The sequence below is a fragment of the Seriola aureovittata genome, chromosome 19, assembly GCF_021018895.1.
Source record: "Seriola aureovittata isolate HTS-2021-v1 ecotype China chromosome 19, ASM2101889v1, whole genome shotgun sequence".
Classification (NCBI taxonomy): Eukaryota; Metazoa; Chordata; class Actinopteri; order Carangiformes; family Carangidae; genus Seriola; species Seriola aureovittata.
This window is the reverse complement of record NC_079382.1, coordinates 576,057-648,145: the sequence shown is the minus strand read 5'-3', so window position 1 is coordinate 648,145 and position 72,089 is coordinate 576,057. Positions and strand designations below refer to the sequence as shown.

Genomic DNA, 72,089 nt, shown 5'->3' with positions numbered 1-72,089 from the left:
TTAACATATAACTGTTGACAGATAGGAGTTCATCGCCCACGCATACACACGCCTCATAACTACTCGTTTCGGCGTACAGAACGATATGCGAGCATTAGCTGAGGCCAGCCATCAGCTGTTAGCTCAGTTAGCAAGTCATTTTCCTTCATTGTCTACCTGCTGGATAGCTAGCATACCAAACCAGTTCTAGTTTCTGCGTCATGCCAGCATCACTTCATCTTTGAGTTTTGGACACTGTCACTGTAAAGCCGCCTGGGCAAGCGCGTGTGCACAGTTTCGGGGGCATGGGGTTTAATAACGCACTAACATAAAATATGTCTAGTGGTGAATGTCTTGGTGCTGACTGTTTCCAGGAGGGCAACAGCTTCATGGTGTTGGACGAGCAGCGCTTTGCCAAGGAGATCCTCCCCAAGTACTTCAAGCACAACAACATGGCCAGTTTCATCAGGCAGCTAAATATGTGTAAGACTGCATTCATCACCCTGTCTAAGTCAGTATTGTGCAGTGGTTGTAGAGTGACCCAGACTGTTTGCTGTGTGCTGGGTAGGGCTGCTTGATTTGGGCAACACTAATAACTCAGGTGGCTGGTACGTAGTGATGCTTAACCCAGTAAACCCATGAAATAGAGGAAAACCGTCATTATAACTTCCCATAGCCCAAGGTGATGTGGTCAGACACCCTGTTCACCCAAGAATCCAAACCCCAGATATATTCAGTTTACTGTTACATAGACAAAGGAAAGTGCAATCTTCTGACTGTTTAGAAGCTGGCACAAACAAATATTTGGCAGAATGTGTTAAACAGATGAATAGGTGCAGGGGCAAAATGCTATGGTAACCACAAGGCACGGTGTAAACATGAGCTGTTGGTCATAGTTACTCTGTTTTCAGCAGCAGGAGACCGACTGTGCTGGATCTCTGCTTTGGTGTTAGTTATGGGATTAATAGTGATTTTCTTTAGAGGAGGACCAGCACTTGGCGATATGGATGATATTTTCTGACACTGGTATATGTTCAAATTGATGAATTGCTTTGAGACCAAAGTCACATGATTCCACGAAGGACTGAACAATAAAGCTAAAATCCTCTGTCACAGTACATGTGATTTAAATTTTTATTTTTTTATTGTACTATACGTATATGTGTGTGTGTGTGTGTGTGTGTGTGTGTATATGTATATATATATATATATATATATATACATACATACATACATACACTCACTCACTTACTCACTCACTCACTCACTCACTCACTCACTCACTCACTCACTCACCGGCCACTTTATTAGGTACACCTTGCTAGTACCTGGTTGGATGCCCTTTTGCTATCAGAACTGCCTTAAGTCTTTGTGGCATAGATTCAACAAGGTGCTGGAAACATTCCTCAGAGGTTTTGGTCCATATTGACATTATAGCATCACGTTGTGAGCTGCACATCCATGATGCGAATGTCCCGTTCCACCACATCTCAAAGGTGGACTGTTGGATTGAGATCTGGTGACTGTGGAGGCCATTTGAGATGATTTGAGCTTTGTGACATGGTACGTTATCCTGCTGGAAGTAGCCATCAGAAGATGGGTACACTGTGGTCATAAAGGATGGACATGGTCAGCAACAATACTCAGGTAGGCTGCGGCGTTTAAACAATGCTCAATTGGTACTAAGGGGCCCAAAGTGTGCCAAGAAAATATCCCCCACACCATTACACCACCACCACCAGCTTGAACCATTGATGCAAGGCAGGATGGATCCATGCTTAAATGTTGTTTATGCCAAATTCTGACCCTACCATCTGAATGTCATAGCAGAAGAACACCCAGAGAACTACCACGCACTGGATATTTTCTCTTTTTCAGACCATTTTCTGTAAACCCTAGAGATGGCTGTGCCTGAAAATCCCAGTAGATCTGCAGTTTCTGAAATACTCAGACCAGCCTGTCTGGCACCAACAACCATGTCACGTTCAGTCACTTAAATGACCCGTCTTCCCCATTCTGATGCTCGGTTTGAACTTCAGCAGATCATCTTGACCATATCTACATGCCTAAATGCATTGAGTTGCTGCCATGTGATTGGTCTATTGGATATTTGCGTTAATGAGCAGTTGAGCAGTTCTACCTAATAAAATTGCCAGTGATTCAAATACCAAGAAAATTAGTAACAACTGTAGCATGCAGTCCAGTCCACAACACCTGCAGTCATCGTTGGCACCGTGTCAGATTGTCACTTTGGAGAGTTTATTTTTAAAATAGAAGTAAAAAGACCATAAAAGAATGTCAGTATGCATGTACATCTCTGATCCTTACTCACTGTAATCTGTGTGTAAACAGTCTTTACCACTTTTTCCTATGTTCCTATGTTTATTCCTGTGTGTGTGTGTGTGTGTGTGTGTGTGTGTGTGTGTGTGTGTGTGTGTGTGTGTGTGTGTGTGTGTGTGTGTGTGTGTGTCCGTGCAGATGGATTCCGTAAAGTCATGCACATTGACACAGGCATTGTAAAACAGGAGAGAGATGGTCCAGTGGAGTTTCAGCACCCCTACTTCAAGCATGGACAGGACGACCTGCTGGAGAACATCAAGAGGAAGGTGGAGTCATGTCTCTGTTATCACTGTTCACCTGTCAACAGAATGAATGTTTTCTAAAAATGTAAAGACCTTGTGATTCAAAGGGATTCTGGTAGTGTTTGACAAGCATATGTAATAACCATTACCAAAAGAAACAAACCTTGACTGGATGACTCAAAAAAAACATTCAAAACCCCATCGTGTATATACAGTGGGGTCCAAAAGTCTGAGTCTGGTCTTGTCGTCCATATTGAAAACAAGATTCAGACATTCAGAGTGTAGCTGGAACAGAAGCTAACTGCAGTCAGGACTTATCAGACCTGGAGTTAGTCAGTGGAGGTTTGGCTTAGAGACACTTTGACAACACTTGGACATTAAGAGAAACATCAGCTCATGTGAACCAGGCCTCACAACAAAGATCTCAGAGACTGAGGATGAAGAAGAGATCCTCTATGTGGTTCTTTATCACATTTACCAGCTAATGTCATTTCTTGAACAAAACTCATAATATTCTGTAGATGAGTGTTGCTTCCTTTTATGCTTCTACTGTTGAGATACTGTAAACCCAAGATGTGACTGTAATTTCAGGTTTCTAACGCACGGCCAGAGGACAGTAAGATTCGACAGGAAGACCTGACTAAGATCTTGGCCAGTGTTCACAGTGTTCACAGCAAACAGGAGAACATCGATGCCAGGCTGGCAACGCTCAAGAGGTAACAGTAAAGCTCTGCACACGTTATCCCAGAAAATATAGAGTTAAAGCAAGGACCAAAACATGGCCAGCAACCATAGAAAAGCCACACGTCGAGAATTCATCAGTAAGCGACAACGCCATGATGGCGACATGCAAATTTTTTTGTCAAAATGAGCTCAGTGGCCTCTACCAGGAACTCTGTGTGAGGCATCCCAGTCCAGAAAAGGTCACCTGCCTGTGGACTGACCCTATAGAGGCTCTCTTTCAGGGACTTGTTATGTCTTTAACAAGTGTATGACATTATTACTGTCTTTTAAAGAAGTTGATAGCTCAAAGACAAGAGGTCTGATATGATGGTACACAGAGTGGGACTGAGGTGATGTACATCACTACAGGAGCCAGTTTCACAAAGACAGACTGACTGTGTCTTAGATATAACAAGCAGTCTAATGTTTTTGTCTTAAAATGAGTCGGTCTTTATTTTTGTGAAACAGTATGACTAACATTAGACTGATCTATGAGCAACATCAAGACTGGACCAACAGTACAGACCTGTCTGACATATCTCTGGGAAACCAGCCCCTGGTCCAACAGGGGGATGTTCCAGGGGTTGGTGGGTCTTTGGTAAGGTGTGCAGTACCGAACTGGAGTCAAGTCAAATTTCTTCTTAGATCACTTTTCAATTTAAGATAATTTGTTTTATGACACATCTTGTAGCACACTTTCTTTTTGCTTGTTTTCTAAAAGAGATTCTTGTGTGATTGTTGGTCTCATCAAAGCCTCTTAGCACAATACACAGTATGAGTATTTCCTTTTTTTATGTTTTCTTGTTAGGTGGTTGAAACATGGGAAAGAAAAGCCTCATATTCAGAGTATGTTCCTGTGATGTTTCATTGGTAATCCCTGACAATGATTCAGCGTGGGCTGGCTGTCTGTGCTGTGTGCAGAGTCTGAGAGTACTCATGAATCTGAAAATATCTTGCCCCGTCAGATATTTCTGTCTTTGGTTCCGCCTCATTCTTCGCCCCTAAAAGTATGTATTTAAATAATTACATTAATACCATAAACATGCAACGTCTTGTAGACTAATGAACGACTACTAGTTGACAAGGAGAATATTTGTCCCTAACATACAGCAACATGTGGAGGTGTGCCCACTGGATTTCTCTTCACTGCACAAACCTCAGTAGACTGTCATCCACCCTCACATGAACAATGGATTTTAATCTCCATGTAGATGACAGTACAGGACTAGGGATGGGTACGGTAAGATTTTAATGGTATCAGTATCGATACCACTTATTGCTCTGGTACTTTAAGTGTACTCTTATTGGTACTTTTTGTCATTTTGTAAGAAAAAAATGAGCAAATTAACATTGCTTATTTTGTCATAACATTGCCCTCCCCAAGTGTCCTCCGACTGAATTTCTGAACAGTTTAGATTATACATATGAATTTATGAACGTGCCTGTAACGATCAGATAGAAAGATACTTTATTTATCCCCTAGAGGAAACTCATGAAAAAATGCGCAAGAGAACTTTTAATAATAAACAGGAAATCTATTTTCTTAATTTCTCAAGTACCGAAAGCAGAACTCACGCTGTCTTTAAAAATTTAACCCCAGGGCCCGTTTAATACCGGGTTTCAGTACCCATTCCTATACAGGACACAGTTTTGTCAGCTCGTGACCGAGTCATTCTCTTCGCGCTGCACACATTCAGCCGCTGAAAAGTGACATCTCAGACAAAATAAAAAACATTTATGAGCTGTCAGTCAGCCCTTTAGCGCTGAGGTGCACTTTACTCTCACAGTTTTAATAATATATTTCCAGCCTCATTTTCAAATGCTTGTTTTGTCCTAGTCCTCGGTGTGTGTGTGTGTGTGTGTGTGTGTGTGTGTGTGTGTGTGTGTGTGTGTGTGTGTGTGTGTGTGTGTGTGTGTGTGTGTGTGTGTGTGTGTGTGTGTGTGTGTGTGTGTGTGTGTGTGTGTGTGTGTGTGGCCCTCATTAGTACAGGTTCACAATACTGATGATAGAGGTGATGAGGGTCCTCCTTATTTCTGTCCCACTGTTTTCTTGATTTTTATCTGAATTCTTCAGTGAAGTATTAGGCACCATTGGCCCGTCATTACTCACTGTTACCAATAAATTACTTTCTTGTGGTTGTGTGCTTGGCCACTTTAAGGTCACCTTCTATTCAACGTCCCCTGAGAATAAAACATCCCAACCCTGCTGAACCTCAGTTTAGACAAATTCCATCAGAGGCACAGAAACAGCTGTCCTCACAGTCATGAATGAGGGCTTGTTGCAGTCTAATCATGGTGACAGCTGTGTGTAAGTGCTGCTTTTGAAACAACAGATCATGATATTTTATTAACTTGTGCGTTGGGAAATCTGGTAAAGCACTTTTCCTGCTACTTATCTAATCAGAACTGAGTGTCTCCTCTGACCTGTGGAGTTCCTCAAGGGTTGATTATCTGACCTGTTAAATACAGTGGTGCCTTGATGTCTCATCTGCCTGCAATTAAACCACAACCAAACAAAAATTGTGGTCTTTTTGCACGATTCAGAGCTTTGAAATTTATCAACATCACTTGGTTCCCTGTCTTCATGTTCAAAAGTAGGTTCCAGAAACCAAGCTGTCATTTGATTCCTAGTTGAATTTTGAGAAACATCTGAAGTCAGTTACTCAGTCCTGTTATTTCCGTTTAAGAAGCATTACCAAACTGTGTCCTCTGATCTTTACAACACCATGAACTAATCATTCCTCACATCTTAACTGTCGCACAGTGGAGGACACACTGAGTGGGACAGAGTATTAGGAACTCCTGCTCAGGACGACCTGATGGCCAAGTGGTTAGGGTGCATACCATATGGGTGCAATGAGCCCGGAGCAGCAGGTCCCCAGCTGGCTGGACACTTCACTGCATGTCTCTCCCCTATTTCCTGTCTGTCTCTATTATCCCTGTCACATAAAGGCATAAAAATGCCCCCAAAATACAAAATAAACCTTAACTAAAAAAGAACAACTCCTGCAACACTGACCCACAGGGTGGAGAAACACCTTTGTGATAGCACGTCAAAGACAAGTTCCCACATCAGAAAGAAGCAACAGGAAGTCAGACGAGACATTGTGGTGTCATACAGTTCATTCTCTGACTGTAAATAAAATGTGTTTGTTGTTTAGGGAGAATGAATCTCTGTGGAGGGAAATCTCAGATCTGAGACAGAAACATGCCCACCAGCAACAGCTCATCAAAAAGGTGAGCACTACACCAAACCCATCAGTTTCCACATGCTAGCTTTTGTGAGTCGTGCATTCTTCTCAGGAGAACTATCTTTGAGTATGTGAGGATAAATGGCATGAGAGCTTTCTGCTCATTATCTCCACCATTAGTGTGTTCTGATAGACCCAATTTTTCCAGTATGAGCAGGATTAGAGACATAATTTTTTATTTGTTCATATAAACATTTTTGTGGCTTTGGGTTGATGAGGTTTGGAAAAGAAGTGGCCACAGCCAGCAGGTGTTAATTCATTACGGTCAGCTAAGCTGCAGATCCAGTTGCATTTTCTGTTGATTCTCAGAGACTGTTGTTTTTCCAGCTGATACAGTTCATCGTGACACTGGTACAGAACAACCGTATCCTGAATTTGAAACGCAAAAGGTGAGAACTGCTCCTTTTTAAAAGACTCGTCCTTTAACTGCTACACATGTCCGAGTGTAACTTTATTTCATGAGTATGATTTTCTCAATCAGATATTCTGTGATGATTGGTGTATTGTTTCTGATGAAATGATTGATCATTTATCTAGAATGATAAAATGAAGAAACTGAATAAGCATCATTGTCAAAGCTGTAATGAGCAATGTTACTTGAATGAATTGAATTATTTAATAATGTATACTAACTGTAAATGTTGGCGTGTCACTGTGTGTGTGACAGGCCCATTCTTATGAACAGCAATGGAAAGAAGCCCAAATACATTCACCAGATCTATGATGACAAAGTTTGTGTGGAACAGGTCAGTGAGCAGCAGCACCCAGTGACAGAAACATGGGAAGATTTACCCACAGCAAACATGTTACTTTTTAAGCCCACATGGTTATGTTTTGTTTTTGAATAGATGATGTTGAATATGTGAAGTCCAAGTTGTGTCTGTGTGTCGTGTTTAGTCGTCTGTCAACAGTCTGAATGGTGTGAAGGGCTCTGAGATCTCAGATGACGTCATCATCTGTGACCTGACTGAGAACGATGCCGAGGTGACGGCCGAGATCACAGAGGGCTCACCCAGGGCCTATGACCAGGGGTAAGACCTGACTCTTATTGTACCGCTTTCATACACACTGATAACAGCTGTGAGACAAGTGGAGAGCGTGTTGTCAGCATTTTTCGGCCACAAGCAGCTGAGCAAAGAACTGCTGTTTAGCTTGATGATGTGTGTGACAGTCACAAACCACAGTGAGAGCCTGATGTCTGTTGCTTGTTGCTTGTTTTCAATGTTTTCTCTGACCGATTTGTTGAAGTGAGAGGTTAAAGTGGTGGTGATGATTTCAGAGTGTCTAAACAGAGAGTGAGACAGATGAACACACCCATACAGAAGAAGCCCCTCCATATACAAGGTGATGGTCCTTTTAACTTCACTGTTGAGAAGAAGCAAGGCCCACATATAAAGCTCTACGTTGTAAATTCATGAGGTTATTATAAAGATCAGCTGTACGTGTGATGCAGAAGAGCAGAGTTTCTTGTTGACCAGCAGAGAAATGAGCTTCTGGTGTGAAAAGCCAGGCTGCTGCTCACTCAGGTCAGGGTGACCTCAGTCCTCAGCAGAGGGGACAGCTTGCTTTGCTGAAACCATGCTGTCAGTTGATTATGTTAATTTAGTCAACTCAGCTGAAACTCGTAGTTAGAAAGGCTCTAGATGTGCATTTAGTTTCGAGTAACGTAAAAGAGAACACTTGCACATCCAGTAGTATGAAGGTGCATTAGAGAAAGGCTGAACATAGTCTGCTCTGTGGATTCAGGACATTTACTACATGAAACTGACATTCACAAAGCATCTTGGAGAAGTAGGCCATTAGATGTGTAAAGCTGTGTGAATGTCCTTTTATAGAGAACCTGGAATCAGTTGACTGTAAAGGAAGTTAGTTGTCAGCAGTATCTGTCTTATGTCATGTTGTTTGAAAATATTTTCCTCAGTGATGTGGAAATCGTGGAGGTGGAGCTGGACAGCTGTGCGGTGCTGCCAGCTGAGACGGAGGTGAGCACCACCTGCACAGATGACATCCGACAGACAGAGGAGGTGGCGGCAGACGACAGCCAGAGGAGCGGCAGCCTAGACAGCAGCGGGTCAACCAGCAGCGCCCTGCAGCTCAATAAACCCTCCGGCCTGAGTCTGGAGGATCCCGTCAAGATGATGGACTCCATACTGAACGAGAACGGAGCAATATCACAAAACATCAACTTGCTGGGCAAGTAAGTGCCAACCTCAACTAGAGTTCATGATATTAAAAACAGCTCCTCAGTCCGTATTGTCTTTCTGATTAGAACCATCTTTTAAAGGCTTACTGTGTAACCATGGTTCTAGCTGTATCTTTCTTCTGAAGTGAGCTGAAGATGAACATGGACCATGGTCTTAATATACAAATATGAACTGTGGACAGGGGCGTAGAGCTGGACAGGTCGTAGAAGGGCATCAACCCAGCAGCAGGACCGGTATCTGCTCCTTTGTGAGGAGGAACAGGAGGAGCGCTGCCAGAGCCCTACAACATGACCTCCAGCAGACTACTGGTGTGCATGTTTCTGACCAAACTGACCAAACATGAGGGCCCCATGTCCTCTAGTGGGACCTGTGCTCACAGCCCTGCACCCTGCAGCTCAATTGGCATTTGCCAGAGAACAGCAGAATTGGCAGGTCGGCCATTGGCGCCCCGCTCTCTTCACAGCTGAGAGCAGGTTCACACTGAGCAGATGTGACAGAGTCTGCAGGGGGGTCACTGATGGTCTGGGGAGGCATATCCTTGGAGGGTCACACAGACCTCCATGTCATAGCTAATGGTACGCTGACTGCTGTTAGGAACCGGGACGATATCCTCAGCAGTGTTGTGCCAGTTCACACTTAAAAAGAACTAGTTCAAAGTTCAGTTTATACAGATGAAAATGTTCATAGCTCATTTTTAAACATTTTGAACTAAGTTCACAGTTCCAAAAATGAACTAATTCACGTTCATTTGTTCAGGGTGGAGCTGATGGACTATCTGGACAGTATTGACTGCAGTCTGGAAGACTTCCAGGCCATGCTTTATGGGAAACAGTTTGGCATTGACTTTGATTCCATAGAGGTAAAAGGACATCATGCACACACCTGATCAGTACCTGCTCAGACGTAACACAACACATCTAATCACATTTATTTCAGTACTGTGAATCATCTGCAAGGTTCATATCATCATTTGTTAGTTCCTCAGAGTCACAGACAGTGAGTGCTTTTGTAGAAGCATGATTTAGAGCACAGAGAGCAGTTTGTGCAGCTGCACTATGAGAGGTGAATATAGAGACAGGATGTAGGGTAAATTACAGCAGCTGGAAACACGGAAACGAAACAAGAATGAATAATTACAGAACACACAGGATGAAACAAGCCTATGGGAGTCCATAGGAGCATAGAGACTATACTGTTCTATAACTGCTGCCTCATACTAGCATTAAGATTAGTATTAGTACAATGTGCACATATCCATGATCTGAAATAATAGTAGTATATTTATAAAAATCTAGGCTGTTGTTTTTTGTGTGCTCATGTAGTGTTGTCATTTCTTCATGTGTTTTTAGGAAAGTGTGTCCTCCAAAGAGAACAGCACACAGCTAAACAGAGGCAGAACAGAAGAAAACACAGGTGAGTGGAGGACATTCAAAATTCCTGCCCACACTTAGACATGCTTACAATAAGACATAACATGAAAACATGTTTGTAGAAATTTTTCAATTGAAATGTCTCATTTATAAAAGTCTTTGGACCCTTTTAATGTGGTGAACTAAGCTGGTTAGACAGAGTTTAGAAAGTCGCACATCCGTGTATATTATGTCCCACAGTTCCCCTGCAGGTCGGGACAATAAATCAAAGTGATACTTTTAGGGACGTGCTGATTATAGTGGTTGTTCTCTGCATTAGTTTCCTCCTATGTCTTTGTGTTTGTTCAGATAAGCAGTTGATCCAGTACACCTCCTGTCCCCTTCTGGCCTTCCTTGATGGCTGTACCCCCCCTCCAGAGCTGGATCTGGGCACAGGTAGCAGCAGCTCCTCTTACACCCACCTCCAGCCCTCTTCCAGCTCCAGTGCTTCTGTGGAGACTGAGCCACCCTCGGAGCTGCTGGACACCAGCCTGGAGTCGAAGCAGCCAGCACGCAGCTCCCTGATCCGCCTGGAGCCTTTGACAGAGGCCGAGGCCAGCGAGGAGACGCTCTTCTATCTGTGTGAACTGAGTCCTGCTGGACTGGAGGCCGACTCCACCCAGCTGGACAGAGTGTGAGCAGCAAGGGAACTTCACCACAGACTGCATTCCATCATTCTCCACATTATACTGACAGTGTGCGTCAATATTCATTCACCTCTCTGGCCTGAGGGTGCGTGTTGTGAAGCAGTAAGAGAAATGAAGAAAGCACCAGGCTGCTGGAAGAACAGCTGCAGTTTGTACCATGTTCACATTTTTACATGTCAGACTTTGCATTGAGTTCCAGAAACATTTTCATCAAATACAATAATAATAGTGGAACAACCTCTGGCAGGTTAATGACCCTTTAACCCTTTACCATCATAAATGACCATTAGAATAAATGTCTCTAAACCTCCTATCATCATCATCAGACTGCACCATCAGTAACCCTACATCCACCTTATATCAGACCTGAGGTCTGGGCTATGAAGCAAGTTCAACATAACCAGGATAACTTTTAGTTATCTGGTTAAACTGAGCCTAACATTGTCCGTCCTGATAACCTGTACTATGGAGCAGGTTCAGTTAACTCTGGTTTACCTGTCCAGGTACGAGCTCGCTCATGTGAAAGAGGAAGAGTTGTTAATTATAAACATCGTCAAAACCATGAATCAAGTATTAATATGATATGAGAAGAAACGCTGATACCTGCTGGTGAATTCAGTTATAGTGACATCATAAAGAGAAATTCAACAAGGTGAAACAGATTAAATTGAGACTGAGGATGGAATGTAAATAACTTTTTTTCCGATGGTCCTTTCAGGGAGACAGTCATTTTTCACATCAAAGTGCCACAAATAGTTGAGTAACAAATGAGAAAAGAGCACTTGAGAATTAAGTTCAACCTTTGGCTCCTTTCTTGTCTCAGCACAGCTGGCCAATCACAATGTGAAGTGGGTGTGAATCAAATGCTCTTCTACTAGGTTCTTGGATCCCCAGAACACTGACTCTCTCCTCTATCCATTCATACACTGATATTTACTGCACTTGATGAATAATACCACTGACTCTGTAGTTCTGCCTTTAGAGTGACACCTGAGCAGAAGCAGGCAAACATGTCTGACAGTGAGACCAGGTAAGAGGACTTTACTTTAGGACTTCAGGAATGTTTTCTTCAATGCAAAGGTCTCAGATGTAAAAATGATACAAACTGTGGCTGGTGTAATCACATGACCCAATCCACACAGCTTTATCTCTCCCGTCCTGGCTATAGACAGAAGAAGACATTAGCCTTTGCTCCTCAATATCTTCATCAGTGAAACAGTGCATCACATCTGCTCCTACATCAGTGAGGAGACATTCTCAAACACACTGAACCTCTGTATATATACACCTGAAAATCTGTTTATTCTGAGTTTCGTTTATCTTTTGCTTCATGTCTGTCCACACAGCTTAGAAACTTCATAAAGCAACATTTCTTCAGACAGCTGGGGATCACTTCTCTTTGACTTAGCAAAGTGAGTTTGTCACATTCAGTAAATGAAAGCATCATTGTGAGGAGCTGGGACAGATAGTGTAGGGGAGATGTGACGTTAGGCTGTAAACAGTAAGCTCTGTGTGTCAATGTGAGAACACAACACTGATCTGAACTGACTCTGTCATGCTCTGATTTCTGTAGAAACATAACTGAAAACTCTTAGTCAATTCTGAACCAGGTTCATGAGGCAAACTCAAGTGTTGTTTTGTCCCTTACCTGTACACAAAAGAAATGTTGATGTGATGCAACGATTAGCAGTTTCAACAGTGAGTAACAGATGGCAACACTGAGGTGGATAGGTTGAAATGAGCACATAAAATGTTCAGACTTGCTGTTACCCAGGAAACCATGAACATCTGGGTCAGTTTTAGTGTAATATATAGCAAAGTTCACATCCTCAGTTTGAATCACCTTTATCAACATGCTCAGCAGCAACACCTATTGTCCCAGTTGTCAAGAATGACATATAAAAGCCAACACCAGTTCATCAAGTTTGTAAAGCAGCTCTTTTGCAGTGCCCTATTCCTTGAATCCCTGAATCTCCTCCCAGCTCCATGTCCAGTGAGTGTGAGAGTCTGAGACAGGACTGGGAGAAAACTAGGATGTGTGAGCTGAACTCACAGTAACAGCCTCAGTTTCCTGATGTGATGAAGGGAAGCTTCTCTCCTCACTGATATAGAAGTGCCTGCACCCTGTCTCCACAGAGCCACACTTCAGACCTCAGATGCTCTTTATAGGCTGCTGTGCATGTTCACACAGGTCACATGACTTGTCTGTCATTTTTGCAACCCTTGCAGTTACAATAAAGCAGATGCTACAATGTTCGTTTGGAGGGTCATTGCTTCTCATCACTCACACTGGATGTTGGAACACCATCCAGTCACTACTGTGAGGCTCCATGTCAGTCAGGACACAACGTGCCAGTCCAGACAATCTATTGATCCTCTGGATGAAGAAAAGAAACAAAGTTAATAAATTCTAATGAGACATGTTGCATATTGCCTGTGGTCTTCAAGAACCTCAGGAAAGTCCAGTGGCCTTTACAACACAGCCCCAGCTACAGAGGCAGGAAACAAAACACTTGGCTTCTTTTTCCTCAGTTTTATTAAACGAGTTACAATTTACATGTCAGGAGAAAAATAATAGGATAAAAGCACAGGGATGAAAATCAGACAAATATATAACCACAATCTCTGCTAAGTCTGTGAGAAGCTACATGCTAAGGCTAAACACTACCAAATAACTACAAGTTTTCAAACAATCATTTTTACATTTGAAGTCAAAATTCAATGCAAATCAGAAGCTGCTTTTGTTGTGTATGTGCTGAGGAGTGTGCAGGGTGAACACACAGCTGGTAGAGCACATGACAGCAGATAACTGTAATACCACAAACAATGCTACACAGCAATGCTCATGCCTGATGATGGTACCAGTTAGTGAACTACAATGAGCTGCTCTCCTGCCACAGCTGGATTCCTGTTTGTACACAACTCAAATCCATCTCCCAGCAGCTTCTCCCTTATTTTACATGTAACAGCATTTCCACGTGTATTACCACAAAGTTCATCTGTCGCTGCCCACAGTGGCCACAGTAACTTAAGCATCATCAACATCATCCTCATAAAAGCTTCATATACAGCTACTGAATGTCACATCAAGTTCTCAAGGAAAAGCATGCAGCTTTCTGTATATAACAAAAACAAAATCATTCACAAGGATTACACAGGATATATCTACAATGGCAACAGCATGGGGGGGGCGGCGGCGGCACTACAACAGGCTGTTGAGGATTCACAATGACAATACACCGAACGAGACCAGGCTGCAGTCAGAGCTGGGACGGGACAGATTCAATCATTCTTGCTGGCTCTCCAGCCGTCTACCCTGCAGTCTGTGCATACAAGCCACAGCCACAAACAAGTCTGAAATATTCCAGCCAGTCTGAGTGCAGCCACGCCCCTTACAGCGGGAACAGATGCAGGGTTATCTAACTACTGTTAAACTGACTTTGCCGAAACAAAACACAGGTGAAGCAGAGTATGAATGTGTGTGTGTGAGCATAAATGTGTGTATGAGTGCGTTTCAGTCAAAGTCTCTGTTGACCAGGACCAGCGGAGCCACCAGTGTCCACACGTAGAGGGCGATGCAGATCCAGCTGGATGAGATCTTCACCCACACTGACGGCCACTTACTGGTCATGGCCTCATAGTTGGAGTCAGGGCTGCAAGGAGAAACACACAACGGAGACACACATCAGCTGACAGAGTCATACTCTGCTGCGACCACTCTGGATTCCAAAAACATAAGTTACAATATTCAAAAGTTGTATTTAATAACTGAAAGAAAGAGCCACAACAAGCACAAAGTGGAAGGTTGTGGACATCTCCACCTGTAATTCTGGGTCATGTATGTACAGCAGTGCAAAGTGCAAAATGGCTGACTGAAAATGAATACATATCAGAGGGTGTGGTGATTAATAAACTCACTCTTGACCAATCACATCAGTGGTCTCATTGCTGTGAAACAGCTGAGCCAATCACAGTGAAGTATGAGGCTTCTCCAGGAAATCATAAATATTCACATGTGATTACAGCAATCGGAGGTCACTAAGATTAATGTGGAATCAGTGTGCACGTATGCAAAGATGATGTTGGGTTCTGTAGTTTTTTCTGGCCTCTTGCCTAACCTGAGCAGTGATGACATGTACAGCCATATGTCAATGTTAAATCCAGGCTGTGTCCAGCTCTAGATAAGTGACTTTCTGTGGAACACCAGAGGTCAGATGCATAAAACTCTGTGTAGATTCATGACTAAAACTCTTTGTACGCACAAAACCAGAAATATTCACACATTCTTTTCCTCAGAGTTATAAAGCCGCGTGTACACATGGTTTTGCTTCATAAATCTCACTCATTGAGAAATTCGAGCTTCATTTCCACTCCCACAATTAGCTATAACTAGATGAAGACACTCCCTTAGTCTCCACCATCAGACACAGACAAGAAAGACAAGAAGAATAACAACTTCACTAATTGTGGAACTGAGGGAAAAACGTGCATGTTTACTTTAGTACAATCAGAATGATTGTACTAAAGTCCTGTTTTACTCTGAACTTCATTTATTGGGACCAGAGAGTCTTAATGAGGCTCTGACACTGTGATTGATACTACTTGAATATTTACTAAAAAGTTACAGAATGACTCACAATAAATAATAAGGATATTAAACGATGATGAATGAGCACAAACACAATTATTTCTGATTATTAACTGTAAAATTGTTATTGCTGTGTAAATGGTAAAACTTAATGAATGAAGCTCTGTGAAGTCGCTTATTTTATTTTATGTAAAAATTACGTGTCTCTTATTTTGGATTTTCACTGTAACTTGGGTCACTTTGGAAAACCAGGTGTTTATAAATACCATTTTGTGTGCGAGAAATGATGTACGCATGGTTTTTGTGTGTACGCATCATTTGTGAATCTGGTCGCTGGTATGATTAGAAGAGACTGGATGGAGCTGTTCTAATATGTAGAAATCTGACTGAGTTTCTTAGAAAGCCAAGGCCATGACAAGCCAGAGCTGAGACCAGGAGGCCGAGCTGTAGTCTTACACTCTTCTATGTGCTTCTCTTAGAACAGTGACCTGCTATTAACCCTATAGAGACGTGTCTGCCCTCCACCACCTACATTTATTAAATCAAAAGTAAACAGAAGAAGTTATACATAGAAACCTGATAGAAATGAAGACTGCCACATCAAAAGTACAACAAAGTAAGAGGATTAAATGTGGACTATTAAATATTAGATCACTCTTCTAAAACTGTAATAGTCATCCATCTGTCTTCCTCCACTTAGTCAGTGTCAGGTCACTGCTGCAGCAGGATAACCAAGGTATTCCTGACATCCCTCTCTCCAGCGACATTTTCCAGCTCCTCCTGGGGGATCCAAATGCATTCCCAGGCCAGATGGGATATAAAATCCCTCCAGTGAATTCTGGGTCCACCCCGGGTTCTCTTCCCAGTTGGACATGCCCAGCGCCCAGGAGGCATCCTAACAAGGTGCCTGAACCACATCAACTGGCTCCTTTTGATGTGAAGGAGCAGCAGCTCTACTCTGAGCTCCCTCCAGATGTCCTGTATCAGCCAATGATCTGATAACTGATCAGCACACTGATCTACTCTGTCTGACTAAAACCTGTGTGATGTGTGAAGTACTTTCATCTGATTTGTTGACAATAAGAACAAACAGACTCGCTGTGTGTCAGCTGCCTGCAGTGTGAGGCCTACCTGTACCAGTTGGTGAGAGTCATCATGATGTAGAGTGATGCCAGGAACAGCATGAAGTGGAAGAAAGAGTAGGAGTAGGTGACGCCGTCCTTCTCATTGTCCACAGCTCTGTTGAGAGCGCCGCCCTCCTCAAAGCTGTCGTTCTGAGGCCCGTCCTCGATCAGAGCCGACTCGTCGCTGGTCAGAGTCAGCTTGTTCACCTGGGCGTTGGATGAATTACGAATGCTGATCCACAAACAAAAGAAAAGACAGTCAAGAGAGTCATTTGATGCCCCAACTGTCAGCAGGTTGGTTCTCCAACTGATGTAATAAAGCACTTCCTCACCTGGAGTAGAGGACACACATTAGGAAGAGGATCAATCCCACAATTCCCTGGGCATCCCACCACTGAACCACTTGGTCCCGACCTGCAGGACTGGTGCTGTTCAGCCCAATAATACCCAGAAGGCTCGGGTTACATTTTCTGTCTGTGAGACACAATGAAAACAAACTTACTGCTAGTTTCACTGCATGATCATTAGTAGAGGTCTGTAAAAAAAAAAAAAAAAAAAAAAAAAAAATCGATTCACATTAGAATTGTAATTCTATCTACAGATTCAAAATCAATTCATGAATTCCAAAAAATTGATCATATTTTTCAGTGTTTTAACAGCACTGGTTGACATTTTTTCTTGACAAGATTTTAAGCTCACTAGTCCTATAGATGGCAGCGTGTCGGTTTCTGCCCAGATACTAAATATAAAAGGAAAAAAGTAATTCAACCTGCTCCATCTTCAGTCAAGAAAGCATTTGGACACATTTCAGATTTTATAACCTCGAGGAGAAGCAGCTTGATCAGACCCATGTTACCTGCAGCTTTATATGTAAGATCTGAGCATCACTAAAGAGTCTGTCATGTAGAGAGCTAATAAAAACAAATGAAATGGTCAAAGTTGTCATATTGACATTTAAGGTGTATTGATTGATTTTCAAACATCAATCATGCGTTGAGTAACACACAGAAGGTGAACTCCAGTACTTAAACAAATATCACTACACCTCACCATCATATATGAAATATATACCGTCATATACTATATGACCTATTTCCATCGATTTTGAATCGAACCCTGGCATTTTCTGAATTGTGCACCTCTAATCATGGTGTTGCTGTAGACCTGTTAACTGTATCCAACACAAGACTTTTATTATCTTCTCATGTCACAGAACTCATGGTCAGTAACGATGAACATCATTAACCCAGACTGCAACTGGATGTCATCATAACAACAGAAACAGGAAGAAAACGAGGCAATGCAGCTGTTGTGTGGCTCCGACATCTTCTTAACCTTCTGAAGGTTAATGTTTGTTACAACAGTTAATTCAGTCTTCAGACCCCTCCACTTTCCTCACATGTTGTTATGTTGCAGCATCATTAGTCTACACTATTACCCCAGAATGAGTCAATACTGAATTTAATTTTTTTTTTTTTTTTTTTTTTTTTTTTTATTTATGAAAAAGTAAAAACTGAAATTCATGATTAACTTCCATTCATTGTGGACAGTCTAACGCAAACCCTGACCTTAACCTTAGGACCAGGCTTTGGTCCCTATGAGGACTAGTGGGTCCCAACAAGGTAAGTGTTTATACCGGAAAAGGAAACAGTATAAATATGCAGGCACGCACACACTCACACACACACAAAGTAACTACAGTGCCTTGTCTGATTTCCTGTGTAACCTGGTTTCTGGTTTCTTTGTGAGTGACACCTTTGATGAGCTCACATTGCAAACAGCTCAGGGTGAAGGCAGCACAGGGAGCTACAACACTGTTTACATACCTGGGCCAGGTGAAAGGATAGAAGCTCTATATTTAGTATAAATGTCATCTTACCAGGCTCATTGGTCATGGCAGACCAGGTCAGGTACATGGTGTACAGGGTAACCAAGGAGGACTGCAACAGGCCAGACCTGGGCTGGGACTCCTTCACCCAGAGAACAGCAGGCATTAGTAGGAACATTCATTAGTAGGAACATTCATTAGGAGGAACATTCATTTAAGACCACAGACAACAGTTTGTATATGAACACTATATATTATGAGATGCAGGTCGTACTCCTCAATCATAACCCTCACACCTCTGTGTGATCTGTACAGTAGAAGACATCTGGTTATCTCTCTGTTGTGAGCTCATCTCTGCTCGAACATGGATGTAAGAAAGAAGTGGTGTTAACCTGGATCTGAGGCAGGATGGACAAGACGGAGGCAGCCAAGCAAAGGAGCATGTTGATGCTGATGAAGACCTTGTTCTCAGTGCAGCCGTCAGAGTGGGTGTAGTAGACATAGAACATGACCAGAGACACCAGAGATAGCAGGTAGTTCACCGTGGTGACAGACAGCAGAGCTGTGAACACACAGCACAACTTAATCACATACACTACATTCCTCACAAAAAGACAGGATGGGCTTTGTTGAGACGTTCTGATTGGATCCTGTATGCATAAATAGACTGCACATTATCCTGTCTCTCATTTTCAGGGCGTGTTGGAGGCGATCTCTTCCTGACATGAATAAATACACATTCAATACTGAAATACTGACTGTAATTATATTTCATAGTAAAGATAGATCGATAGAGAGATACTTTATTTATCCCCTAGGGGAAATTCATGTGTCCATTAGCTCATTGTTGATAATAATAATAATAATAATAATAATAATAATAACAGTTAATAATAAATAAAAATACAATAATAATAATTAGATTAGTCCACATCCTTTGGCTGAGGTGTTGTAGAGCCTGATGGCAGTGAAGGATCTCCTGAACCTCTCTGTTCTGCAGCGCAGTGAGATGACACGTTTGCTGCAGCTGTAGCTGCTTCTCTGTCCTGCCAGAATGTTGTGGAGAAGATGGTTGGTACTGTCCAAGATGGCCTCCATCTTACATTGCATGCGTCTCTCCACAACAGTCTTGAGTGAGTCCAGACTCCTGCTAAGGACAGACCCCGCCTCTTTTACCAGCTTGTCCAGTCTCTTTGTTCATGTCTGACATGCTGCTGCCCCAGCAGACTGCAGCATTAAAGAATACACTGGCCAAAACTGACTGATAAAATGTGCAGTATATCACTGCAGACGTCAAAGGACCTGAGCTTCCTGAGGAAAAAGATCCAGCTCTGCCCCTTCAGGTAGATGGCATCTGTGTACAGGGACCAGTCCAGTTTACTGTCCAGGTGCACACTTAGGTATTTATAAGTGTGCACTACTTCAATGTCTTTCCCTCGAATGTTGACTGGCTGAAGGGCCTAGACCTCCGAAAGTCCATGACCATCTCTTTGGTCTTGGAGGTTTTAAGAAGGAGGCAGTTCTTGTCGCTCCATTCACTGAAGGCCATCGTCGGATCCCTGTACTCCTTTTCCTGCCCGTTCCTGATATGTTGTATTAGACTGCATTAGCTTTAGCTAGGTGTTCCTAATAAACTGAAACTGAGTGTATATGTACATTCATCAGTTGTATCCACATGCTGCAAAGAGCCTACTGGAATTTTCTGGTTGCTTTCGGTGCAGTTCTCACCTGGGAAAATACCAACATACACCTGAAGCCTAAAGATGTTCTTTGTAATAGTTTTATCACGTTATTTTTACCCCTCCTCCCCTTTTAAAAATGTAACACGGTAACATTTACTCAGAGAGCATTTTAACTGACGTATTTTGTATCTGAGAATATTTTGACACAAGTAATTTTACTTCTACTTGACTACAGTTTTCCACTACTTCTCCAGCCGCGCACACCACAATTTGTAAATAACACAGGGCTCTTTGAAGGTTGTTATTAATCTAGTGTTCATCCATATATCCAGCCTCATAATGACACTGCCTCCGTACCTGCATACCAGCAGCGAGAGTTGCCCTCCTCCATCTTCTCCACCCAGGACTCGTTCCAGGAGTGGGCGAAGTCGATGAGCAGAACCAGCTGGATGAGGATGAAGCAGAAGGCTCCAGCCATGCCAACGTAGAACCACACTGTGAGGGAGAACAGTTCTCTGCTTAACTGTACAACACTCTAGTCATTTAAAAGCTTGTTACTGCCACCTCAAACTGAAGACACACATCCAGTAAACACCAGGTATTTGGTGATTCACACATCTAAAAGACTGAATGCTTTTTTAATGTTGTCCTCATTCCTAAAGTTCTAATCTGTAACTCTTCCACATTAAAACAAGTAGACCTATGTTCTATATGTTGCTGAGTTGTGTTCTTATATTATCACAGATCTTTCCGTTAATTCTCAAACCAGAGAAAATCTGTGATTTTAATCATGGTAATTTTTTCATTGGTCTCCTGTCAATAACATCATATCCTCTATGATCATGTGTCAGTGTGTTTGTCTGACAGAAGCTCAACATTTACTTTTATCTAGTTTTAAGCCACAAACACTTTTTACACATTGGTGGTTGTCAGCTCTATATTTGAACCAGATGAAGGATTTTAGTCATCGGACGTCTGGATCTTATTGAAGCCCTGAAAGGCAAGTGAAAAGTATTTTTTTGTCAGTGTTTGTTGTTGTAATACTCATTTCGACCACAAGAGGCTGAAGTGCACGACTACCCCAGTCCAAGTGAATTTCTCCCCAAACAGGGGATGACAGGTTTTAACAGGTTAAGACAATGTGTGTTAGTTAGTTATGTAATGTTGTTTATTTTCACCTGTTTTCACAGATGAAGAAAAACTAACTTAGAAAAATGATCCTAGAAAAAGATTTTCACTTGTGTTTCCTAACTTCTGTTGGAGACAAGCTAAGCAGATATCAGCAGCAGCTCGGCTCCCAGCCCCTCCCTTATCTATTACTGACGATGTCATCTCTGTAAGGGATCCACAGTCCTCATTTACCACACACAACTATAGACTCTGCAGCTACAATGGATTTCATTTAGAAGACAACGGTGGACAGGAATAGTTACCAGTAGTGAAGGGACCCTCTGAGATGAAAAATGACCCGATGGTGATGGCAGCAGCTGCAGCAAACTTAAAGAACCAAAATCTGGAGGAGAGACACATAGTCTAAAAGTATAAGTGCTGAACCCTTCTAACATCGGTGTCTGGATTAAACTCTTATTAGTCGATCATCAGAAAATCAACCACTAGCAATTTAGATAAAGGATTAATCATTCAAGTCATTTATCAAGACTAAAGTCTCCAGTGTGAGACAAAATTTCTGTGTCACTGTAGACTGAACATCTTTGGACTGATGATCAGACACTGTCAGAGCCAACAGAAGGTCAAAGGTTTGAACAACACAATAGGATTAATATAAATGCTGCTGCTGATGTTTGTCATGTGGCTTATCAGCATCATCAGTGTCTGTGACAGGTAGACAGACGCAGACTCACCCGTTGTGCAGCGCGGCTCGGGGGTCCTGGCTGCTCTTCACTTTGATCATGAGCAGAGAGAAGAGCAGGAAGAACATGGCCATCCCGAAGCAGACGCGGTACACAGCCTTGTAGCCAACCAGCACGTCACAGTTCACATGACCCTCCACGCCAGGAATGGACGAACCCATCCCTCCTTCACAAAAGCCTGGAATCTGCAGCAGCACAGAGCAGAGGCTGAGAAGCTGCATCAGTGTGAGCTGTACCCACTGAGAGCTGGTCTACATCTAGGGTTGCAAAATTCCGGGAATTTTCAAAAATGGAAACTTTCCATGGGAATTTATGGGAAATTATGGGAATAAACTGGGAATTTTCCAAATTGAAGGTTGGCTCTTCATAGGGAACTTAAATATAGTTGAGGAAAGTATATTTTAGCATAATCTTGACTAAAACAAACAGATGCCATTCAAATACACTTGAATATCCATGCCATTCCTCAATCACATGCACAGAGCACACTGCTTACTGCATGGCTAACGAGACCACGCCCCCTACTGGCACCGTGCACGCCTCCATCACATGTACAGAAGATTTCTACAAGACTGGACCACACTTTTGAGCCTGAAGCACAAAGACTATTGAAGGCACACATTTGAGCCTGTGGAATAAACATATAATATATGTGTATATATATATAATATATTCCCAGTTAGCTCTCCTAAATTCCCATTAATTCCCAATAATTCCCAAGCTTAACTTCCCATGGAAATTAATTAAATTAATTTGCAACCCTATTTACATCCAACTCTGATGGCTTCTGGGAAAACTTCTCAAGACCTGAAAGCAGGGTTTGAATTATGGGGGGGGTTTAACACACTTGTTAGCTTGTTTAACACACTTTAATTTCTTATCTTCAGGGTTTTTGATTTAGATTGTGTCAATTATCTACATTTGAACGCTAATATTGGCTTAAAGTGACCAGATTTCTGAAATGAAAACCGGTGACATTTCCAGTTTGGCGGTAAATAAATCATTAAAATATCCAATGTTTTTATCTATGAAAATAAAAAGGGGGACAGTCGCATTTTTGTGTATATGACCATTGTAACTTTTGTACTTTAATAAACTCTAGTTTGAGATGGGTTAATTTGGGATTAACCCGTCTCAAGGGGGAGTCTTTGTCTTTCTGAAGGGCCCCATCTCACTCAGACAGATGTTTGGTCATACAATTAAGTGTTTTACAGACGTTATTTGGTACATGGTGATCAGGGTTACTGTTCTGTTGTGATTGTAATGCATTAAGATGGAAGCCTGGTTATGTTTTAAAATGGGGGAGCAAACCTGGAAAGATACATAATTGGTGGGGGGTCCTCCCTCAGAAAAAATATTGTGATTTTAAAACATGTTTCCTACACTTTTACACCACTGGACCTCTTGGATTAAGTGAAGTAACAGCCCCCACTAGTCTAGATTAGTTAGACCGAGGTGCTGTGAAAACCAAGAATGCATTGACAACAGTTTATAACAGGATCGGGAAGTGATTATAAGAAGACTGGCTGTTTTATAGTTGAAATTATTTATAAATACACAATGTATCGTAAATAGTAGTAGTTTGCAGACTATTAGACCATCTTCAAGCTCAAACTACACAGAATTTATATCAATGAAATAGTGTTACAACACATCACAGTATGATTTGGGTGATTAAACCTGGTTAAACAATGTTAAACCTGAGGGTTGCTATTCTCAACACTCACAAGGTCGTCTTCAAAGTCTAACAACAAAGTAAAACACTCTGGAATCATAAAAACTATCTAATATCACCTGTTTATTTTACTCACAGGTTCTAGTAGCAGCTAAGCATCACTAGCTGCTGTAGTTGTAATGTTATACATGAATCAATAATCCTAACTTCATCAGCAGATCTTTTAACCTAAATTACCTCAGATCAAGGACTATTGTAATGCAGACAAACTGTGCTCTGATGTTCAGACTTTATCGTGTGTGCAGAGAAAAGCCTGTTTAACATATATAATAATATTTCTTCATGGAGGAGGCTCTGCTTCCTTCTTGATTAATCATTTTCACCAAAAATTTTACATTATATCAATAGATTTCAGTATTGAGGCAAAATCACATTCATGATTTTGTTAAGGCATACTAACCAAAAAACCTGTTACTGAATCATGAAAAGGAGTGTCACTGTAACTATAGTGACTCAATATAGAGTTTCATGTAATAGTCTTTTGTGTGTCTGTGATGGTTAAGCTAGTGTGTTACCTTTTTGATAATAGCTTCTATAATAGATCCCCCCTTTGTTTTCACTCAGTAATTCAAGTATAATTTTGAGGTACTTCTACTTAACTTGAGTATTTCCATTTTATGCTAATATATATAGAAATATTGTTTTTTCTACTCCACTACATTTATTAACAGCTTTAGTAAAAAAAAAAGGAAGACACTGTACGGACTGTAACAGTTCACTGAAGCACCTGCACTATACTGGCTCCCTTTATCGCTTTCAGAGAAAAGTACGACCATCCTGACTGTCATTTTAGAATTTGCATGCTGACTGACAGACTACCTGTTTTAAACAAGGATCTTTCACTTCACTAAAGCCAAAGTGAGGCAGCACCTCACTGATGAGTGTGGACCTCTACAACAAGCGTTCTGACTGTGGAGTCTTAAAGTCACAGTTATAATCTTCAACATTACAGCAAATCAGACTGTAAGAACTGCTGTGTTCAAATCTGATCAATAACAGCACAGTAAAGACTGTGTCCACTGTCTCATCTCTACAGTAATGTACTTTGTTATTAAGCATCTCTCAAACAAATCATGTGGGTCTATTATTGCATCATATGCAAATGTAATATATGTACATATATTGAATTTCCATATATAAAATGTTATATATATATATATATATATATATATATATATATATATATATATATATATATATACACACACACATATATATAAAAAATAAAAACATGTCAAAATTATATATGAAACCCATCAGACACTGGAATAATTTCATATACTGATATATATGTCTAGCCCACACAAACATGTATGTTTATGTATGTATGCTTATATTGTAGACATGTGTTACACACATATATATCCATCCCAAAGCCTGTCAATATATGTTGATATTATAAACAGGAGGGTCCAAAAGTCTGAGACCACTTTTCCAGAACGAGAAGAGACATGTTTAAAATTAATGAGATGTTAACGAGAAAAAAATATGTAAACATAAAATTTTTATATGTATGTTGTGTTAACAAACTTGAATATATATAATTAACATATGGCATAAAGCATATATACATACAGTTCATATTTCTAACAAGCAAGGTTTTGGTTTCATAAATGAACATGTGTGTAACAAAACAATAAAACACAAAAAGCACAGGCTCCCATCACAGGGACCCAATACCAGTATCAATAAAGTGATGAAGCCCCAGCAGGAGCCTGCGTACCTTCTTCAGCTGGGTCTCCATGCCAGGCATCAACATAATGCAGGCGATACCCACTCCCAGCAGCAGGAAGAAGGCGTAGATGAGCCGAGTCACCGTGGAGTTATTCCCACTGGGGCAGCATCGACACAGCAAGCAGGGGGCGCTGCCGCACAGGCACGGGATCTGCACAGACATGGGGGGAGAGTTAGTTCTGAAGCTGGGACCTGTGTGAGAAAACAGAGTGGAACCCGTTTATGAGTCTCAATGTTGGTCTGGATGTTTGTGATGACGTAGGTCTCAGTGACATAAGTGTTATCATCAGATTTCATGTCTATGACCTGCCTTAATTTCTCCTCCCTCAGCGTCTGCGTTGCGTCGCGTCAGTGTTGGTAGTCAGAGTTTATGTTAGAGTTTCTGCACTGTTGGGCAAATTCTCCGTCATTTGTTTTTCTAATCCGCGACTTTTGAGTAAGTGGCGCACGCATCTTCCAGGGTCTGTTGTTCAGTACGTGGACAGTGGTTATAAATAAGGCCCCTGGCTGGGGCCAGTGACAGATGGGGCGGGGCCTGCTGACCACAGCTGATACCTAACTCTGTTTACAGGCTGCGGTGTCGCAACAGTGACCTCGTGCCTGGGCTGGTTGTGGTTGTTGTTATTGAAATGATATAAAGCAGCGTGTTTACGCAAACAACCCCGTATACATTCAGTAATGCCGCACATTGAGCGACTCTGCGTCAAACACAGGACCGCTCGGGATGGAGCCGGAGTCGAATGAACCGGAGCGGTGACCCGGCTCATCCAGACAAAGGCAGGTCGTGTAGTCCCGCGGTAACTTCTCCACCCACCGGAGCAGGTCAAAGCTCCACTGGTGTCTCTGAAGCCTTTGTGTTGGGCTATAGCCGAGCTACGGTGAGCCGAGGCTCCCTGTCGTGACGTCGTGTTTACGGTCCTCCGCCGCGGCCTAACCGTGTTACTGCGCAGTCACGGCGGACTCTAGAGAGGACGGAGCTGAGTGCAGACACAGACACGACGTCAGCCGCGAGCAGCGTCGCCGTTGAGGCGGTGTACTCACCCAGCTCGCCATAGAGCACAGTCCCAGGACGGCTCCCATGATGGCCGATGTTTGTCGTTTGGTCAGGTGTTAGGTCTGAAGCTGTGGTATCGCAGAAGATGGAGGACGCTCTGCCCTCCCTCCTCCCCCTTCTTCTTCTGAAGCACGGTTCCGTGGTTCAGAGGCTGTTCCGCGTTATGCTGCCCCCATAGGACACTGCAGCTCTGTCAGGTCTCAGGTCTGGCCTCTCAACTATTCACAAAAAATGTCAAGTCCTTAAAGACAACGCAGTAATAACTGCACAGTAATTTTTATCTGTGTCTCTAATATCCAATTCACACCATATACGTCAACTTTTTGGTGGTTGGAGACATACTAGTGTTCTCCTCTTATGCAGGAGGACCGAACTGTTTCCAGTGGGTGGCAGTGATGCTACATGTGTAGAAGCCAGCTGCTGCTAAATTAAGCAGAAGACAAAGAAGAAGCTTTGCTCAGCCTCCTCCTGATGAGACTGGTCTGTAAACAAAAGAGTGTGTTTAAAGGTTTATGATCTGTGGAGAACAGAAACGTGTTGTACCACTGCTGCTTCATTGACCAGAAAAAATCTTGGCCTGACAGAATAACAACAGTGTTTTATGTGACACCACATCACTTTTTACACATTTCACTTTTATTTTGACATTACACTGGTAGTTACAAGAGCGTCACCTGGTGGAAATTACAATCCACTCAGTTCACTCAGTTGCTGGTGGAAAAGTCAAAATAATGTCCTCTCTAACCACTTCTCCTCGACCTCAGTGGAAAAGATCATGATGGAAGAAAGATGTGAAGGGAATTCAGAAGGACTGAAAGAATCTGACCGACTCTGACTGTCCAGATTAAAGTCCAAGCAACCATTAGAAAACTGGACCTGTGGGCAAAGGAAGTACATCTGTCAAATTATGACGAATTATTGTTTAAAATCTTTCAGATTTTGTGACCAAAGACTAAACTGTGCGAATACTTTCCCATCCCAGATGTGCAGTATAATTGGATAGAAAACCCATTCGCCAGACAGAGTGACTAAAGCCACTTTTCCATCACAGGAACTTTCCCTTGGAACCAGGAACCTTTGGAGGAAATGTGCGTTTCCACCGCAGGAACCAGGGTTTAAATTTAGTTCCAGGGTAACTGATCGACCCCCAAAAGGTACCTGGTCTGGGGTAGTACTTTCCAAAGGTTCAGGACCTGAATTTACAGCATATGTAGACCTACATTGGTTTTATGTTTGTTTGTAGGCTGATCGATTTATTCCTCATTTGTTGAATGATACATTATATTATTTGTAATAATTTATTTGTTAATTAGCATATTGCAGTCTTATGAAGTGCTGATGGACAGCTCCTTGAAAACTCTGTAATAATTGTTGCAACATTTTTCAGATATTGTGTTAGTGACTGTCGAGCTTCCAAAATGTTTCCCCCAGCATGTTTGCCTGTTATGATTAGTGTGAATGCTAAGTCAGGATCCACACTATTGTCTTTTTTATTATTCTTCAGCCCTCTGTGCGCTTTTTGGCATCTAACTCCTATAGTTTTTGTGCTACAAAAACCGTTCAACTATCAAAACATTCGGCTTTTTCTGCAGATTGTCCAATGTATTCATCTTTTTGATATTATGTATGATTTTTTTGAAATATTAAGCTTTTTATGAAATTCTTGAATGGAATGGAGACCATGTTCAAATCCTTGAAAACCTCACCTTTTTTAAACTTTAAATACTACAGCATACTTTCAGCTACAGATTTCATTCAACCTTTCAAGCTTTTTTCTTTTGTTTATAATGGGTGTGTATTGCACAGAATGTTCGAGGCTAGAGTGGATGACATCATCGCTAGAGTGGGAGAGCTCTAGAACTCCTGTGAAAAAATTCTGTTTAACTCGGCCACATATTTCAATCTTCACACGTCATGGCTTCCTCAATAGTAGAAAAGATTTGTCCTGTTTCATACAGTGTGTCTACCTTAGCACAGAGACTTACAGAATTTGAACATGAGCCTGAAAATAATGGGAGTCCCCTCCACTTCTCCCATTAACTGCAATACAAATTCAGGAGCTAATTTCCCCAAAAATGCAGAAGTGACATTTTTCTGTAACTCGCTCCTTTGTCCAAATTTTTGGCTCTACAAACACCAAAACCAGATATTCTGTGCACGAAGGTCTTATGCCGGTCATGGTCTGCTCATGGTTCTGATAGGAGTTACCATTTTTTACAGATAGCAGTTGTTTAAGAGACTAACGGGGCCAAAATAACACTCATATCTCTGTCAGTTCTGTTCTGTGTCTTCCAGCTAGATACAGGTGTTCCAACCAGCTCCTTAAGAGGCTCTGTGATCTCTGTTATTGTGAGGGAGCTGGCAAACATCCCCCTCACTAAGGTGAAAAACAATACCCATTGGCTAATACAGGAAGTTCATTTTTGTTATGTTGTGCTTTTATTTTGGGAACCCCTACTAACCACTCTCTCTTTGAGGTCTACTTCTGGGGGGGGTGTTTTCATGGAGTGCACACATGGGAATGCAGCCACCAGACTCAGCAGGTGTCAATTACCTTATCAGGCTGTACCAAGTGGGCAGGAAAGAGAGAGGGGAGTGGGTAGAGGGGTTTTTGTGTCAGAGAAGGGGGGTCAGGTTGAATGTCACCGTTGCTGCTGCCATCCACTGCGACCTGCTACACCAGCCAGACTGCTTCTTTTGTCAAGCCATTCGGCTACATATATGTAAGAGCTGTTGGACTATTTTGTTTTGTGTAATTTGCCTATGGTCACCAGTAAACCAAACTCAGAGCTCTGAAACCAATCCTTGTGTGACTGATTCTGTTCTCCATCACACTTGCACCTTTATCCTATATTTGTAAGGGTTCACCACCATCCAAACCTTACAGTTATGTTTACACACACACACACACACACACACACACACACATATACACACACACACACGCACACAAACAGGCAAGTGCTACAAACGCAGTGTCCAGGCAGAAATGAATAAAGCTGATTCTTATTGGCTAGTTAGACTCATTAACTCTTCCCCTTATTACTCTCAAGTATGAGAGCATGTATGTGTGAGTGTTCATGTTACATGTTTATTTCAGCTCTGTGTCTTCCAGCTGCACAAAGTGATGTTCATTACAGTTTTTTTCGATTGCTTAAGCATGATTTGGAAAACAGGGCCCGGTTTTTCAAAACACTACACACATTTAGCACAACCACACACCCAATTAGCAGAATACCTTAGATCCTTTACAAAATGAAACACTCTTGTAAAAACAGTACAGTAATTTATAAAAAACATATTTTGTTACCATATGAAACAAACATGTTTCATATGACTTAATTCTGTTTGAACCAGTTACACACTGCTGTGCTTAACCTAAAACACTTTTATCGATTATACTTCTCAGTGATTAGGGCACTGTAAGTGAAGTACACAGAGAAAGTGCAAATATACAATAAATCCACCAAACACTACACAAGACCAATGCTGCAGACTGATGAACCTATGATTTATTTCTCTCCATATACCCAAATCAGTCAACATGTCAACATGGAGAATCACAACAAAACATGTCCCAGTTTTCATGCTACTACAGTAGTGTGCATAATACTGTAGCTCAGCAAATATCAGACAAACATAAAATACTGTATCCAGTACAGGTTACAATTATAGTAAAAAAAAATACAGTACAGTACAATACAGTACAGAAAATACTAGATATTATCTCTTCACCTAGCTGGATCTGGCCAGAGAATTTCATCAACATCACAGGTGATATCCTCATTGGCAAGACAATGTGGGAAGAACCATCTTGAAAGTCGAATCCATCCCTGCACAGCTGCGGCGTCGATTTGGTCACAGGCCTCCTCCATGGCCTGAGTGAGACCTGAGCCTGGGGCCGGAGATCGTAAACCCTCCACCGCCATGCTGAGAAAAACTCTTCCATTGGGTTTAGAAACAGAGAGTATGGTGGAAGGTATAGTACTGTAAACTGTGGATGGTGTTGAAACCAGTTCTGGACCAGAGCAGAGCAGTGGAATGACACATTGTCCCATATGACAATGTATTGCATCTGGTGCATTTGGTTTACTGCTGTGAGCTGTGTTGTAAGGGCCCATATTGGCATGACGGACAACATGGTCAACTAGTGTTGCGTAAATTTCATTTGATAAATTTGGTCCTATTCTTCTTTGAACACATTCTCCTATTCTTCCTCTTCCTCTACCTCCACCTCGGCCTCTAGCTCCTTCTCCTCCGCCATGGATTCCCCCTCTCACCCTCACTCTTCTTCTCTTGACTCCTTCCATTTTGGTTGAAGACCGGTGAACTCATGTGCTGCATTTTTATAGTGCTTAAACCTGACTGGTGTGTCTACAATTAAGCAATTATGTGTTTGCGCACCTGATGGCTGTGTTTAACCAATTGGCTCATAGATCAGGTGATTTGACAGTCAGTGTTTTGGAATTGCAAGGAAGTGACATCATGATATACTTCTAATGTCTAATGTATACAAGTGTGTTTAGTGTTTTGCAAATCACTGTGTGTATTGTTTTGTAAAAAGTGTGAGGCTGACATCGTGCTTATAGTGCTGCAAATGTTTTGCTCCGTGAGTGTAAGGTTTTGATAATTGTGTAATACTTTTGATTTTAGTTATTATGCAATCGAAAAAAACAGTAACAGCCTGATTGATGTCTATTAGGTTTACAAGCACAGCCAGACTAACACACACACACACGCACACACACACACACACACACACACATACACACACACACACACACACAGACAGAAAGCTGTTTATAAGTTAGTACTCATAGATGGAGATGGTAAATTCATAACCCGTGAAACCCCTTCCCAAACTGTTGTTTTGTTTTTGATCAACTGCTGTTATTTATTCATTTTTTTACATATACATAGAAAAAGGAAAGTACTCACACAAACAGAAACAAAGAAATGCAAAAATAATATAACCCCATGGTGAACTCGCCACCCTTAGGCCAAAAGCCAGCTGGGATCTCCATGACATCAGGAGGACATAATACATTTAAGCAATATCACACGAGAGGGAGTGATGTACTGAATATCAGCACGGCTGTGATGTGGTCATAAGTACGAGGCCGAGTACTGAAGACAATATTCAGTACATCACTCCCTCTCGTGTGATATTGCTTTTATAAAACAGTTCTCTTGCGCCATATAAGCAACAACAGATTATGATTTGTTTTTTTATTGTATAATTTATTTGGCAACGCCAACACAAAAAGTTTTGCAACTGGACTGGTACTGGACTGTTGCTAAGCAACACATAAACATTTTCCTGACCTGCACAGTGCACACTAGCTTGCTACTTTGTCTACATGTTGCGTCTGGTGTGTGCTTAAGTATCCAGGCCTCTTCCCATCATCCTCTGACAACCAGAGATCATTTGATTCAAATGTTATTTCCGGAATAATCTTTAAAATGTTTGTTACATTCAAGATAGATAACGGTCGTTGTAATGTAACGCTGATTAATGGTTAGTAGAACACCTGTAAAGTGGAGTGATACATGTTGTTAAAAGTCCCAGTGCTGTTATGCTCTATATCAGCACTCATTGAATGCCTCAGATCAGATCATCAAATCAGATTACTTGGTTGGACCTAATTGTGGTATAATGAACAACAACAATATTAGAGGGAGTCAAACACTAAATTCTTCAACTTTAAGTAAAATGCAGTGCCAAGCTAAATGGTCTCAGTGTTAGCACCTTACATCCTTGCTACAGATGGCTCAATGTTAAAGGACAGGTTCACAATCTGTCTTAAAACAGTAGTCAGATGTCCATAAGAAGTCCTGCCTGCTGTAATAATTTCTCACTGGCTGTTACCAGACCTCTTTCTAATGTGCTTCCAAAGGGAATGATGGGAGACAAAATCCACAGTCCTCTTTCTCTGCAAAATATAAATAATTACAATTTAGCTCATATCTTAACAGGCTTGATTCCAGCTTCATGGAAAAGCACCTTAGTAGTATCCTTACACAAAGGTGGTGATGTCTCTGCTCTCAACAACTACCATTCTATGTCCAAACCTCCTTTCTGAGCAAAAATCCCAGAATCGTCAGTTACAGCTAAACACCTTTATCGACTCACTAAACACACTCCAGCCACAGCAGGCTGGTTTACAGATCAATAACAGCTGCAGGCTCAGGCACTGATAACAGCCTCCTCCCTTAATAAAAACTATTTTGTGCTTCCCTCTTCATTGACCCCTTGTGTGTTCTTCCAGTTTCTTCCAGCTTCTACTAGTACTGCTGTCTACTGTCAACCTTCATGTTCTTGACTGTGGAGTTATTTTGTATTGCTGCCATTTTACACTCCAGCAGTTAAACCCTGGTGTATCACAGTGCATTAATCGTCATCATGGGTTGGATCTCCCTACAGTCAAGAAGAAACAGCCATCTCATATTATTTATTTATAAAACTCGACTGTTGAAGCTTCAAACAAACTCTTGTCTCTTCTCCCATTTAGATGTAGAATCAACAGAACACAATTCAGTTAATCCTCAATATCCCTCATTTCACACTAATGTTGGCAGAACTTGTTTCAGGTACTAGGCACTGTTTAAATGGACTGCAAACTGCCCCCTCAAAATAGAGTCTTACATTTCCCTTAGAGATTTTAAAACTTTATTATGATTCTTGTATTTGTTTATCTTAATTCCTTGTTTCTTAGTTCCTTGTATTTTGTAGTTGTGTACTTGTGTTGCTGATTGTGTTCTTGTGATTGCTTCTTGTTTTCAGGTGTCTTTTGGAAAAGAGATCTTAATCTCAATGAGGCTTCCTGATTAAATAAAGATAATAACACTAGGACACGTCCACTGTCTGATTTAGCAAAATCATGTGGCTTTCTTCCAAAGTTACAGTCTTTGTTGTGTCACTCGCACTACACTGCAGCTCAACAAGGAAGTACTGTTTGGGGAAACTCTTACAAACAGGCAGTTGAAGCCTGATGTTGTATGTCTTGTACATCAAAAGTGCAGACTAAGAGACTTAGAATGAACAGAACAGATTTTTATTTATTTTGTTTTGTTATCTCTTGACGGTACAACATCATCAACTGGACCATCATAATCTGCAACACAATCCTTCCTTAAATGTTCACGGCAGACTTTTCTTTTAAGTAGCATGGTGTGAATGAGTGAATGTGAATGAATGAATATGAAAGAAATTAGCAGATTATAATAGTCTGTTGTGGATCGGTTTGTTTTATAAAGTGACTCCTACTGAATGAATCCTGTTACAGAGAGGAGAGACAGCTGAGGTGGTTGACGAGGGAACAGAGTTGATGTCAGCGTCTGTGGTTATGGAGGAGTCTGGTATGAAATGAGTAAACATTTGTTTTAATGTATGACATGCAACCGCCATCACTCTCAAAGCTGCTGGTTACAGTTGGTGTTAAACTGAGTTAAAGGTCCATACAGTATAAAGGTAGATGTCCATGTGTTGTTTGATTATAAAGCAGGTCTAGGTTCTATATCAATACTGTGAAAGTATCAAAGCGCTCAGTCCACCGAGAAATGCAGACAGCCTGTATTCAGAAACTGAGCCTTATAACCAGCCATCAGGACTTCTGGAACTTTATGATGTCACAACAAAGCAGGCTCAGAGCCTCCTCTCTTCTGATTGGCTCCCGACCTGTTGTTACTACAGCTCCAGAGAGAAGCCTAAGAGAGGAGATGTAAAACTAAATTGAGATGGTTCTTGGTTCTTAAAACCACAAATATATCTACTTATGGATCAACAATTAAATAAAATGTGGACCTTTAACAGCACTTAAGCACCTGTGTGTGGTGTATGTCTGATAACAAACAACGTGCTCCAGCCTTGATTGTATTTTGACCGATCAGAACTAGTATAGGACAGAAGCCAGGATTGTAGAAACGCTGAGGTCATGAGTCCAAGTCCCCCCAGTGCAAGACCACATCCCACCACCTGACCAAACACCAAAGATAATGTTTCTGCTGTTTACTAACATTATTATTATTATTTAGATTTTTCATCAGCTGTTGTGTTTCTCTAAATGCTGTTTTAAAGCTGTCTTCACACTGTAAATACTGGAGCAGTCAAACTTTAGATGAAGTTTAGATATTTCTTCACCAGCCTACAAAATATCCACCGCATGACAAACCACCAGCAGAAGACTTCTACCTCAGCCACTGCTTCATCTGGAAGTCTTAAATGACTCCCGTCTGTTTATCTCTGACTACAGCTGTCATTGACTTTGAACAGGTGGATTTAGAAACACTGTAAATAAGAACAGAAATGAAAACAGGAATGAAGTGAATTCAGTTTTATCATATCCACAGTGAATAAGCACAAACATTCCTGACATATAAAAAGAAACCAGGAGATTAAATAAAATGACAACACCATTTTGCATGAATGATCATTTACAGTCACTACTGTCTACTCACAGTCATTGATCACAGTGAACTCAACACTTTCACTTGCTTTGCTATTTGAGTTAATTACATTCTGGTCATTCCTTTATCAGGTACATATTGGGGTACATGAATTTATCGTAACTTGGTCAGTGAGCAGGTGGAGACTACGTCCCTCAATACAGGCCATACAATGAAAACCTGGACCTACCTGGGTGATCAGCAGCTGCCCTGCTCAGAAGACTGGGCACAGCTGGCACTATTTCTCTGTATACAACTGTGGGCCAAGCCTGGAGGCTGCAGCTGACACACTGATCCACCAGGCTGAGAGACTAAACCCTGGCAGACCTTCCAGATCCTCTTAGGCTACACGCACAGGAAGCTCGTCCCCCGGCTCGGGGCCCAGGCTGGTGTAGGTGACGGAGGGCTCCAGGACTCGAGGACCAAGCGGGGGCGACCCGGTGGCTAGCTGGCTGCCTGTGTTCCTGAACTGCTTGTAGACTCGCGGATCCTGAGCCACATAGGTAGATGAGGAGGCGTAAAGGACCAGGCCCAAGATAATGATGAAGAACGAAAACAGATAGAGGCCAGAGAACTGCAACACAGAGACAGAGTGAGAGGAGAGGCTGTGCCTCAGCTGCTTCACATCCTCACCTTTACATATTCATCAGTGCATCAATGGTAATGTGTCACTTAGTGGTGATGAACTCTTCTTCAATACATGTATTACCAGTGTGGAGGATTTAGGGGGATTCTAGTATTCATTATTATGTTTTCATTGTGTAGAATCACCTGAAACTAGGCAAGGAATTTCATAATTTTAGGGTCTTTGGTGTCACAAAAATTTCTAAGGCACAAAGGCCATTGAGTGATTGATACCTAAATAAATAACTTGACTTTCTGATAAGATAAGAAGATAATAACAAAAATTATACAAAAATAAATTACACACATAACAAATATATAATAATATAATAATATAATATAAATAAAAAAAAACATGTTGTAAGATGCAGAAGAAAAAATATCGTAATGTTGCTTTGAGAGTGTACCAGGTGTACACTCTCAAAGTGCTATGTTGCCAGAAAGAGAGCAGTCTTTTAATGAGATCAAGCAGAACCTGTACAAGAAAGGGGTGCGTTTCGGACTTATTATACCCGGCATGCCTGCGCATCACCTTTAAAGGAGAAACCGCTTACTTTGACTATCCTGAAGAAGCAAAAGGCTTCTATGACTGGCAGATAGCAGGCTAAAGTGGTCATGGCATCGTACAGGTGTGCATGTATGTACACTTTCATGCACTACAACTCACTTTATCTATATCACTGATAGTGTCACAGTCTGCTCTGCCCCTCTCCTGCTCTGCTGCTCAGCCACACCCCTCATCAGCCTAACTGCTTTCACCTGCTGCTCTCACCTGCTCACCATCTCCAATCAAGCCAGTAGATATGCAGCTTCACTCCACTCACTCTTTGCCAGATTGTCTTCGTTCTCATGCCTGACTCTCCAGCACTTGTTCCCGGACTGCTTACCTGGTATCGACCCGACTTGCCTCCAACCTTCGCCTCACGTCTCAGCCCTGGTAAATCCACCAGCCTTCTGTCCCTGACTACGAGTATTGCCTGCCTGTTTTCTGTTCCTCGTCTGCCTGTGGCTGGTTGGCACTCAGCCTGTTCCTGCTCCACCAAAAGACCCACTTTGTAAGCTTCACCTCGCCAGCTCACCTCCTCTGGTGACGTCAGCCCCACCAACTCCGTCTCCAGGTCCGGATCCACACCCTGCCATACTCACTTGAATCCAGTTCTCTGCTGCCATCCTCGGGTTAGCTGTGTACCTGTTTAATCTGCTGAATAAAGACTGTTTCAAGACTAAAACCTGGTTCACTTGTGCTGCTATTGGGTTTTCTCCATACCTGTTACAGTACAATCTGGCCAGCTATGAACCCAGCACACAATCCAACACCACTTAGTCGCCTTGAGACGATTGAGGGCGTTTTGCAGCAGCATGAGGCCATGATGACTGCGTCTGCTGCTGAAGCCAGACAAGCTGCCGAGACTCATGGATGACACTAGCGGCATTAGCCGGACAGATGCAACAGCTAGCAGCCCGTTTCTCTACTGTGTCTGTCCCCTCTTTTGAAGCATCGGCTTCTGCTCCTGCACCTGTGCCAGCCTTTTCACCGCCCAGAGATGCTCCTGAGCCCCGGGTGGGAACCCCGGAGTGTTACGACGGTGATCGGGAGACTTGTGGCTCCTTCCTCACCAACTGCTCTCTTCTATTCGCCCTGCAGCCCCGCACCTTCGCCACTGAACCGGCGAAGGTTGCATTTGTTATCAACCACCTTACAGGCAGAGCTCGACTATGGGGAACAGCTGAGTGGGAGAGACGGTCTCCAGCCTGTGCCTCCTTGACCTGTTTTCTGCCGAGCTTCGCAAGGTTTTTGGTTTCGAGAATTGTGGTTCTGAGTCAGCAAGGGGACTGATGGGACTGAAACAAGGCGAGCGAACGTTGGTAGATTATTCAATTGATTTCCGCACCAGAGCCAGCCAAAGCAATTGGAACAGCTCAGCCCTCTGCGACGCCTTCCTCCACGGTTTGGATGACTATATTATAGATGAACTGGTTTCACGACACCCCCATCACCTTGGACGGGGTGATTGATTTGGCCATTCGCATCGACTTTCATATCCAGACTCGTCGACGAGAGAGGTGTCAACATTCTCATCCACCACGCCCCATGGGGGTGCTGCTGCAGCCAATTCCTCCTCATTGGGTAAGCAAATTGGGGATCCGGAGCCCATGCAGTTGGGTCGCACCTCCCTCTCCCTGGAAGAGAAGGAGCGCCGCCACAAGTCTAATCTCTGCCTCTATTGAGGGGCAGCAGGACACTACATCTCCAGCTGTCCAGTAAAAGCCAGAGCTCACCAGTAGTTGAGGAGACCCTGATGAGCTCAAATGCCCTGTCACCTACCCAAAGCCAGAGACCTCTGTTCCAAGGCTGTCTCCTCCTTCCAGATGGCCCTCACACCTTGGCTATTTTTATTGACTCTGGGGCTGATGCCTGTATTATTGCTGAGGAGGTGGTCCTTCAGCTTGGGCTCAAGTGGGTTCCTTTGCCTCATCCGGTTCCTGCTAGAGCCCTAGATGGAAACATCTTGGGCACAGTCATGCATCAGACCTCTCCTGTTCACCTGCCGCTTTCTGGTAATCATCACGAAACAGTCCAGTTCCACATCCTGAGCTCTTCCTGTCTGCCACTCATCCTGGGGTATCCATGGCTCCGTCTTCACAACCCTCACATTGACTGGGTCACTGGGGCCGTTCTGGAGTGGACCTCCTCCTGTCATCAAAGGTCCCTGCAGCAAGCCTCAGCCTTCACTCCTCCAGCTCCAGCTCCAGCTCTTCACCTGACCTCTCCAGGGTGCCACCTGAGTACCATGATTTCCACTCTAGAGACTCTAGGTCTCTGCCCCCACACCCTGCCTGGTACATCACCTCCCAAGGGGTGCCTGTACTCTCGGTCTGAGCCCGAGAAAAAAGTCATGGAGACTTACATCAATGACTCCCTGGCAGCGGGCATCATTCGTCCTTCTTCGTCTCCTGCTGGAGCGGGTTTTTTCTTCATTGAGAAGAAGGACAAGACATTGAGAACCTGCATCAACTACAGAGGACTGAATGATATCACTGTCAAGAACCATTACCCACTGCCACTCACCTCAAGTGCCTTTGAACTGCTCCAGGGGGCCACCATTTTCTCCAAACTAGACCTTCGCAACACCTACCACCTTGTCCGCATCAGAGAAGGAGATGAGTGGAAGACAGTGTTCAACACCCCAACCGGACACTAAGAGTACCTCATAATGCTGTTCAGCCTCACCAATGCCCCTGTCGTCTTCCAGGCACTGATAAACGATGTGCTCTGAGATATGCTCAACCGATATGTCTTTGTTTACCTCGATGACATCCTCATCTTCTCCCAGTCCAAAGAGCAACACATCCATCATGTCCAGTCCGTCCTCCAGCGCCTCCTGGAGAACTCCCTGTTTGCAAAAGCAAAAGCCCACCAGTTCCTGAGGACAGAGGACTCTGCTGATAGACCTGAGCCCATCCTCCCTACATCCTGCCTTGTTGCCACGTTGACCTGGGACATAGAGGAGAGGGTGAGAGCAGCCACCAAAGGACAGCTGGGTCCCAGCTCCTGTCCGTCAAACTGCCTTTTCGTTCCTCCAGCCTTGAGGTTAGATGTGCTACTATGGGCCCACTCCTCCAAGCTCTCTTGCCACCCTGGTGTTCAACGGACACAGCATGCCCTTCTCCAACATTTCTGGTGGCCCACCTTGCAGGAGGACGTTCAAGAATTCGTCAAAGCCTGTCCAACTTGCATCAACACAAGACCTCCCGCCGGCCTCCTGCTGGGCTGCTTCCAGCTCTTCCTGTTCCTCACCGCTCATGGTCCCACATATCTTTGGACTTTGTTACTGGTCTGCCCACCTCTGACAGCCACACTGTCATCCTGACCATCGTGGACTGCTTCAGTAAGATGGTCCACTTTGTGCCTCTGCCAAAGCTCCCAACTGCTAAAGAGAGTGCTCAGTTGGTCCTGCTCCATGTATTCCGCCTGCATGGCCTTCCTGTTGATGTGGTGTTGGACCATGGTCCCCAGTTTTCCTCTGTGTTTTGGAGGGAGTTCTGCAGTCTGCTAGGTGCCTAGTCTGTCCTTTGGATTCCACCCTCAGACCAATGAAACAGCCCCGCGGTGCATGGCCTCCCGGAACCCCCCTTCCTGGTTGTCACAACTACTGTGGGTTAAATAAGCCCACAACTCCTTTGTCTGCTCTGCCACTGGCCTCTCTCCATTTCAGTGTGCATAAGGCTATCAACCACCACTGTTCCCAGCCCAAAAGAAAGAGATTACCTGTCTGTCTGTCCAAGCCTTCATCCGCCGCTGCCATGGCTCCAAGCTCGCTCCACCCTCCTTCGTTCTGTGGGTCGCTACGCTGCCACTTCCAACCGCTGCCGTACACCTGCACCTACCTACCAATCAGGTCAGCAAGTGTGGCTCTCCACCCGAGACTTACCTCTCCGGATGGAGTCCAAAAAGATGGCACCTAAGTTCATCGGGCCTTTCACGATCCAGAAGGTCATCAATCCTGTGGCAGTCCGGTTGAAGCTCCCGCGCTCCATGAGAGTTCACCCAACCTTCCATGTCTCCAGGGTTAAGCCGGTCCATAACAGTCCCTTGGTCCCTGCGGCGCCACCACCTACCCCTCCACGAATTGTCGATGGTGGTCAAGTGTATGCAGTACGTCGCCTGATTTGCTCTCGTCGGCGAGGTAGAGGTCTCCAGTACCTTGTGGGCTGGGAGGGTTACGGTCCAGAAGAGAGGTCTTGGGTTCCTGCTCGCCATATTGTGGACTCCAACCTCGTGGCCAACTTTCATCGGCAACACCCCGACCAGCCAGCCAATGAGTCAGCTTGTCGAGGGACCCGCATCTTGCCCCCACCTGCCACATGTTTAGGACCGTTTAATGGGGGAGATGTCAGATGTTGGGAAAACCCTCCTCCAGACCCCCTCCACCCACCCAGCTGAGGAGATGGACTGGTCTTACTCCCAGGAGTTTGCCTTGCCTCCGATCTTCACCTCACATCTCAGCCCTGGTAAATCCACCAGCCTTCTGTTCCCGACTACGAGTATTGCCTGCCTCTTTTCTGTTCCTTGTCTGCCTGTGGCTGGTTGGCACTCAGCCTGTTCCTGCTCCACCAAAAGACCCACCTTGTCAGCTTCACCTTGCAAGCTCACCTCCTCTGGTGACGTCAGCCCCACCGACTCCGTCTCCAGGTCCAGATCCACACCCTGCCATACTCACCTGAATCCAGTTCTCTGCTGCCATCCTTGAGTTAGCTGTGTACCTGTTTAATCTGCTGAATAAAGACTGTTTCAAGACTAAAACCTGGTTAACCAGGCTATCCCGTTACGGAGACCAGCATAGGTTATGTATGTTCAAGTTGTTCAGGTTTTTAGGTTGTTAGTTCAGAGTTGTATGGGATACACACTGCCTCTATGATCAACAAAATGAAAAGAATAAGGATAGAGTAAACCTGTTAAGTAGAATAATAAAAGGAGGAGGTACTGCCAGATTTGTTAGTTGGAATGTTAAAAGCCTAAATGGCTCCATCAAAAGAGCTCAAAAGTCTTTGCTCACCTAAAAAGGCTTAAATCTGAAATCATTTTTATCTATCCATAGCAAACCAGTTAAGATTAAGAAAAACTGGGGCTGGTCAGATTTTCGACTCTAATTTCAATAGTAAATCAAGGGGAGTGGCCATTCTTCTTGATAAAAAAGTAAAATTTACTGCAGAAGACACAATCTCAGTAATCATCTCAACCCAATATGGCCGTTATATTATAATCTCAGGATCAGTTTTTCACACGCCAGTGATGAATATTTATGCACCCAACTGGGATGATGGAATATCATCTGCAGCATTCCTTCTCTAAACTTGTAGTATTTAATATTTGGAGATGATTTAAATTGTTTAATTAACCCTGGCTTTAATATCCCCTTGAAAAACGGCAAAGGCACTGGCAACTTTTATGGATCAGGTTGGATGTATTAATCCCTGGAGGTTCCGGAACCCCACCAATAAAACATTCTCTTATTATTCGCTTACACTCCAGTCACTCTCTTGCATACAGAAACCCCGCCCCCTATGGAGGTTCAATCCTCTTCTGTTAGGTGATAAAAGCTTTTATGATTTGGGGCGTTGAGTGGCGCAGTGGGTTGAGCAGGCACCGCATATGTAGAGGCTACAGTCCTCACTGCAGTTGGCCCCGGTTCAAGTCCCGCATCCGACAGTCTTTTACTGCATGTCATTCCCCCTCTCTCTACCTCCCCATTTCCTTTCTCTCTCTACTGTGCTATCATAAAGGCATAAAAAGCCCAAAATATACTTTAAAAAAGCTTTTGTGATTTGACAGTGTTGTTGATGGTAAAAAAAAAGACAATTTAAGCCTGTCTTTTCTTTGCGAGAAATCCTTATTCTTTACAAACAAGCTTCACAGAGAGAAACAACCAAACTAACTTTTAAAATGAATTAGAAATGTACAAAATTCACCACCATCAAACCTCTTAAAACAGAGATTAAATGTACAAAAGGAATATTACTTATTGTCAACAATTAAAGTAAAAAAAAACAACTACTGCAGGCTCATGGATTTAATTATGAACATGGTGAGAAATCAGGAAGGTTGGCACACCAACTTAAAGCTAAAGCTAATTCCCAACCTATATCACAAATTAACAACATCTCTAATGAAATTACAATAATCATCAGAAATTAACGGTGTTTTCAAAGAATATTACAGTCATTTATACCAATCTGAAAGCCCAACAAACGACATTGACATGTGAAGTTCCTCGAGGGTATAATATTTCCGAAAATCGAAAATGATCAGTTTGGGAAATTTGATCAACCATTGAATATAGGTGATATAATGAAATCAATCAAAGTTATGCAAAATGGCAGGGCACCTGGGCCAGATGGTTTCCCCGTTGAAGTCTTTAAGAAATTTCAGACAACTATCCCCACTTCTACTTAACATGTTTAATGACTTTTTGGCCCAAGGTGCCCTGCCACAAACCCTTACAATGGCATCAATTACCTTACTGTTAAAACCTGGAAAAGATGCAAATGAATTTCGATCGTATTGACCAATATCTTTGCTTAATGCAGATTATAAAATACTGGCAAAGGTTCTAGCTATGCACCTGGAAACAATTATCGATAAGGTAATCTCTGATGATCAAACTGGTTTCATAAGTAATCGCCACTCATTTAGCAATATCTGTCGCCTGTTGAATGTTTTTCATTCTCCCGCATCCGAGGAGGTCCCTAAAATGGTCATCTCTTTGGATGAATACAAGGCATTCGATAGGGTGGAATGGCCATATATATTTAGGATTTTGGTTCTGAATTTTTGGAATGGATAAAACTCCACAGAAGTACATGTCAAGGCTGTCCTTTAAGCCCCTTTATTATTTGCCCTAGTAATTGAACCATTCTCCATTGCACTTAAAGCGTTCCCCAACATTAAAGGAATTCATAGATGGGGCAATGAGCATAGAGTATCGCTATATGCTGATGATTTATTAGTTTATATCGCAGATCCAGTAAAATCCGCTCCTGCAATAATTGAAATCCTCAAGCGATTTGGGTCATTTTCAGGATATAAGTTAAATTTTTCCGAAAGTGAATGTTTCCCTTTTAAATAACTTGGCTATAGGTACTCCAGAAATACAGATGCCATTACATAAGTGCAATTCCGAATTTAAATACCTGGGTATCTATATCACTCTTGTCATTATATGACAGGAATTTCTCCCCATCACTTAATGAGACAAAGGCAGACTTTGACATATATAAAATCATATATTCCACATTAGCAGGCAGGGTTAACACTATTAAGATGAATATATTACCACGCTTTGTATATCTGTTTCAATGCTTGCCAGTATTCCTGCCCAAACTCTTTTTTACTACTTTAGATAGGCTTATTACAGGCTTTTTATGGGTGATAATAAGAAACCAAGGATAAGTAAAGTGATGTTACGGAGCCACTGCTGCCAAGGAGGACTTTCCCTTCCCAATTTCAGATATTATTTTATATACAGAAAATAATATTTTGAATTAAGCTCCCTCAAGCAAACTGGCGTCTACTTGAAGCTAAATCTTGCCCCTCTTGTTCCCTTACATCGTTAGTAACTTCTAAATCACCCCTTTCCTCAAGGCAATACTCATCCAGCCCTATAGTAACCACAACATTGAAAATATGCTCTCAGTTTTGTACAAAATTTGGCCTTATAACAGTATCTAGTCAACTTTTTCTTCCACCTAAGCTAGACTTGGCATTAGCCCTATATGGCTTAAAAACAGCAGTTCTAACATTGTTCAGTTATACATTGGTGGGGTTTTTGGAAGCTCCAGGGATGTATTTGAAAGATATAACATCCCTCAATCTCACCTGTTCCGCTATTTCCAGGTACGACATTTTGATAAATCTATAAACCCCAATTTTCCTAATTTGCTGCAAGATTCATTATTTCGGAAAATGTTGGATACACCACAAAGGTTTAAAGGATTTAAAACCAGAATATATCAGATTATCAACTCAGTTACTGAGATAAACATTGTTAACATCAAAGGGGATTGGGAAAAGAACTTGGTGCGAGTTTATCAGATGCATTTTGGAACCAGGGCCTAATCTGGGTCAATAAAAGTTCATCGTGTGCATGGTTAAAAATATAACAATTTAAGTTCTGCAATGTCTACACTACTCTAATTCTAAAGATGTAATAGACAGTTGCAAAAGATGTCATAACTCACCTGCAGATCTTATGCACATGTTTTGGTCCTGCTAACAACTGACATACTACCGGGATATAAGATTCAAGTTTTTTCAGAATCACTAAATCTGAATCTTTAACCCAATGCCTTGATGTGCATCTGGGCTTCAGAATGACAAAGATCCTATCTTAAGTAATAAACATAAAAATTTAATAGCTTTTTCAAGAGAAATTCAAATCAACTTGGTGTCCAATTATAATTAATTCCGTGTTCTCTAGGCTTCAACCAATTTTCCTAAAAAAAAACTTGTGTTACTCTTTGTATAGTCCATATTTGAGGTACTGATACTGTAAAGCTGCAGTGTGATTTGGTCGCTGTTTCGGGAAAATGGGAGGGAGGAATTGATGGGGGAATGACCTTTGTGTTCTTTACAATAAACATGATATGCCAAAAAAGGATGCAGAGGAAGAGAAGATTTCAGCAGATTATATAAGAACAGTCTTCAAATGTCAAACTAATATATATCATTTTGCACAGTAAAGTTCAAATATTGTATTTCTCAAAGTGGGGTCCTTGAGGGGGTTCCTGGGGGTCCAAAGCAAAATGGGGAATCATTTATTTTCACTATAATTCTAGTAACACAATGACAGAATGTATGACCATTTTGGTCATGGGTTTTAAAAACCTTATCAGATGGAGGTCTGTGGTCTAATTTGTGTCAGTTTAGGGTCCTTGATGTGAAAAACTTTGAGAACAACTGATTTATGATATTGCAGCATCATGTGCAATACACCTATGACTGCACCTCGAGTGACCCTTCTGTCAAATTTCTGAAGTTTGTAGATGACACAATGGTCATCTGCCTCATCCGAGACGTTGACGGGTCTGCATATAGACGAGAAGAGGAATGGCTGGTCCTCTGATGTGGTTGGAACAACCTGGAGCTAAACACACTCAAGACTGTGGAGATGAGAGTGGATTTCAGGAGGAGCCCCCCATCACTGCCCCCCATCACCATACACAACAACACTGTGTCTGATGTGGATACATTCAGGTTTCTGGGATCCACTATCGCCAAGGACCTCAAGTGGACACACAACATAAACACAATCATCAAAAAAAAGGCCAAACAGAGGATGTACTTCCTGCACCAGCTCAGGAAATTCTACCTGCCTCAGGGGCTGTTGATCCACTTCTACACTGCAATAATCCAGTCTGTTCTCTGCTCTTCTATCGCCGTTTGTTTTGGTTCAGCAACCAAACAGGACAGGAACAGATTACAAAGGACAATCAAGACCGCAGAGAGGATCATTGGCGCTAAGCTGCCCACTTGGACTTATACACTTCCAGAGTGACCACAGATCCATCTCACCCTGGGCACAACCTGTTCCAACTTCTCCCGTCCAGGCGGCGCTACAGAACACTGTACACCCGCAAAACCAGACACAAGAACAGTTTCTTTCCACAAGCCATCACTCTGGCTAACATTTAAATCAATCACACAGGGACAACAACCTCTGACATCAACATTGCACACTGTGATATAGCACACAATGTTCATATGCACTCATCCTCTGCCTGCATATTTACAATGGTATGAAAAGGTTTAGGCAGGTTTAATAATTTACTCCGTCTTCACAGAAAATGATCACAGTGGCATGCCATTCCTTTTTCTAATAAAAGCTGAGTACTGGGGTATTTTCCAGACAAAGATTTTTAGTGTAGCAATATTAAGTTGTATGAAATTAAATCAGACATGAAAAATAGGCTGTGCAAAAATCTGGGCACCCTTGTCATTTTTGTGATTTGAATACCTGTAACTAGTTAGCACTGATTAATTGGAACACAAAATTGGTTTGGTGAGATCATTAAGCCTTGAACTTCATAGACAGGTGCATCCAATCATGAGAAAAGGTATTTAAGGTAGCCATTTGCAAGTTTTTCTTCTCTTTGACTCTCCTTTGCAGAGTGGCAACATGGGGGCCTCAAAACAACTCTCAAATGACCTGAAAACAAAGATTGTTCAACATTATGGTTTAGGGGAAGGCTACAAAAAGCTATCTCAGAGATTTCAGCTGTCAGTTTCCACTGTGAGGTCTTGTTAAGGCCAGAAGTGGCAGGCCAAGAAAAATATCGGAGAGGCAAAGGCGAAGGATGCTGAGAGTGGTCAAAGACAACCCACAGACCACCTCCAAAGACCTACAACATCATCTCGCTGCAGATGGTCTCACTGTGCATCGTTCAACAATTCAGCACACTTTGCACAAGGAGAAGCTGTATGGGAGAGTGATGCGGAAGAAGCCTTTTCTGCACACATGCCACAAACAGAGTTGCTTGAGGTATGCAAAAGCACATTTGGACAAGCCAGCTTCAATTTGGAATAAGGTGCTGTGGACTGATGAAACAAAGATTGAGTTATTTGGTCATAACAAGGGGCATTATGCATTGCGGCAAAAGAACACCGCATTCCAAGAAAAACACTTGCTACCCACAATAAAATTTGGTGGAGGTTCCATCATGCTGTGGGGCTGTGTGGCCAGTGCCGGTACTGGGAATCTTAACATTGTCTCTCTGTCGTGGAAAAACCAAATCAAAGGTCATCTAATGAGGTCTCAGCAGATGTGGATTTTGACTTTCTGACTTGGCCTCTGGGTCTGCTATAAAGCACTCTCATCTCATTCAGTGCCCTGAAACACACATGGACACAGACTCACTTATAGACTTTTCATGAGTTTTTGAAACAGTAGTAGCTGAGATGAGGTTATGATACTGTCTAATACTGTAGAGACTTTCGGTCTCTGTTTCCTGTTAACTCAAGATAACAGCGAACAGATTTGTCTGTTATACGTTTTACTTCAGCAGTCAAAAACAGTATCTGCAAATATTCCAAACACTCATCAGAATGGACCAGAGTCCTCCACAGGTTGATCATGTCCTCCTCCTCCACTCCTATAACACTGTCTGACTCACCATGGACAGTTAAAAAAAAAAGATGAAAATCAAGTCCACACATTCTTCTTCCTTGTCAACACCTGGAGCCCACACATCCAGGTGTGTTATGTTACATGTCTGGCACATCGTTTACCCTGCACCTTACCACATCAGTGCATCTGGTAGTTTATTACCTTGTAGTGAAAGAGGAAGAGGCCACAGAAGAGGCTGTACAGGTCAGCTGTGAGCAGAGAGAGGTTGACTGAGGTGGCACTGGTCCTCTTTATCACCACCGGCATGAAGCTGTACAGGCTGAACATGAAGGCACTGAAACCAACGTAGAGCAGACCTGCAAACACAGAGGGAGCACATTACTTTACATATACACAATATATCATATGTTTGTGTGTATGTGTGTCTGTGTGTGTGTACGTGTATGCATTCTCACCTATTTGCCAGTCCCAGGACACCTTTAGCAGCTCCTTGTGCTCCATGATGGCCCTGCAGAGATCAAGAGAGTCGTGTTCACATTCCCACACACTGCACAGATCCATGTGCTTTGACAAGCTTCTAATCAGCTGAACAACAGGCACTTGGACGACCTCATGTCACCGCAAAGGAGTCTGTCATTGCAAACACAAACTGAAGTTTAAAATGTCTACTTATCTCATTTAATATGCAAATATATCAGATTTTATCAAATATATTAAGTTTCTACTGTGTATTGTTTTACTTGAGATAATGTGTTCACAAGGAAAATCTGTTTCCTCCTAGTTAAGCTAATTAGCTCATGAAGTACCAAAGATTAATGTATACCAACACCTTCATCTTTGCATATGTTATATCTGCTACCAGTTTGAATTTTTTAGCTTGAAATGTTAAGGAATTAAAGCAATTTATGATAAATCAGACTCTGTTCAGACCAGTTCAGACCTCGTATTAACACGCACCCAAGACACACATTGAGGACGCATTTGAGATCCGATCACTTAGACCACATTCAGAGGTGGTCTGGACCACGTGTGTCTACATTCTTTTAGCAGTGTGAATATGAATGTGTCCTTGAAGTACCAACTACCAGTGTTGTGCATGAAAAGTGTTCATTGAACACTTTCATATTTTTTGTGAACACTGAACTGAATGAAATGGATCAGTTCACACATGATGAATGAGAGTGAACGCCGCTCACATTTTACGACAGTTTTACGGAACGCTGCATGACGTCTCCATAGACACGGCCCAGCTTGGCTGGTGTTAGCGGTACAGACGCATCTACTACTACTGAAGCCAGTTGGTTTGAGCCTTTGAAGCAGTTTTATAAACAAACAAGTGAAGACTCAGACGGATTATATTCATATACATATATATTTCAAATGTAACTCGCGTCTGTGATTCTTCAGTGGTGTACAATAATTAATTTAGTTTGGGAGTGGCAATGATTTGGGGTTGGTGATGGATGGGTAGATGGAAGTTCTATTGAAAAAGAATAGCAGCCTATCTATTAAAAAATTTTAAAAAACGGAACAAATGAACGTGAACTAGTTCATTTTGGAACTGTGAACTTAGTCACAGTCCGATTAGTCTCAATACAGTTTATAATGAACCCAAAATATTTTACTGTTTCAAATGGATAAAACTTCATGAGCAATGATTCACTCAACCCCTCCTTGCTCTGTATTTTTATCCTGAGCTTTTTATGAATCAATCAAAATTTACTGAGTTCTGCGTATTGATTTCTAAGTAACATGGTTAACATGTGTCAGTATTTCTAGCACATGATGTTCTGTCACGGCTGACAGGGGCAGCTGCAACAAGTTATTATAATTGTCACCAAGCTGAGCAGCCAGATAACAACAGACCACACAACAGTGTGTTTCAACATTTTTACTCATGAATAGACAAAATATGCAGCTAATTTTGTCCCATAGCAGATGCATCAATAATTGCTTATTTTGTGAATTATGTTGCCAGCCTCTAATGGTCTTAATAACAATAATTGTTCTTTGATAAATATTATTACATAAACTCAAAAATTCCTGGAAACATTTTGAATGTGCCTGCTGCTTGGTGCATGTACTTAATTCCTCTTGTTTCAATTTGTGCAAAGCACGTTACTTTCAGTTTTACACTTATCCTGACACTGACCTCAGTCACTGCAGGTGTCCCTCAAAAAGCCTTTTAAGGCTGTCACGACTGGCCAAAATAACCTCACACTGATGGTTTCAAACCCAAATTTTTCCCCACAACAATAGCAAAACATGTATACACACATGTACATGCCCTAACAGAGACTGATCTGCAATAAAGCTATACAACTACATCCCCAGAGAGAGGATAGCTTGTAAGATCAAACTTTTATGACCTACCTTACCTCTTACCTTTTAGAGACTCTTATTTTGAAAGTGTCTGTGCTTCGTTTGGCAGTATAAGTCTCTCTGCTAGGAACCCACTAAGTGCCCACTCTAGAGTAGGAAAAGCTCTAGAACTCTTCTGAAAATTTTCTATTTAACTCGTCCTGACGGCCACATATTTCAGTTTTCACGCATGACAGCTTCCTCGATTGTAGACAAATTTGTCTTGTTTCATATAATGTGTCGATCTATGCACAGAGACGTACAGAATTTGAACATGAGCCTCAAAGTGAGTACCCTCCACCTTTCCATTTGACTGCAATACAAATTCAGGAGCTGATTTCCCCAAAAACGCAGAAGTGACATTTTTCTATAACTTCCTCCTGTGTCCACATTTTTGGTTCTAGAAACAACAAAGCCAGATATGCTGTACATGAAGGTCCGGTCATGGTTCTGATAGGAGTTTTTCACAAATAGCAGTCGTTCGAGAGGCTCGCCTAGCCAAAATCTCATCCAGATCTGTGTCAGTTCTGTGTCTTCCAGCTAGACACAGGTGTTCGAACCAGCTCGTTAAGAGGCTCTTTGATCTCTGTAAGGTTTACAAACACACAACAATACACACATGCACATTGACAGACAGTCACAAACACTATCTTACTTTTTTGATATTCACCAGTCTCAACCAGGCAAAAAGAACTTACTGGAGGTTCTGTTGGGCAGCTCTACTGCTACACACAAAAACACACACACACACACACACACACACACACACACTGTACACATATATATATATATATATATGTTGACAGAAACACACAAACACATCTACACGAATTGGATTAACCTTCAAAATAAAAGTCTCATAATGGCTAGAGGTAATTATTGCCTCACACACAGAAGCACAGACACTTTCAAAATATGAAGTACACGCACCAATCAACAGGCACATTCAAAATTTCTTCAGGAATTTTCTAGTTTCAAAATACTTTTCTTATTAAGACAAAAAGCAAACGTTTATTGAAATTTTATGTATTTTTAATGGTTGCATACATCCCCAGGGTTGGTGTCAGTTGTAACATCGAAATTCTTCCATTCAGATAAATATAGTGACTAATATGTCATATGTTATAATCTTTGAATGGTATGGGTCACTAGCAGACAAGTTTAATATATAAAAGTTTGTCTCTGAGTAACCGTCTCCTTTACTTCTGTTCATTAGCATTATCTTTCTACCCTGAGGTGTGTGAACAGGATTATTAGAAGATTTTAGACAAAAGCTTCCATGGTTCAATATGTGCTAGAAGCTATTTAAGGTTTTCATATTCTACATATGCTGTCAGGTTTTATATCAATGCTGACTGCTCATATTGTGAACTCAGTTTCCTGCTGATTTCTTACTAACATGGCCATTTTATCTTCCTATGGAAATATCGTTAAGTTAGACTGAGCTTCCCACCTACACAATGTAAACCCGAATGCTCAAATTAATTAATTGGAATAAGTACTGTAAACTTAAAATTTGTTAAAAATTTCTACTAACTTAAAAATGTTGAGTGCCAGTAGCATTTTCCTTCTTTTGTGTTTATTAAACTGATAATTTTTGATTAATGTGAACTTTTTTGCGGATTATGTAACTACTCTATTAAATAATGAATTCATAGTTACTCAAAACATGGTTTTTTGTCTTATTTTGAAAGGATACATTAATTACATGTGTGAATAAGATACAATTAATATTAGAATATTATACTATACGTTTATATATATATATATATACAGATGCATATATACACACACACATACAGGGTGGTGGGGGGTGGTCCTCAAGCCACTCACTCTATGCTTTTGAGAACATCTGGGAAAATTAATAAAAAGTGATGTTAAAATCATGTAAAAGTCGGCTCTAATACACTCCTAAAGACTTGGTACTCTCGCCTTGACTCGTCCCCCTTCTCTACCGGAAGTATGTACACGATTTTATTTTTTTAGTATTTGCATGCACTTCCTCTTCAGACAGTGGAGCAGGTTCGTTAACTCTCGGCGCCATCTGATTAATTGTAAATATTCAACATAAAACTTGTTTAAATGTTTGTTAGAAGGTTCAACGTGTTTTTAAACGGACAACGTGAATCACATTAGCCATGTAACACAGCTCACTGTTAGGTTAGCAATTAAGCTAACAAGCAAAGTCGGGATGTAGTTGAAAAAATTTGAAATCTGTGTTGGAGCTGTGCCAGCATTGTGAGTGAAAGCAGAATGCTAATGATAGCACCAGGTGTTATACCTTAGCCATGTTGGCTTAACTGGTTAAATAAAATGGAATTCGTTTTGTTTGTGATTGCTAAAAAATGTATAATTTTGCAGTGGCTTTAATCCAAATAAGACTAGCAATTTGCGGAGTTTTATGTAACCTAAAACTGTGAGGATAGTGTTAAGTTCAAACTGCAAGGAAAAATGCTTGTTGGTTGACGCTGTGTCTGTGTCATGTGCGCTGGAACTTATTTTTGCCAGGGATTGCTGTTCAGTATAAATGTGCACGCATGATATCTGCAAGGGCTTACACACTTTCCTTAAGCTCCTTAGCTTCAGTGAACAATACAGATGCTGCCTGAGGTACTACTGTATCTCTGGTGCCATTGATTAGCTCCCGCTAACGTTACCGCTAAATCTCTCCCCAAGTTTAACTGATCCGGCTGGCCTGGGCTACATTGGGTGCTAAGCAGCACATGATTCTACATAGAGTTTTGACAAAGTGTTTTTTGTTTACCACTCTCCACCGATAAGTGATAACTCTCGTCCTTTATGATTAGATATGTTTGAGTTATGAATGCTTGCTAGCTAGCTAATGATCCTAGGTTGTCTATCAACATTATATAGCTAACTTGTTAGGTACTGATAAATGCCACATCGCTAAATGAGCAAGCATTCATAACTCAAACATATATGAGACTCAGCACCGTCAGCAACCCCCTTCCCACCCCATGGTTTGATTTGATCAGTTTATGTGAAACTGAAAATAGCGAATTCCTAGAGGGACTGTTTCATTCAAAAGCAACTGTCTTGTTGTGTAGCAGTGTTAGCATAAAACATACTGTATCATTTATAAAACCAAGTCTTGGGTGAGGGAGGGGGACTGTTCTACATGATGTAATGTGAGCCTTCATGAGAACTCCTTAGTCAACTTTATTCATCACATCTTTGCGCAAATGCACGCCCACAACGACATTGCTCCTTGCGCCTCTGCTGAAAGGAATTCTGAGTGGGACACTATATTGCCACTTATTAGATTTTTTTGTTACAAGGGATTTTGCAGATTGAACAATCTAACAAGTAGCTTATACATCTGCTTTGTTTTAATCAATGATAGTGTATTTAATTGTACTCTACTAGTATGAAGAATATGACTGCAGTTTTGGTTAATTCTGGTGGAGGTTTAAACTTAATGACAGGTGTCCTGTAAAAAAATATTTTTTCTTGTGTTTTCAGGTTGCTGCCCAGAATATGACTTGGCACTGTAAATTGTGTTTAACTTATTTCACCACTAGAACATATTCATTTAAACACTGTAGACTGCAGCACAGCCACTTTTCAAGAATTAGCCCACTGCCATGCATCTATGATGATTGCATGTGTACATTTCAGACACTTAGTGCACTGAGTACTCATTAGTCAAGATACCATACTCCAGAACATAGCAGCAGTGCAGGGGAGATTCAGGAATCTGTGACATTCAAGTGCCCTTTATGCACATATCAGCAGGTTTTTTTCTGAGTCTGTACTCCTTACACACATAAGAACACACTTAAAAAAGCATGAAACAGTGGCATGCCCATACAAAGATTGTAACTATAGCACAAATGTATACTCCTCATTTAATTCCTGTAAAAGTAGAGTGCACCAAGCGAGTCTTGCATCAGACTTTTGTAATGACATTGTCTATGAGCATACTCAGAATCTCCAAGCCACTAGCTCTGATGTCACTGGTGATTTGTATGAGTGTCCAGTTCAGAGCACAGAAAAAGAAGATGATGAGCAGTGGGATACTTTGAAACTAAAAAATCAGCTCAAACTTAATGCAGCTTCTTTATTTCTAAAGATGCAGGCTATCCTTCATGTGTCAAACACAGCTACACAAGAAATAGTGGACCACTTGAATCAGATCTTCTCTTTATCTGAGCCATTGATCAATGAGGCAGTTAATGATATATTGCAGATATATGGTCACAGTATTACAAATTCCACACTCAATGAAGTTGTCAGTGCTGTCAAGGACTCTAATGTTGTATTTAGCGCGACCTCCAAAGGTGCAGAGTTGTGCTCTTGTAAGCGAAGAAAGACATTTATAGAGCACAACTATCCATTGGTAATGCCAGTAGAGTACCATTTAGAGCCACCTGGTCATACCATTATGTATGTTCCAATCCTTCAAATGATTCAGGAGCTGTTTAAAAACACAGACATCCTAAGCAAGATCAGACAACCAAACACTGAACCTGGTTATATGTAATTTCGTGATGGCTCTCATTTCCGTGAGAATGAGTTACTCTCAACAGAAGATCTACACCTAGCAATCCAGCTATGTATTGATGAGCTTGAAATTGCTAACCCTCTTGGCAAGTTACGTAAAATCTACAAACTTTGTGCTGTATACTGGGTCCTTGCAAATGTGCCGCCCAAATACCGATCAACAATGCACACTATGCAACTAGCTGTGCTAGCTAAAGTGACAGACCTCCAGAAATATGGATATGCAGCTGTACTTGCTCCACTGGTTCATGATGTTCACACTCTTGAACAGGATGGTGTGTTTATTGAATCTGTTGGTCAGAATGTGAAAGGCACCATCTTTTGTGTTTCTGCTGACAATCTGGCTGCTCATGGATTAGGTGGCTTTTTGGAGTCATTCAGAGCAGATTATGTTTGCAGATTCTGTACCACAAGTGAACAGTTTCAAGCAACTGAGGTCAAAGAGGAAGAGTTTGTTCAGAGAACCAAAGCCAGTCATGACCTTCATGTACAAAATGTCCTCAAAGATGAGTTTGAGCAGCCAATTTGGGGTTAAAGGTGATTGTGTTCTGCGTGAGTCACTTCATTACTTCACCCCATCACAGGTTTTCCTCCAGATCTACTACATGATCTTTTGGAAGGAATCATTCCAGTTGAGCTTGCTCTTTGCATTAAAGAAATTATTCGTCTTACGTACTTCAGTTTAGAGTATTTGAACCAAAGGATCACATCATTCCCATATCTAGAAAATTAAAACTCAGCTCTTGTCCAGTCTCTGTTGATGCACTGATTAAGATTTTAAAAGAACAATTGGGTTTGGACTGTGACTTCAGTTTGCAATATGAAGATCCAGACATTGATGGAAAACTCACTTCCCTAGTTGACATCGAGGAGTTACCACAAAAAGCTTCTGTTCATATTTCATATGCACAAGATTCCAGTTCTGTTGCATCGACTGACACTTTCAGATATGTCATCCCCAGAACGTCTAAGCAGATGGCCTCCAGGTCCTTTTCAAATTCCCACATTTGCATTTGATGTTGAGCTGACACTTCGAGATGGGAATACGGAATTCGAGAAGAATGGAAGACCTCTTCAGTTGGCAAGGGACCAAAAGCAGACTTCCATCTACCATATATGGTTTCAAGGCTTACCCAGGTGATAAAGAGATAGCAATGGTAGCTGAAGCTCTTGTGACAGAACATCCCTGTTTAAGGGAAGCAGGATCTGACACTGGATGGAATGGCTGGAAGAACAGCATCAAGTTTAAAATGGGCAATTACCGGAAATAAAATAAAAAAGAGCTCTCAGAAAACATTTGATCAAGGATTGTTGATTTGAATGAAGCTGAAAGGGTCACAGAGTCACCTCAAAGTGTTTAGATCATCATCAGTCAAAAACTGTCTATAAATGGAGATGGTTCAGTTCTGTGGCTACCCTACCTTGAAGTGGACAGCCAGCTGAGATGACTCCAACAGCTCAACACAGATGATCAGTAATGTTATCAAAGAAGCTCAGAGTAACAGCTGAAGACTTAAAGGAATCATTGGACCTGGTTCACATTTCTGTTCATGTGATTTACACAACATGGTGCATGGAGCATGGTGTCCTGCCATAGACACCACGGAGGAAGCTGTTGCTCTCCATAAAAACATTGTTGCACCCCTGAAGTTTATAAAAAGCACCTTTACACTCCACAATGCTAATGGGAAAATCTTTTATGGACTGATGAAACTAAGGTTGAATTCGTTTGGGAAAAACCTGCAGCTCTATGTGTGGCGTAAAGGGCGCTGCATAATCCTAACATCATCATCTCAGAGGTGAAGCAGGGTGGATGGAGCTTCATGATTTGGGACTGATTTGCTGCCTCTGGACCTGGACAGCTCCACATCATTGAGGGGAAAATGAATTTGCAAGTTTATAAAGGAATCCTTTAGGATAATGTCAGGATGTCTGTCCACCTTCTGAAGCTCAGGGGAAGCTGTGTGAGGCAGCAGAACAATGACCCTAAATATCAAGTAAATCTAATTCAGAATGACTTTAGACAAAGAAAATCCACCTTCTGGAGTGGTCCAGTCAGGGCCCAGACCTGAATCCAGTAGAGATGCTGTGGACAGCCCTAAAGAGAAACGTGCAAACCAGATATCTTAAGAAGAGCTGAAGCAGTTCTTTAAAGATGAACAGTCCAAACTTCCTGCTGAACATTGAGCAGGTCTGATTAGCAGCTACTGGAAGCTATTGCTTGAGGTCATTGGTGCCAAATGAGGTTCAACCTGTTTAAATTTAATTGAATTTAATCCAAGGGTTCACTTACTTTTTCCACCAGCCCCGTGAATGTTTAGTGGTTGTGTTCAAGAAAGATATAAAAGGTTATAATTGTTTGTGTTATATTAGTTTAGGGACAATGTGTTGCACTGCCTCTGTCTCTAGCCCCACACAGACTCACAGCTGGATGCCACTGAAGAAGGATCCGAAGAGTCCCATCATGCCTAGGAACTCCACCCGGCTCAGGTTCTTCACAATGAACTCCTCACAGACATTAGAGATCCCGTACAGTGTCGCACCTCCCAGAACCAGGAGATCCCCAAACAGCTTCTGCTCTCCTGGAGGGGAGGGAAACATGAGCAGGAGACAAACACACAACAAAACCACAAGATCCACAAGAAGCACAACAAACACATCAAACACATCAAACACAAACCTCCAGGTGACTGCAGGTGTGTGTGTGTGTGTGTGTGTGTGTGTGTATACTCACCTAGACCTTGCTGCCGACCAAGTAGGATGTCAGCTCCCACCATGCAGCCGATCCCCAGCAAACACAGTCCTGCCCCAACAAAGTGTGCGGCCTTGTACCTCACCAGGAGGAAGAACCAAGACAGCAGCAGGACCACCGGGATGACAAAGCAGTCTAACAGCTGAGAGGAGCACAGACACACAGAGCAAACACATGATAAGTCCTGGGAGGGTTTACCACACTGGTCCAACATTAACCATCCAAATGGAACCATGGACGGTCCACCACCATAGCATGCTTCCCACCAACGTGGATTGAGTGGTTTGTGCCAGGCCTTCCCTCTGAGAAAGGCTGAGACCATGTAAACACCTAAGCTCCACCCACAGCACACGCAGGCTCTTATCCTTCTGTCTCATTTGTGTTTGGGACAATATCCTGCCAGGAGGAGAGCTGTCTACAAACTTGTATCTGCTGCAGTTCAATGAACTGTGTTGATTTGTGTTGAGCAGTATTACAGGACTCCTGGGTCCCCTCCAGGGTCCATTACAGGGTCCATTCCAGGTTCTACTCCATGGGCCCGGCATGTCCGTCTGATAAACTTCATGCTTCTATTGTTTTTTTTTTGCAGTTTCGTACTGGTTAAAGGAGATTACATCTGGTTAAAGGAGATTACATAGACTAATACCTCTGTCATGTAACTGATGTGTAAATGATGCAGCTGTACTCAAGTTCTGTGTCTAAATTCACTTACTTCCAGACTCTCACTGTTTTGAGAGGATGAGTGTGTCTGCATTGAAGTACTAGAAGTCAACAAATTCAGTGTAAAACAATGGACATAGTCACCATCTTGACTATGTAGCAAAAAGGGGAGGGACCACCAACATATTCTCAAACTTGTGAAAACAGCCGATGAGGAAGGAGGACAGTTCGACACTGCTGACGACCTTGTTTCCATGTCACATGACACAAGAGACACATGGGAAAATAAAATGTTCAATTTCAAGTCACTTGAGTAAATCAACTGACAGGTGACACTGTGTGCTACATGTGAGTGTACTGTGTACACAGTGTATTACATATGAGTGAACAGTGTAGTCAGTGTGCTATATGTGCTTGTACTGTGTAGTCAGTGTACTAAAAGTGAGCATACTGTGTGCACAGTGTGCTACATGTGAGTGTACTGTGTAGTCAGTATACTACATGTGAGTGTACTGTGTAGTCAGTGTGCTACATGTGAGTGTACTGTGTAGTCAGTATACTACAAGTGAATGTACTGTGTAGTCAGTGTACTACATGTGAATGTATTGTGTACACAGTGTACTACATTTGAGTGTACTGAGTGAAGGATCTGGTTTGAGACACATCCAAAGAGTGTTCACTACTCTGTCTGGTCTGTTTGAATGGGGAATAAGAGTGTACTAGCAGCTCTGTCAGGTTGCTTTGAGCTAACATGCTAACACCAGCATGCAAGCAGGTATAAAACTTACCACGTTGACCATCTCAGCTTTGTATCTTATCATGCTAATGTTTGCATTCTATACATTAGATTCTGCTACACATTAGAAGGCATAAGTTCTCTCTCACTTACACACACACACACACACACACACACACACGAGTACTAACCTGTACACTGGAGAGTGTAGTGTACTGGTAAGCCTTCAGGACCAGGTAGTTGGCCTCAATGTCTATCAAACCCAAAATCATGTACTTCCACCAGCGCTGCTTCAGAATGGCCAGCAGGTTCCCCTCCCCTGGTCCAACACACAGGAGGACATACACAGAGCACATCAACATACACTGTCTACACTGCTGCAGATCACACCACATAACAAAGAAAGTGACTGTAGAAACAACTCAACATTTTAGTGTGGTCATGAAGTAGATTTAACATAATTGTAAAAGGTACAAATACTTTCTGAATGTTCATACAGTAACAAATATATATATATAAAACCCTATGTCCCAGTCTGACACTGAGTGATCAAGTGCAGTCAGTAAAGGTCATCATGTAGAAAGGATAATATCCACCATCCTGATCATCAGTTCACAGACAACGTAGATTAAACTGTAGAGTTTTACCCAGAGGTAAACTCCAGCATGGAGGCAGCGACAAAGGACGCACACAGAGCAGTAAAAAAGAAGAGCCTGACTGTCTTATTTTACACATATTCAAGTTCACAGCGTAAAGCACCTGACTCCTCTTGGTGTTTACTGTACTATTCAACTCAATGCTGTTCATGGAATTAACACAATAAACCTATAATCTTAAGGTCCATATAGTATAAAGGTAGATGTCCATGTGTTGTTTGATTATGAAGCAGGTCTAGGTTCTATATTAATACTGTGAAAGTATCAAAGCTCAGTCCACAGAGAAATGCAGAGATTGAGACAGAGCCTTAAAACCAGCTCTGCGGTCACTGCTCTCAGCCACGCCCCAAGCCCCGCCCACCTGGACCCCCCATTAAACCTGAGTTTTTACCTGAAATCTGCTATATTTTTATTCGATCACTCGAACACAGTCAGCCAATCAGAAGAGAGGCTTGGAGCCTGCTCTCTTCTGATTGGTTCACCGACCTGTTATAGAGCTCCAGAGAGAAGCCTGAGAGAGGAGGTGTAGACCAGAAACGGCAGGATGTAGTTGAGAAAGTTGTACAACACTGGTGTCTTGGCGTGGAAGTCATCAGCCAGGTACACAGATTAATAAGATCAGGACCTGGCCCACGGGTTCTTAAAACCACAAATATATCTTTTTAGATCAACCCTTCAAATGGAATACAGGAGAAGAGGAAAATATGGAGCTTTAAGATCATCTTGTGTTTTAACAGAAATAACATTTAACAATTTATTCAGGAGGAATCTTTTAATGATTCACCTTATAAATCACACACCTGCTGATAACAAAAACTATCTGTATCCATGTTGGTGATTGTCGCCCTGTCATCACTTGAATCAAAACCACATTCTGTGATGTTGCCCTCTCCTCGTTTCAGTGTACTTACAGTATCTACTTGAGTCTACAAACACACTTGAGTTTCCGTACCTTGCCGGACTGCCAGTGTAGTGGTATAGACCAGAAACAGCAGGATGTAGTTGAGAAAGCTCTGGAACACTGGTGTGTTAGCGTGGAAGTCATCAGCCAGGTACTTGCTGGTCAGACCAATAGCACAGATTAACAAGGACAGAACCTGGCCCAGGGCCAGGGTCACTAGCAGGTCCCTGCAGAGGACAGAGACGTGGACAGAAGCTCATCAGTGTTTTATTACGTATGATTGCAAATCATGATCATCAGACAACATAACAGCAGCTCGATACATGTTTGTGTTAGTCATGTGACAAATAAACACAAACACATCACATTTATAGGTGCAGTGGGTAGCACTGTTGCCTCACAGCAAGGAGGTTCTGGTTTCAGACCCTGGGCCTGGGGCCTTTCTATGTGGAGATTAAATGTTCTCCCTGGGTCTGCATGGGTTCTCTCCTGGTTCTGCGGCTTCCTCCCACAGTCAAAGACATGCAGGTTTAGATTAATTGGTGACTCCAAAGTGCCCGTAGGTGTGACGGTGATTGTGACTGGTTGTTTGTCAGCCCTGTGATAGACTGGCAACCTGTACAGGATGTATCCCGCCCTTGCCCAATGTCAGCTGGGATTGGCTCCAGACCCCCCACAATTCCATAAGGATAAGCAGTATGGATAATGGGTGGATGGACATCACACTCATACCTGCAATCACAAATTCTTTGTGTGAACACAACACTGATAACATCAGCTTTAAGTTTCGTGTCCAACTGATGAGCTCTGTTTGAGATCTGTACCACAACACAGAGCACTGGACACCACAGCAGGTACATTAGTGGATACTACATTTACATTTATGTAAAGAAGATGCCGGCACAACCACCTACATGACATCAGCAACAGAACAACAAATAGTAAAACTAGAAAATTCCTGGAGAAATTTTGAATGTGAAATTTTGAATGTACCAATGTGACTGGTGCGTGTACTTCACGCCTCACGTTTCAATCTGCACGAAGGACATTACTTTCAGTTTCATTCATGTCGTAGAGACTTATCCTGACACTGACCTCAGTCACTGCAGGTGTCCCTCAAAAAGCCTTTTGAAGCTGTCACTACTTTCCAAAATAACCTCACACTGATGGTTTCAAAACCAAATTTGTCCCCACAATCATAGCAAGACATGTATACACATATGTACATGCACTTACAGAAGTTGATCTGCAATAAAGCTATAGTACTATATCCCCATATAGTGCATATCTTCTAAGATCAAACTATTGTTAACTACCTTAGCTCTTACCTTTTTGAGACTCTTATTTTGAAAGTGTATCCATGTTTTGGAGATGGTGTGTGTCTGTAAATGTCTGTCCTTCTATGTTTGGCAGTATAAATTGCATGTGTCATGCAGTATCCTCTTGCCTTCATATTTTTATAGGCATATTACACCTTTAAAAATAACTAAAAATTGGTTCACAATAGAAAGATTTTGTCACAGAACATTGAAATGTTTCTCTTTTTTCTATATTATTCTCTCTCTGTCTTATTTTCTGGACAGTTTTTTGGCCACTTCAAGATTCTCAGCCAACAAGCGTGTCAATGTTCCCATAATGTGTCTAGGACTTCTGAAGCACAGCTTGTGGTTGGAAATGCACAGACACTGTCAGGCAAAATGTGCAAGAGTTGGCAGGGTGGCTGCGTGGTTCTTCCACCAGTTGAGTGGATCTTCAGAAGTGCTTATCTCTTTCGTTTGTTTGTACAACAAGAATTCACTTGTTAGTTGGTCAGCAGGGGATGTGGAATGAACTGCCCCACCCCCAGCCCCACCTGTCTCTCCTGACTCTGCCATCTTTTCTTGATGGTGGACAACATCATTTTGAAGTCGGCTTTTCTTATTTTTGCCCCCCCCCCCCCCCCCCCCCCCCCCGCCTGTAGTGGAGTTTCACCCAATTTCTGAAAAAGTATTGCCTTTACCTCTTCCTCCATGGTCACAAAAGTTGTGTTGCAGTATTTAGACAGTGTCCAGCAGTCTGCTTTCATATCTTGAAGTGAAGTGAAATCTGCCCACCATCTCAAAGGTGGATTTCCAGCATGTAGGCTCATCATGAATGAGCTTTTGCTCAGGTAGCTTCAAGGTCTTCTATTTCTCCCTCAAGCTCCTCATCATTTTGTTTAACCTGGAAAAGGCAGACAAGGTTGTCCGGAGCCTTAACAAGCATGTTGAGACACGGTCCAGGCCTACAATCTTGCCTACAGCCAGATGAAGGTTATGGCAAAAACATGGTATCCAAGTGTAGCTCTCAAATGCCTTTTTGTTGTAAGAAACATTGTCAGTGGTTATCCTGGCCGTTTTCAACAGGTCCAGTCCCCATTTCTTGGACAACATAGCCCTCAGGGCTTCATGGAGACTGTCTGATGTATGATCTGAACATAAACCTGAACATCCCAAACACCAGGTCTGTGTTTCCCAGGATTCAGTTATATACTGGATTGTGTATATGTGTATTATGTATGCATCAACTGCCCTGCTTGTCCAGATGTCAGTGGTAGAAGTGCAGAAAGGCTGGCACGTGAGTTGTGCCTGAATAACATTCCTGGTCTCAGTCAGTGGCGATTGCTCTAAGACTGCAAGGGAAGCTCAGCTTCCCCTAAAATGTCAACAAAATAAGTGGTCAAATATGTGCTGTTGTGTGAACATTTCATTGACTAAATATGCGCTAGAACACGTTCATCTTTTGTTCAGAATCAGCTACTTATCACAGGTAACCGACACGACTTCTTCTCATTCATCCCCGCAGCGCCACAGAGCTTTACACAGTGTAGACGCCGAGCGTCTCCTGACTTCAATGGGGAAGCAAAGAGTGGGTTGTTCCACTGCAGCGAAACTAGACGGTCATTGGATAAATGCTGGGCTTTGTCCCGCCCATCGGACGCTCAGCGTCTCTGGGGGTCTATGGGGCAGTGGGCTGGCCCGGACGCTCGGCTTCTGCATGATGATTGGATTATCTGTCTGAGGCTGAGTCCCTTTTTGATTGACAGCGAAATGAGCGAATCAGCGATCTTGAAGTATAAGCATCCACCGGAGCAGTTTTCAAGTTTTTCATTCCGTTGTTCGGGGTTGATCTGGAGACGTTACTGATCCTCAGCGACTTTGTCTTTGTTAAAAACGACTAGCGTTGTTTTTGGCGAATCTCTTCTGTCACTCTGCGAATTTACATATAAATAAATGGACACATTTTATGATGTAAAAATGAGCTTCCCCTCCTTATAAGACCAGCAGCCGCCACTGGTCTCAGTGTACAGCTTTGGGATTTCATTATACATTAAATAATTTTTGAGAGAGCCTGTTCTCATTAATTGTCATTTTTAAATCAATTTGACTAGATAGAAAACTAGAAAATGCGCTCAGTAGACTTCTGCAAAGGAGGTGTATTGATCATTTGTGTTCAGTCTACTTTAGTTGCAGGCTAATAATCCTGGGTTTGAGCTTAACCACCATGAGGTGCCAGACTTACAGTTACTGTCATTAGGGCTCAGGCCTATTATTAGTGCCACGGGTGCTCAGCTCTGAGGCATCTATTAATATTCCTCAGGCTTATTATTATTCTTCCACCAAATTTTGGCGCGTAACTCGTCCCGCAGCTTTGAGAAAACCCTGGTAATATATACATCAAAACGTGCGTCTTGATCCCGAAAGGGGTGCTATGACTTTTGGTGTTAAAATTCCAATTTTTCCCAAAATTATTCCCAAAATACCGGGAAAAAATAATGCATTAGGAATGCATTGGAATTTTCTTTAAAAACCCACAAAATTTCACCTTTTTTCTACAAAATTTCACCTTTTTTCTGAGTCACCCAGCTCTCTCATACCTGCACGTAGAAATGTGATTCAAACTATAAACGGAGGAAAACTTCTGCTCGCTCCAAAAGACAGGAACTGTTTTTACATAACATGTAAACTTTTCAAACTGTGAGCACTCAAAGGAGGAGTGCAAATCACTTTTTCTTCAAAGTTAGAGTGAAAGCGTCAGTTGGCTAGAGTGCGTGAAGCAGTAAAAAATAACCTTTATTTTTATTTTTAACTCGAGCTCGCGGCCAAACCGTAAAAAGGATCCCAATAATTCTTTCTGAAAATGTAGACATAGTTGTTGGGATTCATAAAATGTAACTTTGACAGGCAGGGTCTGCACAAAATTTAAACGGGGGTGCCGAGTCCGGCAGCAATACCTGTCTCACTCTCATTGACACCTAATGTAATCCTCTTTTTTTTTCAAAAGAATCTCACTCTGTCTTCGCACTGAGCTTCCTCACTCATTTTAAGGAATATCTGAATAAAATAGAGACTGTAAGAAACTTCTGGCTTCAGTGTCTGTCACGGTGTTTTCGGTTTTTGAAAAGAAGTAACGGTTTTCTCATAATTTGCAATTGTTTGAAGCCATGTAGAAGCCAAATTCTGGGCAGATTTTCACATTGCCATGGCAACGGCAGCTCCTGACCTGTGTGCGTGTGTGCGTGCGCCTAGCAACCAGATAACCAACTCTCCAAGCTCTGCTAGCTTTACATTAGCTGCATGTTAGGTCTTAAATTACATTTAGTTAGGTCTTAAATATGTAAGTCCATTTACTGCTTCCTTCGTTGCTTTTTTTTTTGTTTTGTTAAAAGAGTGAATGAAGTTGTGACGGTCTCCGCTGAGACAGAGGAGAGGAGAAGCTACTAGCCCTCTCTCGCTGTCACTTCTAGTCGCATTGCTCTCCTCCCCAGTAATGTTAAATTTAGCACAGAAAAAAACATAATAGTGGTAATTTAAATAGCGGTTCAGGGATTTATTAACCCTCAGGGGTCCCTCTGTCCTTTTTTGGACATTTTCTTCACTTTTCTTTTTTGATTTGCTGATCATTTTGGCTGTGTTACAGCTGAAGGTATGGATTTCTGCAAGAAAGTGTCTTTTTTGACATATTTTTAAAATCTAATGTCAGTTACTGTTACAGGTCTATTATACACTGGTAACACATTTTGTACCCTCTGGGGTTCCTCGCGTCCAAACAAGGACACACAAAGAAAATGCTATAAAATCATCATATATCAATATTTTTTTCTGCTTTTTTTTGCATACATCTCTTAAACCACTTCAGTTCTGCTCAAACCTACCAAATGGTTATTAGTTTTCAGGATTTTAACCCTTTAAATGCCAGTTTGAAGACATGTTGCCTCTTGTTTTATTAAAAAAAACAACACAGAATATGAGATATTTCCCACATAATACATGATGGAGGGATGTGACATTGTTTTATATCAGAGTCTTTTATATCAAGACATTTCTCAAAACCAGAATATGATCAGGGTGACTTTTGAACACTGGAAATAAATCATGTACTCATCCCGGCAGTAGCCCCCGTGGCACTCAAAATTTCCCTGGAATTTTCTAGTTATTATTATTATTCATCTTCTTCCTCAGCTCAAATTGCCGTGAGCTGGAATGAGCGAGAAACACAAAACTTGACCACATCACTCGAAATGATGTGTGCTACTGGCCCAGGAAGTATGAGCGCATTCACACCATTTGTCTGATTGACTTGAAATTTGACATACATGTCCAGCTCAACGTGCTCTACAAAAAACCCTCTTGAACAATTAGGGGGCACCTGGATAGATTTTTTGCTAATTTGCATAATTTGAAAAACAGTAAAATGAATAGAACTTTATGAATTTTGAGAATAGAAACACCAAATTTGGTAGACCACCTTGGGAGATAAATAAATAAATTTCTATTATAGATGAGCAAGATCGTACAAAACACATCAACCAAAATATCTTTGCAAAGGGCGGGGCTTAGCTAATATTGGCCATAACTCATTAACCATATGTCCGATCATCATGACACTTGGTCGATATCTTTGGGACAGGACAGGGAGTAGGCCTACCAAAGCATTTTGATCCTGACCTCTAGGGGGTGCAGTAAATACCAAAAATACATATCTCAAAATCTAGTGGACAGATTTTCACCAAAATTGGTAGACATGTTTTGGAGGCAAGTATTAATGAAAATCTGACGTGCCATATTGATTGATGAAAGTGGGTGGGGCCTATTCATTAACATGTGTGAGCCAGACACACGAAAATTGGTATCATAACTCCAAATAGTGTATAAATGCTTCACAAAAAAATATTATTCCATCCGGCTATATCGTGGCGCTAAAGTTAAGAGTCAAAATTGTAAGAAATTTGAACGGCTGCCCCCCCTGCTCCTACGCACCTGCCTGACTGAATAGATGTGCGAAGTTTCCTCCATGCTTAAGATGTGTTTAAGATTACAATGGTCATTTTATTTGGTAGGTAAGACCCTCCAGTATGTTCTTGAAATAAATCCATCTCCTTGCTGGTAACATTGGTAAGATGTTTGTTGTCTCTGCTGACATGACATCTCCACCACAGCCTGAAGGTGCTTTGCAGCCTGTGGAGGCCACTGGATTACATCTGATTCGAAACACCAGGTTGATGTTGTTTTTTTCCATCCTCCCACTGTCCACTTTTTGTCCTATAGAAACACAGGCTCAACAAGGTGGACACTGACTACACATGAGCATTATAGGCAATTGGACAGACAAAATGTCAAGCCTTGGTTTTTAATAACCAAGCTAAGGTATCCTTATAAAAAAGGAAACCAATATCAGCCAGTAAACTGACACTGGTTACACTTGTCCGATGTGCAGCCTTGTTTGTGCCAGCACACAAACACACACACACACAAACACACACACACACACACATACACACAAACTGCGTGCACGCTGACATGGGCCTGATATGCTGGTCTCAAATTTAGCTTGCAGCCAGGCAGCCAGTCCAACAGCCCAAGGATAAACAAGAGCGACCAGGGATGAAGGAACAGCAGATGGCAGGAAAGGGTAGGGGACTAAGTGTGGTCTGTGTGTGTGTGTGTGTGTGTGTGTGTGTGTGTGTGTGTGTGTGTGTGTCTGAGAGCATGAAAAACACAAAGGGAGTATGCAGGACACAGTGAGAAAGAGGCAGGTGGATGGGGGACAGGACAAAAGCCATTGTGCAGCACAGCCTGAGCTCGCTGGTGAACCCTCCGCGGCAGCCTCCTCCTCCTTCTGCGCCGCCAGGACCGGACTCCGCTCTGGTACCACAGGGTGCAGGAATGCCCTCACTTCAGCAGACATACATGACGCGATGTTCATGCAGAGGTGATGCTGTGTGGTTGTTTTGTTGACATCTGTTGCACAACATGCCTCCTGCAGCAGCAGCTCTGATGTTACAGGTTGTGTATGAAACAAAAGGAAAAGCAGCCCCCCTTCCGCAGCGACGAGCTGCTGTTCACCTCACTGAGCGTGAAGGGAATGTAAAGGGCTGCTCAGCCTCCTCTTACCTGGTTAACACCTTCCTGATCCGCTGGTAGAGGCTCGGCGCCGGTGTGCCCGTTCCTATGGGAGCGCTCTCCACAGTGGAGACGACAGAAATCATCCTGCCTCCAACGCAGCGGGGATCAGCGCATTTTGCTCCGAGAAGCACCGGAGGAATAGGAGGGGACGGGGGGGGGGGGGGGGCAGCTCACCTCAGCCGGCGGCAGAGACGCAGCGTGCACGGGCGTCCGTGCTGCAGACAGCGTTGCAGCTAAGGGGGCGGTGGAGGCGGATCAGACCCGCTGCTCGGACGCTGCTCCCTGATCAGAAACTACGGGATTCAGATCCACGTCCTGTGTTTGATATGTAGATGCTGGATTCACCACAAGGTGGCGTCCTTTCGCCCAGATCTGATCGATTTGATCTTTTATACGAGTCAAACTTCCTCCCAGGCCCCACCCATGACGTTTTCCTCCAAAATGATTGATTTGTGTATTTATTAATAACATGTATTTATTCAACCGGAGTTACATTTAATTCAGAATATTTACAATTTATTTATGTGTAACTCATCAGCCAATAGCTCCCTAGGAAGTGAAGGATTTCTAGAGGACAGGAAGGGCCAAAGGATCCAAGAGAAGACACAAGAGTCAGTGAGAGGAAACTGACATTGTCTTCAATCGTCTGTGAGTATTTATACCAGCTCAGGACCCTCACATCCGCAGGTTGAAACCAGCTGGTCAAAGTAACTTAACAGAGGAGTTCACAGCTTGTATCATGTCACTGTCAGAAACATTTAGTAGGCGAAGACACTGACCCACCAGTCAGCTCTATGTGCATCACAGCTCTTACCCAGACCTTCCACACACACACACACACACACACACACACACACACACACACACACAGAGGCTCAACCAACTGCCAGACACTAACCATCAATACTGTGATTTATCACCATCATGAGCCACTTCACAGAGCTGCACTGTAAAGTGATGTAGAGGTGCTGCTGGCCGGTGATTAGAGATGTAACAGAGCGGAGGTGTGGGGGAGTCTGGATCACAGAAACAAAAAGACCAGATCCAGACAGAGAGTGGAGGAGGGAGCGACCGACAGCAGCACAATCATCAGGTCATTGATGTGTGATGCCAGGAGAGTTTATATACCTGGTGGCACTTCTATAGCAGTGGTTCTCTAATATTTTCTAAAGGACCCTAAACTGACCTCCATCTGAGAAGATTTTTGGTTTTAGATGTTTTATTACAGGTGTTTTGTCACACATTCTGTCATTGTGCTATTTATGGATGAAATTATAGTGAAAATAAATGATTCTCTTTTTTGCTTTGCTTTGCTCAAGGACCCAGATCCCACTCACCATTGCTCAACTGCTATTGTGATATAACAGCCATCAGTATTTTGACAGACACATGCAGACTGGGGGGGGGGGGGGGGGGGGGGGGGGGGGGGCGGAGATGGAACCACAGATCTTCTGATTAGTGGACGACCCTCTACCTACTGAGCCACAGCCCCGCCCTCCACTTCCTGTTTATCACTGTGAAAACATCTATAAACAAGCCACAATGATGAAGAAAACAAACTCCACAGCTCTCTCTTATTTCTTTAACATTTCTTTTCTCCACATTAAAAGAAGCCAAGAGCAGCTGTGGTTGTTTCCTGTCAATCTTTATTTTCTCAGGATAACAAAACAAAAAGGTTGTATTTAGTTTTTACCCCAGTTTTTACCCTGGTGGTAACTGTTGAATTACAGCATCATCTCCACATAGCAGAAGCATATTCTTTTGAGCAAGAGTTGAGACGTTTTGGTGTTTTCTCCCTGACAGATACATGTTACAACTGTAACCTTCACACAACCAGAGGCTGAAGGTCTTCCTCAGCTTAGCTGTTTTAACATGAAGTCACACAATAACAGCAGAGGAGAACTCAGTCCACCATGCACAGAGGAAAATATAGAAAGTGCACCTTGAGTCAAGATGTTGTTTTGAGATGAAGAATAAGGTTCAATAAAGAATAAAGATATATGATCTCAGAGCCACACTGATAACGTATTTTATTCTACGTCTATGCTGCAACAGCTGTGTCACCATGACGATTATATATGAAGGTGTTTTTGTTGCAAAACAACTGAGCACCTGTGACAGTGGAATTAGTAGTTGTATAAAATAGTCACAGCTGTGTATCAGTAAATTTGAGGTCACAGAGAAAAGATGCCCTAGGAGTTGCACACTTGTAGATTTTTTTTCTCTCCCACAAACAACACATTTTGTCTTGTGTTTGTGCAATAAAATATCCAAGAAAAAAAATGATTTGCGAGAAAATATTTTACAAATGTGCAACTCTCATTGCATGAATTCACATTCTGATATGCAGGTGTGCAAATTTTGTCCATGACTTCACATTATTTGATAGGGGTGTGTGAATGTGTTTTGCAACACATTCACTGCAGCAACTGTAGCAAAAGTGTGTGTATGAGTTTCTTAATTTGTGATTTGTAAAACAGGTTTTGTGCACTTGCAATGAAGAATTTGAGAAGGTGTAACTGTTGAGTTGTTTGTGGGAGCGAAGTGTGCAACTCCTAGACCATCTTTTCTCTGTGAATTCAAATTTACTGATACATGTGTGACTATTTAAACTACTAATTCCACTGTCACAGGTGCTCAGTTGTTTTGCACCAAAAATACCTTCATATAATTACAGACACCTTTGATTACCACAGCAGAGGAACCTCAGTGTCATGTCACCACGTCACTGGGCTTTATATTAGCCAGTACCAACAGCAACAAGGATCTGACTCCTCATCAGTTTGTGCTGTGCTACACTGATCCAGACAACATACTTGTTTCCCTGTGTTTTTCATGTGACGGACCTCTTTATGTTTCACTGTAGATTTGTTGAAGAACTGATGTGACTGATGCTCTTTTACAGTGAAAACTGAAACTCATGTTTTCTAAATGTCAAAGTGTCAGCTATGGCTTTTCCCCTGGGCAGGACCCAGCTCTCATGTGTATCATGAGGTCCAAGGAACAAACAAGAAGTGCATGTCAGCAGTAAGTATATTTTCAGAAGAAGTCTGTCACTTTTTAGCTATTGTTATTTTTCATCATTCTTTGTTGGAATTTTTATTCATGTTTTATTTTAAAAACTGGTATGTCAGGGGTGTCACGTAGCGCAGTGGGTTACGCAGGCACCCCATGTATAGAGGCTACAGTCCTCGCTGCAGCTGGCCCCCGGTTCAACTCCCGCATCGGACGGCCCTTTCCTGCGTGTCATTCCCTCTCTCTCTCTCTGCCTCCCCACTTCCTGTCTCTCTACTGTCCTGTCCATTAAAGGCACAAAAAGCCCGAAAAATTCTTAAAACAAAAACTGGTATGTCTGATTGTTTGTACTTTTTCAAATTCAAATAAATGAAAAAGTAAACTTGGCTCTTACTGTCAGTTTGACGATCGTCTCTACCAGTTACAACAACATTGTGTGGATTGAGTCAGTCGGTCAAAGCAGAAGCGGGAAAAGTGTCTAAAGTTTTCTGGGTGTTTTTATTCACCTGCCTCACCTGATGATCAGCTGACTTCTCCTGCTTCCTCTCAGTGTTCCCACTTCTCATTTACTGGTTCCTTGGTGCAAACAAATACACTGCTCAAAAGAAGTAAGGGAACCCTTCAATCATATATCAGATCTTGATGAAGGAATTATTCAAGTTGAAAATCTTTACTCATGTACATTGTATTATTTGTTGAGAACAAAATGATGTAACAACAGTCATTGGAATAAACCCATTGAGGGCTGGATTCACAATCACACCAAAAATCAAAGTAAAAAATTTAAATCACAGGCTGATCCAACTTGCGCAAATTTTATCACGACAACTCATAATGTGATACATAGTTTGTAAGGCCCCCGCTTGCCTGTTTACACTCCCAACAACATCTGGTCATGCTCCTGATGAGTCGGCGGATGGTGTCCTGAGGGATCTCCTCCCAGATCTGGATCAGGGCATCAGTGAAGTCCTGGACAGTTTGTGGCAGTACTTGGCGGCGTTGGATGCACCGATACATAACGTCCCATAGGTGCTCAATTGGATTTAGGTCAGGGGAACGTGAGGGCCAGTCAATGGCATCAATGCCTGTCATCATAGAACTGCCTACACACTCTGGCCACATGAGGCCAGGCATTGTCCTGCACCAGGAGGAACCCAGGGGCCACTGCACCAGCGTGAGGTCTGACAATCACCCTGAGGATTTCATCCCGGTACTAACGGCAGTCAGGGTACCGCTGGCTCTGACATGGAGGTCTGTGCGACCCTCCAAGGATCTGCCTCACCAGACCATCACTGACCCACCACCAAACTGGTCATGCTGGATGATGTTACAGGCAGCATAACGTTCACCATGGCGTCTCCAGACTCTTGTCACATGTGCTCAGTGTAAACCTGCTCTCATCTGTGAAGAGAGCGGGGCGCCAATGGCCGAACTGCCAATTCTGGTGTTCTCTGACAAAGGCCAATCAAGCTGCAGGGTGCTGGGCTGTGAGCACAGGTCCCACTAGAGGATGTGGGGCCCTCATGCCACCCTCATGGAGTCTGTTTCTGACAGTTTGGTCAGAAACATGCACACCAGTATCCTGCTGGAGGTCATGTTGTAGGGCTCTGGCAGTGCTCCTCCTATTCCTCTTCACAAAGGAGCAGGTACCGGTCCTGCTGCTGGGTTGATGCCCTTCTCCGGCCCTGTCCAGCTCTCCTCGTGTAACAGCCGGTCTCCTGGTATCTCCTCCATGCTCTTGAGACTGTGCTGGGAGACACAGCAAACCTTCTTGCGACTGCACGTATGGATGTGCCATCCTGGAGGAGCTGGACTACCTGTGCAACCTGATTGGGCTGCAGGTACCGCCTCATGCTACCAGTAGTGACAAGGACACCAGCAAAACACAAAACTAGAGAAGAATCAGTCAGGAAGGATCAGGAGAGAGCAACAGTCTGTGGCCACCACATGTAGAAC

At 42.4% G+C, this 72,089-nt stretch overlaps 3 protein-coding genes across 6 annotated transcripts in view; 1 reads left to right on the top strand and 2 right to left on the bottom strand.

Annotated features, from left to right (window-relative positions):
• Positions 1 to 13,051, top strand: part of hsf2 (heat shock transcription factor 2) — a 13,335-nt gene extending 284 nt beyond the window's left edge. Inside the window, exons 2-12 of one of the 4 annotated variants that reach the window (XM_056404638.1) lie at positions 354 to 462; positions 2,458 to 2,585; positions 3,153 to 3,277; positions 6,446 to 6,521; positions 6,863 to 6,924; positions 7,221 to 7,281; positions 7,433 to 7,566; positions 8,457 to 8,732; positions 9,496 to 9,598; positions 10,089 to 10,152; positions 10,458 to 13,051. In XM_056404638.1, the coding sequence (XP_056260613.1) occupies positions 354 to 462; positions 2,458 to 2,585; positions 3,153 to 3,277; positions 6,446 to 6,521; positions 6,863 to 6,924; positions 7,221 to 7,281; positions 7,433 to 7,566; positions 8,457 to 8,732; positions 9,496 to 9,598; positions 10,089 to 10,152; positions 10,458 to 10,786 (1,467 nt within the window). In that variant the 3' untranslated portion in view covers positions 10,787 to 13,051. The other 3 variants (XM_056404636.1, XM_056404639.1, XM_056404640.1) reach the window with 3 other exon arrangements.
• A 262-nt stretch (positions 13,052 to 13,313) lies between these two features.
• serinc1 (serine incorporator 1) lies at positions 13,314 to 26,555 on the bottom strand. Its single transcript, XM_056404641.1, has 10 exons — positions 26,399 to 26,555; positions 25,347 to 25,508; positions 21,880 to 22,073; positions 21,451 to 21,530; positions 20,375 to 20,512; positions 18,728 to 18,897; positions 18,387 to 18,477; positions 16,840 to 16,981; positions 16,515 to 16,739; positions 13,314 to 14,448 (listed from the first exon to the last, which is right to left on the bottom strand). Exons 1-10 carry the CDS (start codon positions 26,435 to 26,437, stop codon positions 14,310 to 14,312), a joined length of 1,380 nt encoding a protein of 459 aa, XP_056260616.1. The 5' UTR covers positions 26,438 to 26,555; the 3' UTR covers positions 13,314 to 14,309.
• A 6,895-nt stretch (positions 26,556 to 33,450) lies between these two features.
• slc35f1 (solute carrier family 35 member F1) lies at positions 33,451 to 67,391 on the bottom strand. The gene is made up of 8 exons (XM_056405113.1): positions 67,107 to 67,391; positions 59,746 to 59,921; positions 58,329 to 58,456; positions 56,724 to 56,883; positions 56,415 to 56,571; positions 47,560 to 47,612; positions 47,306 to 47,460; positions 33,451 to 35,430 (listed from the first exon to the last, which is right to left on the bottom strand). The coding sequence occupies exons 1-8, from the start codon at positions 67,199 to 67,201 to the stop codon at positions 35,197 to 35,199; spliced, it is 1,158 nt and encodes a 385-aa protein (XP_056261088.1). The 5' UTR covers positions 67,202 to 67,391; the 3' UTR covers positions 33,451 to 35,196.
• Positions 67,392 to 72,089: the final 4,698 nt, after the last annotated feature.

What these genes read in the sequence shown, in the direction of transcription:
- serinc1 (XM_056404641.1), bottom strand. Translation starts at nt 26,437, where the DNA reads ATGGGAGCCGTCCTGGGACTGTGCTCTATGGCGAGCTGG. An exon ending in CGAGCCGCGCTGCACAACGG is followed by an intron (nt 21,531 to 21,879) that starts GTGAGTCTGCGT and finishes TCTCTCCTCCAG; the next exon opens with ATTTTGGTTCTTTAAGTTTG. An exon ending in AGAGGGTCCCTTCACTACTG is followed by an intron (nt 20,513 to 21,450) that starts GTAACTATTCCT and finishes TCTCCCTCACAG; the next exon opens with TGTGGTTCTACGTTGGCATG.
- slc35f1 (XM_056405113.1), bottom strand. Translation starts at nt 67,201, where the DNA reads ATGATTTCTGTCGTCTCCACTGTGGAGAGCGCTCCCATAGGAACGGGC. An exon ending in TACACTGGCAGTCCGGCAAG is followed by an intron (nt 58,457 to 59,745) that starts GTACGGAAACTC and finishes GTGTTGGACCAG; the next exon opens with GGGAGGGGAACCTGCTGGCC. An exon ending in TTCTTCAGTGGCATCCAGCT is followed by an intron (nt 47,613 to 56,414) that starts GTGAGTCTGTGT and finishes TGATCTCTGCAG; the next exon opens with GGCCATCATGGAGCACAAGG.